General features: G+C 37.2%; 1 long non-coding RNA gene across 2 annotated transcripts; it reads left to right on the top strand.

Moving 5' to 3' along the window:
- Window positions 1–13,681: 13,681 nt before the first annotated feature.
- On the top strand, window positions 13,682–28,427 carry LOC140679488 (uncharacterized). 2 transcript variants are annotated; one of them, XR_012050914.1, is made up of 4 exons: window positions 13,682–13,857; window positions 13,931–14,005; window positions 19,468–19,602; window positions 27,898–28,427. It is a non-coding gene; the product is annotated as an uncharacterized lncRNA (long non-coding RNA). The 2 variants fall into 2 exon arrangements; XR_012050915.1 differs by lacking the exons at window positions 19,468–19,602; window positions 27,898–28,427 and adding an exon at window positions 18,898–19,119.
- Window positions 28,428–72,089: the final 43,662 nt, after the last annotated feature.

Raw genomic sequence — 72,089 nt, forward strand, 5'->3', positions numbered from 1 at the left:
AACCTACCTACCTATTCCGGTAAACCAACATACCAACATCCCTACCTACCTAATCCAATAATTCTACCAACCAACCTACATACCTATTCCGGTAAACCAACATACCAACATCCCTACCTACCTAATCCAGTATTCCAACCGACCAACCAACCAACCACTTCCCTACCTATCCAATCCAGTAATCCTAACAATAAATAAACCAACCTTCCTATTTGCCTAATAAAGAATTGCAACCATCCAACCCGCCAACCAACAACTTTCCTACCGACCCACCTAATTCAGTAATACCACCAACCAACTAACCAACCAACAGTTTTCCTTCCTACCTGCCTAATCCACAATTCCAACCAACCAACCAGGTTCCTTCCTATTTACCTAATCCAGTAGTCCCACAAGCCAACCACCAACCTCTTTCCTTCTTACCTAATCCAACCAACCAACTATCCAACCAACAGTTTTCCTTCCTACTTACCTAATCCAGTAATCCTACCAACCAACCAATTTCCTTCTTACCTACCTAATCCAGTAATCCTACCAACCAACCACAGACTAATTTCCTTCTTACCTCCCTGAGCCAACCAACAGTTTTTCTTCCGCCCTACCTAATCCAGTTTTCCAACCAACAGTTTTCCTTCCTATTTGCCTAATCCAGAATTGCAACCATCCAACCCGCCAACCAACCAATTTCCTACTGACCTACCAACAAACCAATTTCCTTCTTACCTACCTAATCCAGTAATCCTACCAACCAACCACCGACTAATTTCCTTCTTACCTCCCTGAGCCAACCAACAGTTTAACTTAATACCACCAACCAACAGTTTTCTTTCCTACCTGCCTAATCCACAAATCCAACCAACCAACCAAATTCCTTCCTATTTACCGAATCCAGTAATCCCACATACCAACCACCAACCTCTTTTCTTCTTACCTAATCCAACCAACCAACTATCCAACCAACAGTTTTCCTTCCTATTTACCTAATCCAGTAATCCTCTAACCAACCAATTTCCTTCTTACCTACCTAATCCAGTAAACCTACCAACCAACCACAGACTAATTTCCTTCTTACCTCCCTGAGCCAACCAACAGTTGTTCTTCCGCCCTACCTAATCCAGTTTTCCAACCAACAGTTTTCCTTCCTATTTGCCTAATCCAGAATTGCAACCATCCAACCCGCCAACCAACCAATTTCCTACTGACCTACCTAATTCAGTAATACCACCAACCAACAGTTTTCCTTCCTACCTACCTAATCCACAATTCCAACCAACCAACCAAGTTCCTTCCTATTTACCTAATCCAGTAATCCCACAAAGCAACCACCAACCTCTTTCCTTCTTACCTAATCCAACTATCCAACCAACAGTTTTCCTTCCTATTTGCCTAATCCAGAATTGCAACCATCCAACCCGCCAACCAACCAATTTCCTACTGACCTACCAACCAACCAATTTCCTTCTTACCTACCTAATCCAGTAATCCTACCAACCAACCACCGACTAATTTCCTTCTTACCTCCCTGAGCCAACCAACAGTTTAACTTAATACCACCAACCAACAGTTTTCCTTCCTACCTGCCTAATCCACAAATCCAACCAACCAACCAAATTCCTTCCTATTTACCTAATCCAGTAATCCCACATACCAACCACCAACCTCTTTCCTTCTTACCTAATCCAACCAACCAACTATCCAACCAACAGTTTTCCTTCCTATTTACCTAATCCAGTAATCCTACCAACCAACCAATTTCCTTCTTACCTACCTAATCCAGTAATCCTACCAACCAACCACCGACTAATTTCCTTCTTACCTCCCTGAGCCAACCAACAGTTTAACTTAATACCACCAACCAACAGTTTTCCTTCCTACCTGCCTAATCCACAAATCCAACCAACCAACCAAATTCCTTCTTATTTACCTAATCCAGTAATCCCACAAATCAACCACCAACCTCTTTCCTTCTTACCTTCCTAATCCAACCAACCAACTATCCAACCAACAGTTTTCCTTCCTACTTACCTAATCCAGTAATCCTACCAACTAACCAACCAATTTCCTTCTTACCTACCTAATCCAGTAATCCTACCAACCAACCACAGACTAATTTCCTTATTACCTCCCTGAGCCAACCAACAGTTTTTCTTCCGCCCTACCTAATCCAGTTTTCCAACCAACAGTTTTCCTTCCTATTTGCCTAATCCAGAATTGCAACCATCCAACCCGCCAACCAACCAATTTCCTACTGACCTACCAACCAACCAATTTCCTTCTTACCTACCTAATCCAGTAATCCTACCAGCCAACCACCGACTAATTTCCTTCTTATCTCCCTGAGCCAACCAACAGTTTAACTTAATACCAACAACCAACAGTTTTCCTTCCTACCTGCCTAATCCACAAATCCAACCAACCAACCAAATTCCTTCTTATTTACCTAATCCAGTAATCCCACAAATCAACCACCAACCTCTTTCCTTCTTACCTTCCTAATCCAACCAACCAACTATCCAACCAACAGTTTTCCTTCCTATTTACCTAATCCAGTAATCCTACCAACCAACCAACCAATTTCCTTCTTACCTACCTAATCCAGTAATCCTACCAACCAACCACAGACTAATTTCCTTATTACCTCCCTGAGCCAACCAACAGTTTTTCTTCCGCCCTACCTAATCCAGTTTTCCAACCAACAGTTTTCCTTCCTATTTGCCTAATCCAGAATTGCAACCATCCAACCCGCCAACCAACCAATTTCCTACTGACCTACTAACCAACCAATTTCCTTCTTACCTACTTAATCCAGTAATCCTACCAACCAACCACCGACTAATTTCCTTCTTACCTCCCTGAGCCAACCAACAGTTTAACTTAATACCACCAACCAACAGTTTTCTTTCCTACCTGCCTAATCCACAAATCCAACCAACCAACCAAATTCCTTCCTATTTACCTAATCCAGTAATCCCACATACCAACCACCAACCTCTTTTCTTCTTACCTAATCCAACCAACCAACTATCCAACCAACAGTTTTCCTTCCTATTTACCTAATCCAGTAATCCTCTAACCAACCAATTTCCTTCTTACCTACCTAATCCAGTAAACCTACCAACCAACCACAGACTAATTTCCTTCTTACCTCCCTGAGCCAACCAACAAACCTAATCCAGTTTTCCAACCAACAGTTTTCCTTCCTATTTGCCTAATCCAGAATTGCAACCATCCAACCCGCCAACCAACCAATTTCCTACTAACCTACCTAATTCAGTAATACCACCAACCAACAGTTTTCCTTCATACCTACCTAATCCACAAATCCAACCAACCAACCAAGTTCCTTCCTATTTACCTAATCCAGTAATCCCACAAACCAACCACCAACCTCTTTCCTTCTTACCTAATCCAACCAACCAACTATCCAACCAACAGTTTTCCTTCCTATTTATCTAATCCAGTAATCCTACCAACCAACCAATTTCCTTCTTACCTACCTAATCCAGTAATCCTACCAACCAACCACAGACTAATTTTCTTCTTACCTTTCTGAGCCAACCAACAGTTTTTCTTCCGCCCTACCTAATCCAGTTTTCCAACCAACAGTTTTCCTTCCTATTTACCTAATCCAGAATTGCAACCATCCACCCACCAACCAACCAATTTCCTACCGACCCACCTAATTCAGTAATACCACCAACCAACTAACAAACCAACAGTTTTCCTTCCTACCTACCTAATCCACAATTCCAACCAACCAACAACCCAATCAACCAACCACTTGTCTTCTTACCTACCTAATCCAATAATTCAACCAACCAACCTACCTACCTATTCCAGTAAACCAACATTCCTACCTACCGAATCCACAATTCCTAACAACCAAGTTCCTTCCTATTTACCTAATCCAGTAATTCCACAAACCAACCACCAACCTCTTTCCTTCTTGCCTTCCTAATCCAGTATTCCAACCAACCACTTTCCTACCTATCCAATCCAGTAATCCTATCAATAAATAAACCAACCAACAGTTTTCCTTCCTATTTACCTGATCCAGTATTGCAACCAACCAACCGGCCAACCAACCAATTTCCTTCCTACCTACCTAATCCAGTAATACCACCAACCAACTAACCAACCGACAGCTTTCCTTCCTACCTACCTAAATCACAATTCCAACCAACCAACAAAATTCCTTACTGTTTACCTAATCTAGTAATCCTACCAACCAACAACCCAACCAACCAACCACTTTTCTTCTTACCTACCTAATCCAATAATTCTACCAACCAACCTACCTACCTATTCCGGTATACCAACATACCAACATCCCTACCTACCTAATCCAGTATTCCAACCGACCAACCAACCAACCACTTCCCTACCTATCCAATCCAGTAATCCTAACAATAAATAAACCAACCTTCCTATTTGCCTAATAAAGAATTGCAACCATCCAACCCGCCAACCAACAAATTTCCTACCGACCCACCTAATTCAGTAATACCACCAACCAACTAACCAACCAACAGTTTTCCTTCCTACCTACCTAATCCACAATTCCAACCAACCAACCAGGTTCCTTCCTATTTACCTAATCCAGTAGTCCCACAAGCCAACCACCAACCTCTTTCCTTCTTACCTAATCCAACCAACCAACTATCCAACCAACAGTTTTCCTTCCTACTTACCTAATCCAGTAATCCTACCAACCAACCAATTTCCTTCTTACCTACCTAATCCAGTAATCCTACCAACCAACCACAGACTAATTTCCTTCTTACCTCCCTGAGCCAACCAACAGTTTTTCTTCCGCCCTACCTAATCCAGTTTTCCAACCAACAGTTTTCCTTCCTATTTGCCTAATCCAGAATTGCAACCATCCAACCCGCCAACCAACCAATTTCCTACTGACCTACCAACAAACCAATTTCCTTCTTACCTACCTAATCCAGTAATCCTACCAACCAACCACCGACTAATTTCCTTCTTACCTCCCTGAGCCAACCAACAGTTTAACTTAATACCACCAACCAACAGTTTTCTTTCCTACCTGCCTAATCCACAAATCCAACCAACCAACCAAATTCCTTCCTATTTACCTAATCCAGTAATCCCACATACCAACCACCAACCTCTTTTCTTCTTACCTAATCCAACCAACCAACTATCCAACCAACAGTTTTCCTTCCTATTTACCTAATCCAGTAATCCTCTAACCAACCAATTTCCTTCTTACCTACCTAATCCAGTAAACCTACCAACCAACCACAGACTAATTTCCTTCTTACCTCCCTGAGCCAACCAACAAACCTAATCCAGTTTTCCAACCAACAGTTTTCCTTCCTATTTGCCTAATCCAGAATTGCAACCATCCAACCCGCCAACCAACCAATTTCCTACTAACCTACCTAATTCAGTAATACCACCAACCAACAGTTTTCCTTCATACCTACCTAATCCACAAATCCAACCAACCAAGTTCCTTCCTATTTACCTAATCCAGTAATCCCACAAACCAACCACCAACCTCTTTCCTTCTTACCTAATCCAACCAACCAACTATCCAACCAACAGTTTTCCTTCCTATTTATCTAATCCAGTAATCCTACCAACCAACCAATTTCCTTCTTACCTACCTAATCCAGTAATCCTACCAACCAACCACAGACTAATTTTCTTCTTACCTTTCTGAGCCAACCAACAGTTTTTCTTCCGCCCTACCTAATCCAGTTTTCCAACCAACAGTTTTCCTTCCTATTTACCTAATCCAGAATTGCAACCATCCACCCACCAACCAACCAATTTCCTACCGACCCACCTAATTCAGTAATACCACCAACCAACTAACAAACCAACAGTTTTCCTTCCTACCTACCTAATCCACAATTCCAACCAACCAACCAACCAAGTTCCTTCCTATTTACCTAATCCAGTAGTCCCACAAACCAACCACCAACCTCTTTCCTTCTTACCCAATCCAACCAACCAACTATCCAACCAACAGTTGTCCTTCCTATTTACCTAATCCAGTAATCCTACCAACCAACCAATTTCCTTCTTACCTACCTAATCCAGTAATCCTACCAACCAACCACAGACTAATTTCCTTATTACCTCCCTGAGCCAACCAACAGTTTTTCTTCCGCCCTACCTAATCCAGTTTTCCAACCAACAGTTTTCCTTCCTATTTGCCTAATCCAGAATTGCAACCATCCAACCCGCCAACCAACCAATTTCCTACTGACCTACCAACCAAACAATTTCCTTCTTACCTACCTAATCCAGTAATCCTACCAACCAACCACCGACTAATTTCCTTCTTACCTCCCTGAGCCAACCAACAGTTTAACTTAATACCACCAACCAACAGTTTTTCTTCCTACCTGCCTAATCCACAAATCCAACCAACCAACCAAATTCCTTCCTATTTACCTAATCCAGTAATCCCACATACCAACCACCAACCTCTTTCCTTCTTACCTAATCCAACCAACCAACTATCCAACCAACAGTTTTCCTTCCTACTTACCTAATCCAGTAATCCTACCAACCAACCAACCAATTTCCTTCTTACCTACCTAATCCAGTAATCCTACCAACCAACCACAGACTAATTTCCTTATTACCTCCCTGAGCCAACCAACAGTTTTTCTTCCGCCCTACCTAATCCAGTTTTCCAACCAACAGTTTTCCTTCCTATTTGCCTAATCCAGAATTGCAACCATCCAACCCGCCAACCAACCAATTTCCTACTAACCTACTTAATTCAGTAATACCACCAACCAACAGTTTTCCATCCTACCTACCTAATCCACAATTCCAACCAACCAACCAACCAAGTTCCTTCCTATTTACCTAATCCAATAATCCCACAAAGCAACCACCAACCTCTTTCCTTCTTACCTAATCCAACCAACCAACTATCCAACCAACAGTTTTCCTTCCTATTTACCTAATCCAGTAATCCTACCAACCAACCACAGACTAATTTCCTTCTTACCTCCCTGAGCCAACCAACAGTTTAACTTAATACCACCAACCAACAGTTTTCCTTCCTACCTACCTAATCCACAATTCCAACCAACCAACCAAGTTCCGTCCTATTTACCTAATCCAATAATCCCACAAAGCAACCACCAACCTCTTTCCTTCTTACCTAATCCAACCAACCAACTATCCAACCAACAGTTTTCCTTCCTATTTACCTAATCCAGTAATCCTACCAACCAACCACAGACTAATTTCCTTCTTACCTCCCTGAGCCAACCAACAGTTTAACTTAATACCACCAACCAACAGTTTTCCTTCCTACCTGCCTAATCCACGAATCCAACCAACCAACCAAGTTCCTTTCTATTTACCTAATCCAGTAGTCCCACAAATCAACCACCAACCTCTTTCCTTCTTACCTTCCTAATCCAACCAACCAACTATCCAACCAACAGTTTTTCCTTCCTACTTACCTAATCCAGTAATCCTACCAACCAACCAACCAATTTCCTTCTTACCTACCTAATCCAGTAATCCTACCAACCAACCACAGACTAATTTCCTTATTACCTCCCTGAGCCAACCAACAGTTTTTCTTCCGCCCTACCTAATCCAGTTTTCCAACCAACAGTTTTCCTTCCTATTTGCCTAATCCAGAATTGCAACCATCCAACCCGCCAACAAACCAATTTCCTACTGACCTACCTAATTCAGTAATACCACCAACCAACAGTTTACCTTCCCACCTATCTAATTAACAATTCCAACCAACCAACCAAATTCCTTCCTATTTACCTAATCCAGTAATCCCACAAAGCAACCACCAACCTCTTTCCTTCTTACCTAATCCAACCAACCAACTAACCAACCAACAGTTTTCCTTCCTACCTACCCAATCCACAATTCCAACCAACCAACCAACCAACCAACCAACCAACCAAGTTCCTTCCTATTTTCCTAATCCAGTAATCTCACAAACCAACCACCAACCTCTTTCCTTCTTACCTAATCCAACCAACCAACTATCCAACCAACAGTTTTCCTTACTATTTACCTAATCCAGTAATCCTACTAACCAACCAATTTCCTTTTTATCTACCTAATCCAGTAATCCTACCAACCAACCACAGACTAATTTCCTTCTTACCTCTCTGAGCCAACCAACAGTTTTTCTTCCGCCCTACCTAATCCAGTTTTCCAACCAACAGTTTTCCTTCCTATTTGCCTAATCCAGAATTGCAACCATCCAACCCGCCAACCAACCAATTTCCTACTGACCTACCAACCAACCAATTTCCTTCTTACCTACCTAATCCAGTAATCCTACCAACCAACCACAGACTAATTTCCTTCTTACCTCCCTGAGCCAACCAACAGTTTAACTTAATACCACCAACCAACAGTTTTCCTTCCTACCTGCCTAATCCACGAATCCAACCAACCAACCAAGTTCCTTTCTATTTACCTAATCCAGTAGTCCCACAAGCCAACCACCAACCTCTTTCCTTCTTACCTAATCCAATCAACCAACTATCCAACCAACAGTTTTCCTTCCTACTTACCTAATCCAGTAATCCTACCAACCAACGAACCAATTTCCTTCTTACCTTCCTAATCCAGTAATCCTACCAACCAACCACAGACTAATTTCCTTATTACCTCCCTGAGCCAACCAACAGTTTTTCTTCCGCCCTACCTAATCCAGTTTTCCAACCAACAGTTTTCCTTCCTATTTGCCTAATCCAGAATTGCAACCATCCAACCCGCCAACCAACCAATTTCCTACCGACCCACCTAATTCAGTAATAACACCAACCAACAGTTTTCCTTCCTACCTACCTAATCCACAATTCCAACCAACCAACCAAGTTCCTTCCTATTTACCTAATCCAATAATCCCACAAAGCAACCACCAACCTCTTTCCTTCTTACCTAATCCAATCAACCAACTATCCAACCAAAAGTTTTCCTTCCTATTTAGCTAATCCAGTAATCCTACCAACCAACCACCGACTAATTTCCTTCTTACCTCCCTGAGCCAACCAACAGTTTAATTTAATACCACCAACCAACAGTTTTCCTTCCTACCTGCCTAATCCACAAATTCAACCAACCAACCAAATTCCTTCCTATTGACCTAATCCAGTAATCCCACAAATTAACCACCAACCTCTTTCCTTCTTACCTTCCTAATCCAACCAACCAACTATCCAACCAACAGTTTTCCTTCCTACTTACCTAATCCAGTAATCCTACCAACCAACCAATTTCCTTCTTACCTACCTAATGCAGTAATCCTACCAACCAACCACAGACTAATTTCCTTCTCACCTCCCTGAGCCAACCAACAGTTTTTCTTCCGCCCTACCTAGTCCAGTTTTCCAACGAACCAATCTACTCGGCAGAAACCTTTGCCAATGACCCCACTAATTACTAATTGACAAACCAACCAATTCAGTCACCCACCTAACAATCTACAACCAATCCAGTGAGTCACCGCCACCAGGCTGCATGGAAGGGCCATCCTGTATCGCCTGCTGTCATCCATGGCTGCGAGAAGGCGTTGTGTAGCGGCATTGTTGAGGATGACGGTGCAGCGTGGAAAGAGCAGAGTGACAGCTCGGCTAACTAACAGCTGTTGACAGTTCAGGGAGACGCGCAGCATCACCTTTCAGCAGCTGGCCGTCAGTGACCATGCACCCGCTGACACCACACTCCTGCGGTGCCGTGCTAGAAACTGCTGTGCTTCTTATGAGTCGCTCTGTCTTGGAGGGGCCGAGTCATATCCACTCTCCGTCTTCTCCTTTGTCCTCCACGGTGGGCGCACAAAGCAAACAGCGGCATGCGGCGCTGCCCGCCACACACCCGCCCGCTCCACTGGGGAAGGTGCTCCATTGAATCCGGCAGCCGCTTTGTGTTCCTAAACCAATATAGCGAGACTATAAAGGGGGTCAGGGGACGGCGGCGCGCACAAAGGCCGACCGCGGAGGTAAGGAGCGCCTGCGGGTGTGCGCTTTGGTCCAGGCCAAAAGAAAACTCCCGATCTGGAAATAAGAGAACGTTCTGCAAGGGCGCAGCTGTCCCACCCAAGCTCCCGCTCTGGGAGCCTGGTCCTTCTTTCTCTCAGGCCTGAAATGTTTGCTTTGCGTCGCACCGCTTCCGCCGCTACCCTACCTACTGAGCACTTGATTGACAGCAGCCAATGGAGGCCCGCGTCAACATGAGAACGCTCCAAGCAAGATAACATGTGGCTGACATCATAGGAACATTTTTTACAACCGTGTTGTTATAACTAAAACATGGCACTAATACTATTAAAACACATATATACATACATACAACCAAGTGCTTTTGTCATATAAAGAATCTTCGACTTGTGTTTTTTGCAGTAGGTCCTCAAAAACAGCAGAGTACTCCTGGCATATACAGGATCTTTGACTAGTGTTTTTTGCATTAGGTCCTCAAAAACAACTGAGTGCTTCTGTCATAGAGGGGATCTTTGACTAGTGTTTTTTGCAGTAGGTCTTCAAAAACAGCTTAGTACTCCTGGCATATACAGGATCTTTGACTAGTGTTTTTTGCAGTAGGTCCTCACAAACAACCGAGTGCCTCTGTCATATACAGGATCTTTGACTAGTGTTTTTTGCATTAGGCCCTCACAAACAACCGAGTGCTTTTGTCATATAAAGGATCTTCGACTAGTGTTTTTTGCAGTAGGTCCTCAAAAACAGCAGAGTGCTTTTGTCATATAAAGGATCTTCGACTAGTGTTTTTTGCAGTAGGTCCTCAAAAACAGCAGAGTACTCCTGTCATATACAGGATCTTTGACTAGGTTTTTTTGCATTAGGTCCTCAAAAACAACAGAGTGCTTTTGTCATATAAAGGATCTTCGACTAGTGTTTTTTGCAGTAGGTCCTCAAAAACAACCGAGTGCTTTTGTCATATAAAGGATCTTTGACTAGTGTTTTTTGCAGTAGGTCCTCGAAAACAGCAAGCGCTTCTGTCAAATAGAGGATCTTTGCCTATTTTCTGACATCAGAGTCTTCCAATCATGGAGGATCTTGGACTAGAATAGCCATAGACAAAATCTAGACTGTCAAGTTAGAAATAGGCATAAGATAAAATATTCTCGTGTGCATTTAAATCTTCTACAACGGAATGAATTCAATCATTCCCAAAAGTAAAAAAAAAATGCAAAAATAAGCAAATGGAATGGTAAAGAACTTTGACCTTGAAACAAAAAATAATATTTTCCAAGAGTTTCATGCCCAAGGATGTCAAAGTGTGATGAAGACTAACTGCTTATGTCAGCATTTAAACGCTGTTCTACCTGAGCCAACATGGCAGCTTGTGGGCGGGGCCTGTCACATGGCACCTTGTGGGCGGGGCCTGTCACATGGCACCTTGTGGGCGGGGCCTGTCGGGAGTAACGGCGACTCAGCGTTATGCTAAGAAGCATCAGGGAAGGGATGAAAAAAGGGGATTTCATCTTGGCCAGGAATGTTGCACACAAAAGGATCAAAAGGAGAATGAAGGTGACTTCTTTTGTCCGTGAGCTTCATGGAGTGTCACTCCCGCAGGAGAGAGGGCGGGATTTAGATATTTTTTTTTTTTTTAATTAAGGAGCTTCTGCTCTTTTCTCTCCCACCTTTTAATCCACCACCGCCTTTTTTAACCTTGGCAAGAAAGTCATGTCGTTGGGACTTGAAACATCTGCCAGCATCCCTGGGTGGGCTTCCAGAAGGTTGCCACCAGGATAATGGCCATGACCGCCTTTTCAAGTCCTCCTTCAAGGTTTTCTCCCGCTTTGAAGCTCTCAACTCTGCCTTGTTCCAGAAGATTACTCCTTGCCATCCTCTAAAAGTCTTCCATGGACTTTTGGAGAAGACTCGGGTTTGTTGATCTTGTTGCACGGACACACCGGATTAGACCCACTTCCTGCACGCTTTTGTCCCCCCGACAACAATGTGGTGTCACTTAATCGCAGGGAGAAGATGAAAACATGCACTCGTGTTACAGCTGCTGCCCTCTCACCATTACATGCTACACCTCTTGTGGAGGACTGGACAAATACAGTTTGGATCTGGTTTAAAAAATAGTCCTATATATATATATATATATATATATATATATATATATATATATACATACATCCATATATGTGTGTGTGTGTGTATATATTAGAGATGCGCGGATAGGCAATTATTTCATCCGCAACCGCATCACAAAAGTCGTCAACCATCCGCCATCCACCCGAACTAACATTTAATCAAAACCGCACCCGCCCGCCATCCGCCACCCGCCCGTTGTTATATATCTAATATAGACGATGCAAGGCATTAGTGAGGTTAGAAAGCTTTTGCCTGTTAAAGAAAGGAGACTGATCCAATGCAGCACAGACATTCAATGCGTGCCACGCTGTCACGGCCCAGACGCACACCAGTGCGCAATCATCTGGGAGACGCGCTGAGCATGAATAAGAGTGTATGAATAAGAGTGTATGAATAAGAGTATATGAATAAGAGTGTATGAATAAGAGTATATGAATAAGAGTGTATAAATAAGAGTATAAAAATAAGAGTATATGAATAAGAGTATAAAAAAAAGAGTATATGAATAAGAGTGTATAAATAAGAGTATAAAAATAAGAGTATATGAATAAGAGTATAAAAATAAGAGTATATGAATAAGAGTGTATGAATAAGAGTATATGAATAAGAGTATAAAAATAAGAGTATATGAATAAGAGTGTATGAATAAGAGTATATGAATAAGAGTGTATGAATAAGAGTATATGAATAAGAGTATAAGAATAAGAGTATATGAATAAAAGTGTATGAATAAGAGTATATGAATAAGAGTGTATGAATAAGAGTGTATAAATAAGAGTGTATAAATAAGAGTGTATGAATAAGAGTGTATGAATAAGAGTGTATGAATAAGAATGTATGAATAAGAGTGTATGAATAAGAGTATATAAATAAGAGTGTATGAATAAGAGTGTATAAATCAGAGCGTATGAATAAGAGTGTATAAATAAGAGTGTATGAATAAGAGTATATAAATAAGAGTGTATGAATAAGAGTGTATGAATAAGAGTGTATAAATAAGAGTGTATGAATAAGAGTGTATAAATAAGAGCGTATGAATAAGAGTGTATGAATAAGAGTATATGAATAAGAGTGTATGAATAAGAGTGTATGAATAAGAGTGTATAAATAAGAGTGTATGAATAACATTTATTCATGTATTTTATTATATAAAAATGGGAGCCATTACCTCCCTGCTTGGCACTCAGCATCAAGGGTTGGAATTGGGGGTTAAATCAACAAAATGATTCCCGGGCGCGGCCACCGCTGCTGCTCACAGCTCCCCTCACCTCACCGGGGGTGATCAAGGGTGATGTGTCAAATGCAGAGAATAATTTAATATAATAATTAATTGGCACTTTAACTTAACTTTTAATGATGTTATTCATGTTATTCAGATTGAAAAGCTTAACGGGCCATCATATGTCCAGGTCTGTGCTAAGGTGATCTCTAGAAGTGGTCCACACTCCATTTCAGTAGGTGGCGGTAATGCACACTAGAAGGTTGCTTGCCAACTGCCATAAAAATAAAAGAAGAAGAAGAAGAAGAAGATCCACACTTCCGGGCAAAATGGCAGAGCCCGGGCGGAAAAACCCTGGAGTTGACTACATTTCCCAAGAAAAGATGGCAACAGCGCTACTTGTAACAATTATAAGGCCGAGGAGGGTTATTTAAACACACACCATTCAATTATTATAAATGAAAGTCACGTTTTTTAACCGCTCCGCTCTCGTCCCAGCGGAAGTAACGCTAGCACGTCATGAGAATACAACAGGTGCTAACTAACACGCCTCCTATCATGTCAGCGCTATTATTTGTTCAAATGTCCTTCATTCCTTCTCATTTAGATCAACACGACGAGAGAGACATTCTGCCGCTACACAAAGGTCACCGAGCAGCGACCAAGTTTGCATTTTGGCGAGGTGAGTGTTCAATTGTCCTCAGAGAAAAGTTGCAAGTCATCATATGACACAGGTGAAAGTCATACACATATAATATGGTGGAAAAGTCCATTCATGGCAGCAATTAACTTCAAATGTCAAACTCATTTGTGATTGTAAACGAAAAACAGTACTTAACTGTACTTAAATGTAGACTGTATTTATGTTATTGACATGTGAATAATGCTGTATAATCAGTGTTGGGACTAACGCGTTACAAAGTAACTAGTAGTCTAACGCCTTATTTTTTATATTCAGTAACTCAGTTACCGTGACTACATTTCATTTCATTTTTATTTATCTCCTTCATTGATGTGCATCCTCGATCAACAGACAATCATAAAGTAGATTACTTAGAACTAAGGCTGAAACGACGCGTCGACGTAGTCGACGTCATCGGTTACGTAAATACGTCGACGCCGTTTTTGTGCGTCGCATATTTACGTCACACTACTTTACTGTCATGGCGGAGCGCAAAGCAGACGATGCGAGCGAGGGGAAAAAAGCACGCCAAAAGTCGTCAAAAGTGTGGGAGTATTTCAATAAACGGCCTAATAATGTTGTTGTATGCACACTGTGTCGAGCGGAAATGGCCTATCATAGCAGCACAACGGCTATGAACGAACATTTGAAAAGAAAACCCCCGACAGCGTTCTTGCCATCACCATCAACAAGTCAATCGTCCGCGTGCGTATACGTTGTCATTATTACACAAAAACATGAATGTGTCATTTGTATCTGCGTTGTAAATTCATAAACTAAAGCACCGTTTCGCTCTGAGAGGCGCGTTTGGCGTGCCTGTTCAGTGTTTACAAAGACGCGCTCCTCTTTAACGCTGTGGAGAGGCGGCGGCGAGCGAGCGAGCGAGCGGCGAGGCGGGGCGCGCCGGGAGCGACGCCGCAATCGTGCCCAGGTGCGCGATCCGCGCAGTTGGAAGAGAAAAGACTTTGTGTAAAATTAAAAGCTTGTAAACCTGGCAAAGCCGTCTGGCGTTCAGTCTGTCGGTCCTGAAAGAACCCCACGGCACAAGACGTGTCACAAACGCTAACGTTCATTAGTTGTGCAAATACCTTTTACAACATTAACAGTTACATATACTATGTACAAACCAACAATTAACTTTCACTTTAATCATACTATCATTGTTGTGTTATTAAGCAAAATAAGCAATACTTTTACTTTTGTTGAAATGTTTACACTGTACACTTTTTTGTATTGGATGTTTAGCTTTATTTTTGCACATTTTAGCAAATAAGCAATACTTTTACTTTTGTTGAAATGTTTACACTTGTTACAGAATATTTCCCTTTTGCACTTTTTTGTATTGGATGTTTATCTTTATTTTTGCACATTTTAAAGCAAAATAAGCAATACTTTTACTTTTGAAATGCTTATACTATTCCAGAATATTAAGATTTGCACTGGATGTTTACTGTTATATTTGCACATTAAAAAGCAAATAAGCTACTTTTAATTTTGTTAAATGTTAAAAGTTTTAAATGTTTACATTGTTACAGAATATTTTGTCATGTTGTTGTCAATGTTGACTGAGTGGCCATACTTTTTTTTTTTTTGTAAATAAAAGCCATGCCTTTTGAAAAAACTGGCCTACATTTATTTTTTCCTCTTCATTTTAAATAAAAAAAAAAAATCGGTAAAAGGAAAAATAATCTATAGATTAATCGAAAAAATAATCTATAGATAAACCGATTAATCGAAAAAATAATCTATAGATTAATCGATAGAAAAATAATCGTTAGCTGCAGCCCTACTTAGAACACACTAATATATTATTTATTAATTCTGGTTTATTGAAACTACAGGAGCTAGTAAAGTTACAGACATTATGTGTCATGTTTAAGGCTAAAAGTAAAACATTACCAGCAAATTTACAAAAAAATGTTTGTCATCACTTCTGAGAATGAAGAGCATAGAAGAAAAGGTCATTTCCAACATCAGTATTCAAGGACAACTTTAAAACAAATGTGCATATCAGTGGTGGGGGTTAAACTATGGAATTCTCTTTACAATGAGATAAAAGACTGTAAAAAATATATTCCAATTGAAAAAAATATATAAAGACAGAACAAGCCATAAGTGTTTACATTTTGCTTTATATTTATGATTTTACTTATTTTTGTTTTTTGCCTGGTTTTGTACTTTTGTATCATCCCGTGAGGTGTATATTACTTTTTTTTTTTTTTTTTTTTTTACTTCATGAAGTTTTGCACTTGTTGTGTTTTTTTTGTTTTTGTTATATTTGGATGTAATTGTTGGTTTATATGATATCTATTAAGTAAGACTGCGTGTTATGTTGAAAGGGGCAGGAAAATATACGGTTTTTCTTCATCCTGCTCCTTCTGAGGCATTGGTGTGTAGATGTGGAGTTGAATGGTTGAGGTGCGTTACTGCGTTATTTTACGTCATTTCTTATGTAGTATCGGCTAAAAACAGAAGATCTGAGTGTGTTTTATTGGAGAGTTGCAGTGTCGTCCTTTTGATTCTTCCTGTGTCACAACGGGGACAAGAGAAGAGGCGCTGTGTGTGTGTGGGTGTGTGTGTGTGTCTGGGTGTGGGGAGGGGAGGGGGGGGCGTGTCTGTGTTTACTAACAAGACATCATGGTGGAGCTGAAGCCCAGTTTCTTAACATGGAGATATTCTAGACTGACCATGCGTCCTCTTTTCCCCGGACATGTCTTCCTTTGCGGGGCTGTCCGGGCGGAGTTTCTTAAATGCCTCAAATGTCCGGCAGGGTTGCGTGTATTTTCAATGTACGTTCAGGGTTAAGAAGGGGTTAAAAACAAAACAAATTGCGCGCACGCAGCAGCATTCGTGAGGGATGGACGGAGAGACTGAGGGAGTGGATTGATTGATTGAGACTTTTATTAGTAGATTGCACAGTACAGTACATATTCCGTGCAATTGACCACTAAATGGTAACACCCGAATATGTTTTTCAACTTGTTTAAGTCGGGGTCCACGTTAATCAAGTTATTTCAAACTGTCATTGCTCAAAACATAATATTGAATCAAAATCAATGTTATTATGAATTATTGACCTATCCAAGGTTCCGATTACTTCACACCAAATATTCCACTTTGAAAAATATTTTTGGTGGAAGATTTTGCATATTTTGTGTGTTTGCCATTAAAAACATAGTTTTGTTTGACAAAAAAGGGCGGAAAACAAACCAACAAAAAAACAACATTTAAAAAAAACTAAAACATTTTGAAATGAGGGATAGATGTGAAGTTGATGTAGACTCCAGAGATTTAAATATAAAATGTATGTATGCCCTGGCACACCATTATCATCATTTCATGACCCAAGCAAAACACTTTTTACACTTTTATACTGAAATAAATACAACTTATTCAATAAAAACATAGAAAAAACTAGCAGCAGCGGTAAAGTTTAGATCCATGAAGGAAAGAAGACAGTGAATGAATGTTTATAACTGAATACATTTACATATGTATACACATTTGTTTTCTTTCTTTATTATTTTTTTTTAATGAATTAATGAATTTATGACAACCTTTTTCCAGAACACAATATGGAATGTGAGATATAACAGGATAATGCATACGTTTATCTTTTTTTTTTTTTTTTCAAAACGCTTACAAAAAAGTGGGACCCCAAAAATGTACTGTAGGACCCTATTTTTATGACTTGATGGGGTCCCTGGGACCCCATTTTGCTGATCAACAGATTGTATTATTCTCCAGTGCAATAACAGTACTTAAATGAAGGCTTAAAGGGCATTAATGGGAGCTTTAAAAAAAAAGAAGAAAAAATAAATAAAGTAACTAAATAGTTACTTTTCACAGTAACGCATTACTTTTTGGTGTAAGTAACTGAGTTGCTTTTGAAATAAAGTAACAAGTAACTGTAACTAGTTCCTGGTTTTCAGTAACCAACTCAACACGGTGTATAATAGACTGTATTTATATTATTCACATGTGAATAATGCTGTATAATAGACTGATTTTGATTTTGATATTATTTTTGTATCTTGTTAGATTGAAAATGAACACCAATGAGTTGACTGATGAACATTATCACGTCATTTATTCAGAAAGTATGAATAACGACAAATAAAGGTAGAACATGTAAGTGTAAGAAAACAACATGATTTGTACATTTTTGAGAATGTGCTTGTTCTATTTTTTAAACAAAGAAAACAATCTGAAGTTGTCTTTATTTTTAAGTAGTCCGGCCCACTTGGGAGTAGATTTTTCTCCATGTGGCCCCCCGATCTAAAATGAGTTTGACACCCCTGGCCTAGATAAATGAGTAAACATCCTCACAAATATTGATATAAAGCATTACCGTATTTTCCGGACCATAGGGCACACCGGATCATAAGGAGCACTGCCGATGAATGGTCTATTTTTGATCTTTTTTTCATATATAAGGCGCACCGGATTATAAGGCGCATTAAAGGAGTCATAATATTTTATTTATTTCTAAATGTCAAAGACTTCCTTGTGGTCTACATAACATGTAATGGTGGTTCTTTGCTCAAAATGTTGCATAGATGATGTCATCTTCAAGTCGCTTACGGATGCACCGTTTTGTGGGCGGTCTTATTTACGTGGCTCACCTTCGGCAGCGTCTTCTCCCCGTCATCTTTGTCGTGAAGTGTCAAAAGATGGAGCTAACTGTTTTAATGACGTTCAGACTTTACTTCAATCAATAACGTTTGAAGTAACACCGGAAATGTGTCCCGTGAAAAACCGTCCGACCAGAACTCTAATAACTAAAGTTCCTTGGGTGAATAATGGTAACTCACTACACCGGTATGTTTTAGTGCTTTCATGGCGAGTTTACTGACAGATATAAGTAAGAACTTTACACTGTTTTATTTTAGAAATGGCAACATGGATGTCACATAACAAGAAGGTGGAGAAAAAGAAGAAGCTTATCGACTACGGTAATTTTCAGGACTTATGCAGATCCCAAATGCAGATCAGCAGGCACCAGAAGGTAAGAAAAGTTGCTTTTGCATAATATTGCGAAACAAAACACCAGAAAATATGTCTTACCTTATACACACACCATAATAATACTCCTATGTTGAAGCACAGTACAATCCATCAAGCGGTGTGGCTTCATAGCTTACCAAAGTCCTACTAAAACATTTTGATAGATTTTTGAGCGCCGTGTGTAATGTTCTTTATTTTCAATGGAGCACATACTATGTTGTTGTTTACTTGAGTCATATTGCAGTCTACACGAAATAAAATAAAATAAAATCAATAACGGAGCAGCATCTCCTCATCCGGAAACAACCACACCGGAAATGTGTCCCGTGAAAAACCGTCCAACCGGAACTCTAATTGGGTGAATAATGTAAAGTCACTACACCGGTATGTTTTAGCGCTTTCATGGCGAGTTTACTGACAGATATAAGTAAGAACTTTACACTGCTTTATTTTAGAAATGGCAACATGGATGTCACATAACAAGAAGGTGGAGAAAAAGAAGAAGCTTATCGATTACGGTGTCGGCGCGGACCTGCACGAATTTTCAGGATTTATGCAGATCCCAAATGCAGATCAGCAGGTACCAGAAGGTAAGAAAAGTTGCTTTTGCATAATATTGCGAAACAAAACACCAGAAAATATGTCTTACCTTATACACACACCATAATAATACTCCTATGTTGAAGCACAGTACAATCCATCAAGTGGTGTGGCTTCATAGCTTACCAAAGTCCTACTAAAACATTTTGATACATTTTTGAGCGCCGTGTGTAATGTTCTTTATTTTCAATGGAACATATACAATGTTGGTGTTGTTTACTTGAGTCATATTGCAGTCTACACGAAATAAAATCAATAACGGAGCAGCATCTCCTCATCCGGAAACAACCACACCGGAAATGTGTCCCGTGAAAAACCGTCCAACCGGAACTCTAATTGGGTGAATAATGTAAACTCACTACACCGGTATGTTTTAGCGCTTTCATGGCGAGTTTACTGACAGATATAAGTGAGAACTTGACACTACTTTATATTAGAAATGGCAACAGCGGAGGATGAATGTCCCATAACAAGAAGATAGAGGAAAAAGAAGAATTTTTCAGGACTCATGCAGATCCCAAATGCAGATCAGCAGGTACCAGAAGTTAAGAAAAGTTGCATAATATTGCGAAACAAAACGCCAGATAATGTCTTACCTTAGACACACACCATAATAATAGTCGTATGTTTCATGCGCCGACAATCCTTCAAGCGGTGCGGCTTCATAGCTTACCAAAGTCGTGCTAAAACATTTTGATAGATTTTTGAGCGGCATGTCTAATGTTCTATATTTTCAATGGAACATTTAAAATGTTGGTGTTTACTTGAGAGGCTACACGTATCTATTATGTTTGACTGCCATCTACTGCTCACACTTATCATTATACCATGTACCAAATAAAATAGCCTCGAGGTGGGTAAGCTCAACCAAACATTAGGTGCACCGGCTTGTAAGGCGCAGTGAGAAATAAAAAAGGATTTTAAATGCGCCTTATAGTCCGGAAATGACGGTAAACACATTGGCCAAAAAGTGCATTTTGTGTCCTCGCCTCGATCTCTTTTACATTGTTGAAATGTGGGCAAAGTAAATGTGCGTACGTGAAGAACGAAGCTGGAGTGAAGCAGCGCACAATTCAACGTCAAGTTCGGTCTCGATACCTTTCATCTTTACCGTGAAAAAAGGACATAAGCACGTTTAATACACGAGGCCCCTGCTGAATTGGGATCTGGTCACCCTTAGATGTAGAGCAGTGGGAAAAGCGCACACCTATGAGGGGACTCGAAGTTAAAAAAAAAAACCAAAAACTGGAGGAAGTGTGCCTGCTAACTCTCACATGCTGTGTGATTTGATAATAACATAAAAAAAGTCCACAATCCAATTTCACAATGTGATGTTCAGTCCAAGGTCGTGCAGTTTGGATCCTATTGAAAGTTAAAATGGACCGAGAGCACCCTCGCATAATGTAGGTGCACGGTGGTGATGATGGCGGTGGCAAATTAATAGTACAGTATTACCTTTTTAACACTAAATTTTAAAAAAAAACATTTTTTTGCTAAAATGTCGTAAGGGGGGACCCTTACAAAAAATTCAAAAAACCGGACTTGCTTCAGCAGGACAATTCTGGTGCTGTAGTTGTAGGAGATGTCTCAAAACGTCATCAGGAGTCCCGACAAAACCCGAAAATGGCAGAAAATGATTTTTTGGGGGGAACTTTTTTTCGCTAAAAATTTTTCAAAAAACCGGACTTGCTTCAGCAGCACAATTCTGGTGCTGTAGTTGTAGGAGATGTCTCAAAACGTCATCAGGAGTCCCGACAAAACCCGAAAATGGCAGAAAATGATTTTTTGGGGGAAACTTTTTTTCGCTAAAAATTTTTCAAAAAAACAGACTTGCTTCAGCAGCACACTTCTGGTGCTGTAGTTGTAGGAGATGTCTCAAAACGTCATCATGAGTCCCGACAAAACCCGAAAAATGAATAAAATGCATATTTTACGAAAACATTTTTTTGCTAAAATGTCGTAAGGGGGGACCCTTACAAAAAATTTTTTTAAAAACGGACTTGCTTCAGCAGCACAATTCTGGTGCTGTAGTTGTAGGAGATGTCTCAAAACGTCATCATGAGTCCCGACAAAACCCGAAAATGGAAGAAAATGCATATTTTACGGAAAACATTTTTGCTAAAATGTCGTAAGGGGGGACCCTTACAAAAAAATTTTTTAAAAACGGACTTGCTTCAGCAGCACAATTCTGGTGCTGTAGTTGTAGGAGATGTCTCAAAACGTCATCAGGAGTCCCGACACAACCCGAAAATGGCAGAAAATGATTTTTTGGGGGAAACTTTTTTTCGCTAAAAATTTTCCAAAAAAACGGACTTGCTTCAGCAGCACACTTCTGGTGCTGTAGTTGTAGGAGATGTCTCAAAACGTCATCATGAGTCCCGACAAAACCCGAAAAATGAAGAAAATGCATATTTTACGAAAACATTTTTTTGCTAAAATGTCGTAAGGGGGGACCCTTACAACAAATTCAAAAAAACGGACTTGCTTCAGCAGCACAATTCTGGTGCTGTAGTTGTAGATGTCTCAAAACGTCATCAGGAGTCCCGACAAAACCCGAAAATGGCAGAAAATGATTTTTTTGGGGGGAACTTTTTTTCGCTAAAATTTTTTCAAAAAAACGGACTTGCTTCAGCAGCACACTTCTGGTGCTGTAGTTGTAGGAGAAGTCTCGAAACGTCATCAGGAGTCCCGACAAAACCCGAAAAATGAATAAAATGCATATTTTACGAAAACATTTTTTTGCTAAAATGTCGTAAGGGGGGACCCTTACAAAAATTTTTTTCAAAAACGGACTTGCTTCAGCAGCACAATTCTGGTGCTGTAGTTGTAGGAGATGTCTCAAAATGTCATCAGGAGTCCCAACAAAACCGGAAAATGGAAGAAAATGCATATTTTACAGAAAACATTTTTGCTAAAATGTCATAAGGGGGGACCCTTACAAAAAATTAAAAAAACCGGACTTGCTTCAGCAGCACAATTCTGGTGCTGTAGTTGTAGGAGATGTCTCAAAACGTCATCATGAGTCCCGACAAAACCCGAAAAATGAATAAAATGCATATTTTACGAAAACATTTTTTTGCTAAAATGTCGTAAGGGGGGACCCTTACACAAATTTTTTTTAAAAACGGACTTGCTTCAGCAGCACAATTCTGGTGCTGTAGTTGTAGGAGATGTCTCAAAATGTCACCAGGAGTCCCGACAAAACCCGAAAATGGCAGAAAATAATTTTTTGGGGGAAACTTTTTTTCGCTAAAATTTTTAAAAAAAAACGGACTTGCTTCAGCAGCACACTTCTGGTGCTGTAGTTGTAGGAGAAGTCTCAAAACGTCATCAGGAGTCCCGACAAAACCCGAAAAATGAATAAAATGCATATTTTACGAAAACATTTTTTTGCTAAAATGTCGTAAGGGGGGACCCTTACAAAAAATTCAAAAAAATGGACTTGCTTCAGCAGCACAATTCTGGTGCTGTAGTTGTAGGAGATGTCTCAAAACGTCATCAGGAGTCCCGACAAAACCCGAAAAATGAATAAAATGCATATTTTACGAAAACATTTTTTTGCTAAAATGTCGTAAGGGGGGACCCTTACAAAAAAATTTAAAAAAAACGGACTTGCTTCAGCAGCACAATTCTGGTGCTGTAGTTGTAGGAGATGTCTCAAAACGTCATCAGGAGTCCCAACAAAACCGGAAAATGGAAGAAAATGCATATTTTACGGAAAACATTTTTGCTAAAATGTCGTAAGGGGGGACCCTTACAAAAAATTCAAAAAATAGAAACTTGCTTCAGCAGTACAATTCTGGTGCTGTAGTTGTAGGAGATGTCTAAAAACGTCATCAGGAGTCCCGACAAAACCCGAAAATGGAAGAAAATGCATATTTTACGAAAACATTTTTTTGCTAAAATGTCGTAATGGGGGACCCTTACAGAAAATTCAAAAAAACGGACTTGCTTCAGCAGCACAATTCTGGTGCTGTAGTTGTAGGAGATGTCTCAAAACGTCATCAGGAGTCCCGACAAAACCCGAAAATGGAAGAAAATGCATATTTTACGAAAACATTTTTTTGCTAAAATGTCGTAATGGGGGACCCTTACAGAAAATTCAAAAAAACGGACTTGCTTCAGCAGCACAATTCTGGTGCTGTAGTTGTAGGAGATGTCTCAAAACGTCATCAGGAGTCCCGACAAAACCCGAAAATGTAAGAAAATGCATATTTTACGAAAAAAAATTTTTGCTAAAATGTCGTAAGGGGGGGAAACTTACAAAAAATTCAAAAAAACGGACTTGCTTCAGCAGCACAATTCTGGTGCTGTAGTTGTAGGAGATGTCTCAAAACGTCATCAGGAGTCCCGCAAATACCCGAAAATGGAAGAAAGTGCATATTTTACGAAAAAAAAAATTTGCAAAAATGTCGTAAGGGGGGACCCTTACAAAAAATTCAAAAAAACGGACTTACTTCAGCAGCACAATTCTGGTGCTGTAGTTGTAGGAGATGTCTCAAAACGTCATCAGGAGTCCCGATAAAACCCGAAAATGGAAGAAAATGTATATTTTACGAAAACATTTTTTTGCTAAAATGTCGTAATGGGGGACCCTTACAGAAAATTAAAAAAAACGGACTTGCTTCAGCAGCACAATTCTGGTGCTGTAGTTGTAGGAGATGTCTCAAAACATCATCAGGAGTCCCGACAAAACCCGAAAATGGAAGAAAATGCATATTTTACGGAAAACATTTTTGCTAAAATGTCGTAAGGGGGGACCCTTACAACAAATTCAAAAAACCGGACTTGCTTCAGCAGCACAATTCTGGTGCTGTAGTTGTAGGAGATGTCTCAAAACGTCATCAGGAGTCCCGACAACACCTGAAAATGGAAGAAAGTGCATATTTTACGAAAAAAAAATTTGCAAAAATGTCGTAAGGGGGACCCTTACAAAAAATTCAAAAAAACGGACTTACTTCAGCAGCACAATTCTGGTGCTGTAGTTGTAGGAGATGTCTCAAAACGTCATCAGGAGTCCCGACACAACCTGAAAATGGAAGAAAATGCATATTTTACGAAAAAAAGGTTTTGCTAAAATGTCGTAAGGGGGACCCTTACAAAAAATTTTAAAAAAAACGGACTTGCTTCAGCAGCACAATTCTGGTGCTGTAGTTGTAGGAGATGTCTCAAAACGTCATCAGGAGTCCCGACAAAACCCGAAAATGTAAGAAAATGCATATTTTACGAAAAAAAATTTTTGCTAAAATGTCGTAAGGGGGGGAAACTTACAAAAAATTCAAAAAAACGGACTTGCTTCAGCAGCACAATTCTGGTGCTGTAGTTGTAGGAGATGTCTCAAAACGTCATCAGGAGTCCCGCAAATACCCGAAAATGGAAGAAAGTGCATATTTTACGAAAAAAAAAATTTGCAAAAATGTCGTAAGGGGGGACCCTTACAAAAAATTCAAAAAAACGGACTTACTTCAGCAGCACAATTCTGGTGCTGTAGTTGTAGGAGATGTCTCAAAACGTCATCAGGAGTCCCGACAAAACCCGAAAATGGAAGAAAATGCATATTTTACGAAAACATTTTTTTGCTAAAATGTCGTAATGGGGGACCCTTACAGAAAATTAAAAAAAACGGACTTGCTTCAGCAGCACAATTCTGGTGCTGTAGTTGTAGGAGATGTCTCAAAACATCATCAGGAGTCCCGACAAAACCCGAAAATGGAAGAAAATGCATATTTTACGGAAAACATTTTTGCTAAAATGTCGTAAGGGGGGACCCTTACAACAAATTCAAAAAACCGGACTTGCTTCAGCAGCACAATTCTGGTGCTGTAGTTGTAGGAGATGTCTCAAAACGTCATCAGGAGTCCCGACAACACCTGAAAATGGAAGAAAGTGCATATTTTACGAAAAAAAAATTTGCAAAAATGTCGTAAGGGGGACCCTTACAAAAAATTCAAAAAAACGGACTTACTTCAGCAGCACAATTCTGGTGCTGTAGTTGTAGGAGATGTCTCAAAACGTCATCAGGAGTCCCGACACAACCTGAAAATGGAAGAAAATGCATATTTTACGAAAAAAAGGTTTTGCTAAAATGTCGTAAGGGGGACCCTTACAAAAAATTTTAAAAAAAACGGACTTGCTTCAGCAGCACAATTCTGGTGCTGTAGTTGTAGGAGATGTCTCAAAACGTCATCAGGAGTCCCAACACAACCTGAAAATGGAAGAAAAATGCATATTTTACGAAAAAAATGTTTTGCTAAAATGTCGTAAGGGGGTTACAAAAAATTCAAAAAATAGAAACTTGCTTCAGCAGCACAATTCTGGTGCTGTAGTTGTAGGAGATGCCTCAAAACTTCATCAGGAGTCCCGACAAAACCCGAAAATGGAAGAAAATGCATATTTTACGGTATATTTTTTTTGCTAAAACACAAAAATAAAAATAAACATCCAAGGAGTCCTGCACAAAGCTCTGGATGTGTCCAGGTGGTTCCTCACAAGACCGTTGTGACTCTGAAAGCAAACATCAAAATGAACAAATCCAAGAGTCAGTGGATTGTCGTTAGCTACTTTCTCAGAACATTACTCTACTTCGTTTGAGCTCAAAGAAAGCAAAGTAGTGTGTGCTTTAAAAAGATCATAGAGAGTCCACAGCGTTGTGGACAATGCCTCCTCCCCCGCTGCAGACATAGAAAACAAAAGTGTGTGTGCGTGTAAAGAGGAGAGGACTATTATTATTATTGTTATTAAATATAAACACCTCCTACTGGTTGTCTGATGTACAAAGTTTGTCGACGTCCTGCTTTTCCTTTCTTCCTTTAAAACCGACACTGAAAAAAGTGTTTTTTTCAATATTTGTTTTCAGACCCAAAATGAAAAAACAACCTAATTATTTTTACAATTTCCGATTTTGTCCCTAATTGGAAGATAACCAAAAGGGATAAATTGACTTATTGATTAGTCGAATCCATGTAGATTACCCCGGAAGTAGTTTTACCTGGATTGGGCTTGCAGGTAAACATCAAGTTTAAGTTATGGGATGTCTAACAATTATTGAAGATGGCAGAAAAGTAAGAACATATGCATTTTTTAAATATCTATGTCAGTCTGGATGTTTTGTTTCCTTATAAAGATGCAAATAAATGTATTTTTCACATTTCTATCCACATTTGTCACCTCAGGGATTGCAAATTCACTAATCATTCTACTGTGTGACTAACAAGGCTCTTAGCTACTTGCTGCCATCTGCTGGAAAATTGTTTAACTGCACCCATCATTCTATTGTGTGAGTAACAAGGCTACCTGCTGCTCTCTAGTGGAAGATTCTTTAACTGCAATAATAAAGTCAGCCTTTTGGTCATATATTTAATTTGATGTCATATATTTAATCTCATGCCATATATATATGTCACATATTTAATTTCATGCCATATATTTCTTATGGGAACATTTTGTTTGCATTTAGTTAAAGTTTAAGTAACAATTTTGGAATGTAATGATGACAACATCTGAGCTACTTCTCTTAAATTTCTTATTTGCAACGATTAATCAATTGTATCAATCAATTAAAAACACTTAAACATTTTTATTTTGTGGCGTAGTTTGTATAGAGTAAATATTTAATGTATTTATTTTTTTATATTGTCATTTCGATTGTTAAATGTATATGTATGTATGTATAAATATATATGAATGTAAATATTTATATGTATACATGTACTAAAATATTAATTATAATTAAATTATTAAAATTCAACTATAATATATAATTTGTGTGTGTGTGTGTGTGTGTGTGTGTGTGTGTGTGTGTGTATGTATATGTATATACATACATACATAGATAGATAGATAGTACTTTATTGATTGCTTCAGGAGAGTTCCCTCAGGAAAATTAAAATTCCAGCAATGTACAACATTGAGATCGAATTTAAAAAGTAAAAAGTAAATAATGGGGGTATAAATGGAAACAAAATAGAAAAATATTACAATAGAATAAAAATAAAAAGCAACAATGAGAATAAAAATATAACAGTAAAATATGAATATAACAAGAGAAACTAGGCAGTAGTGACCATGTTATGAAAAAGTATTGCACTGTTATTGTTTTGCATCCCCTGTCATCCTAGTAACCCCCCCGCCCTCCCAATCCGGTTTCAGGGCAAATCACTCTACGGAGACAGCCCTTGCAAAAATGACTAATGATCTTAAAACTCATTTGTATACTCTAGCCTTTAAACAGCCCCCCCTTTTTTAAGACCAGTTGATCTGCCGTTTCTTTTCTTTTCTCCACACAGGTCTGGTGGCCATGGATGAAGTGTTGGCTGTCCAGAGTCGGGACCCGGGGTGGACCGCTCGCCTGTGCATTGGTTGGGAACATCTCTGCGCTGCTGACCCGTCTCCAGCTCGGGATGGTTTCCTGCTGGCCCCACTATGGACTGGACTCTTACTATTATGTTGGATCCACTATGGACTGGACTCTTACTATTATGTTAGATCCACTATGGACTGGACTCTTACTATTATGTTAGATCCACTATGGACTGGACTCTCACAATATTATGTCAGACCCACTCGACATCCATTGCATTTGGTCTCCCCTAGAGGGGGGGGGGGTCCTCTCCAAGGTTTTTAAATAACTTTAAAACAGACTGTAAAATGTACAAATTCATGTGCGTTACGTGATTTTTTGAATTTGGTTCAGACCACTTCATTCATTCACATCCACGTCCCACTGGGGTAAGTTTTTCCTTGTGGGCTCTGTACCGAGGATGTCGTTGTGGCTTGTGCAGCCCTTTGAGACACTTGTGATTTAGGGCTATATAAATAAACATTGATTGATTGATTGAGTTATATATCCAGATCTAGAATTATATATCTAGATCTAGAATTATATATCTAGATCTAGAATTATATATCTAGATCTAGAATTATATATCTAGATTTAGTATTATATGTCTGGATCTAGTATTATATGTCTGGATCTAAAATTATATATCTAGATCTAGTATTATATGTCTAGATCTAGTATTATATGTCTGGATCTAGAATTATATGTCTAGATCTAGTAATATATGTCTAGATCTAGTATTATATGTCTAGATCTAGAATTATATGTCTAGATCTAGAATTATATGTCTAGATCTAGTATTATATGTCTGGATCTAGAATTATATGTCTGGATCTAGAATTATATGGCTAGATCTAGAATTATGTCTAGATCTAGTATTATATGTCTGGATCTAGAATTATATGTCTGGATCTAGTATTATATGTCTGGATCTGGAATTATATGTCTGGATCTAGAATTATATGTCTGGATCTAGAATTATATGTCTGGATCTAGTATTATATGTCTGGATCTAGTATTATATGTCTGGATCTAGAATTATATATCTAGATCTAGTATTATATGTCTAGATCTAGTATTATATGTCTGGATCTAGTATTATATGTCTGGATCTAGTATTATATGTCTGGATCTAGAATTATATGTCTGGATCTAGAATTATATGTCTAGATCTAGTATATGTCTGGATCTAGTATTATATGTCTGGATCTAGTATAATATGTCTAGATCTAGTATTATATGTCTGGATCTAGAATTATATGTCTGGATCTAGAATTATATATCTAGATCTAGTATTATATATCTAGATCTAGTATTATATGTCTGGATCTAGTATTATATGTCTGGATCTAGAATTATATATCTAGATCTAGTATTATATGTCTAGATCTAGTATTATATGTCTGGATCTAGTATTATATGTCTGGATCTAGTATTATATGTCTGGATCTAGAATTATATGTCTGGATCTAGAATTATATGTCTAGATCTAGTATATGTCTGGATCTAGTATTATATGTCTGGATCTAGTATAATATGTCTAGATCTAGTATTATATGTCTGGATCTAGAATTATATGTCTGGATCTAGAATTATATGTCTGGATCTAGAATTATATGTCTGGATCTAGTATTATGTCTTGATCTAGAATTATATGTCTAGATCTAGTATTATATGTCTGGATCTATAATTATATGTCTGGATCTAGTATTATATGTCTGGATCTAGTATTATATGTCTGGATCTAGTATTGTATGTCTGGATCTAGAATTATATGTCTGGATCTAGTATTATATGTCTGGATCTAGAATTATACGTCTGGATCTAGTATTATATGTCTGGATCTAGAATTATACGTCTGGATCTAGTATTATATGTCTGGATCTAGAATTATATGTCTGGATCTAGTATTATATGTCTGGATCTAGAATTATATGTCTGGATCTAGTATTATATGTCTGGATCTAGAATTATATGTCTGGATCTAGTATATGTCTGGATCTAGTATTATATGTCTTGATCTAGAATTATATGTCTAGATCTAGTATTATATGTCTAGATTTAGTATATGTCTGGATCTAGTATTATATGTCTAGATCTAGTATTATATGTCTGGATCTAGAATTATATGTCTGGATCTAGTATTATATGTCTGGATCTAGAATTATATGTCTGGATCTAGTATATGTCTAGATCTAGTATTATATGTCTAGATCTAGTATTATATGTCTGGATCTAGTATATGTCTGGATCTAGGATTATATGTCTAGATCTAGTATATGTCTGGATCTAGTATTATATGTCTAGATCTAGTATTATATGTCTGGATCTAGAATTATATGTCTGGATCTAGTATTATATGTCTGGATCTAGAATTATATGTCTGGATCTAGTATTATATGTCTGGATCTAGTATTATTTGTTGGATCTAGAATTATATGTCTGGATCTAGTATTATATGTCTAGATCTAGTATTATATGTCTGGATCTTGTATTATATGTCTAGATCTAGTATTATATGTCTAGATCTAGAATTATATGTCTAGATCTAGTATTATATGTCTGGATCTAGAATTATATGTCTGGATCTAGAATTATATATCTAGATCTAGTATTATATGTCTGGATCTAGAATTATATGTCTGGATCTAGAATTATATGGCTAGATCTAGAATTATGTCTAGATCTAGTATTATATGTCTGGATCTAGAATTATATGTCTGGATCTAGTATTATATGTCTGGATCTAGTATTGTATGTCTGGATCTGGAATTATATGTCTGGATCTAGAATTATATGTCTGGATCTAGAATTATATGTCTGGATCTAGTATTATATGTCTGGATCTAGTATTATATGTCTGGATCTAGAATTATATGTCTGGATCTAGTATTATATGTCTAGATCTAGTATTATATGTCTGGATCTAGAATTATATGTCTAGATCTAGAATTATATATCTAGATCTAGTATTATATGTCTGGATCTAGTATTATATGTCTGGATCTAGAATTATATATCTAGATCTAGTATTATATGTCTAGATCTAGTATTATATGTCTGGATCTAGTATTATATGTCTGGATCTAGTATTATATGTCTGGATCTAGAATTATATGTCTGGATCTAGAATTATATGTCTAGATCTAGTATATGTCTGGATCTAGTATTATATGTCTGGATCTAGTATAATATGTCTAGATCTAGTATTATATGTCTGGATCTAGAATTATATGTCTGGATCTAGAATTATATGTCTGGATCTAGTATTATGTCTTGATCTAGAATTATACGTCTAGATCTAGTATTATATGTCTGGATCTATAATTATATGTCTGGATCTAGAATTATATGTCTGGATCTAGAATTATATGTCTAGATCTAGTATATGTCTGGATCTAGTATTATGTCTTGATCTAGAATTATATGTCTAGATCTAGTATTATATGTCTGGATCTATAATTATATGTCTGGATCTAGTATTATATGTCTGGATCTAGTATTATATGTCTGGATCTAGAATTATATGTCTAGATCTAGAATTATATATCTAGATCTAGTATTATATGTCTGGATCTATAATTATATGTCTGGATCTAGTATTATATGTCTGGATCTAGTATTATATGTCTGGATCTAGTATTGTATGTCTGGATCTAGAATTATATGTCTGGATCTAGTATTATATGTCTGGATCTAGAATTATACGTCTGGATCTAGAATTATACGTCTGGATCTAGTATTATATGTCTGGATCTAGAATTATATGTCTGGATCTAGTATTATATGTCTGGATCTAGAATTATATGTCTGGATCTAGTATTATATGTCTGGATCTAGAATTATATGTCTGGATCTAGTATATGTCTGGATCTAGTATTATATGTCTTGATCTAGAATTATATGTCTAGATCTAGTATTATATGTCTAGATTTAGTATATGTCTGGATCTAGTATTATATGTCTAGATCTAGTATTATATGTCTGGATCTAGAATTATATGTCTGGATCTAGTATTATATGTCTAGATCTAGTATTATATGTCTGGATCTAGAATTATATGTCTGGATCTAGTATTATATGTCTAGATCTAGTATTATATGTCTAGATCTAGTATTATATGTCTGGATCTAGTATATGTCTGGATCTAGGATTATATGTCTAGATCTAGTATATGTCTGGATCTAGTATTATATGTCTAGATCTAGTATTATATGTCTGGATCTAGAATTATATGTCTGGATCTAGTATTATATGTCTGTATCTAGAATTATATGTCTGGATCTAGTATTATATGTCTGGATCTAGTATTATTTGTTGGATCTAGAATTATATGTCTGGATCTAGTATTATATGTCTAGATCTAGTATTATATGTCTGGATCTTGTATTATATGTCTAGATCTAGTATTATATGTCTAGATCTAGAATTATATGTCTAGATCTAGTATTATATGTCTGGATCTAGAATTATATGTCTGGATCTAGAATTATATATCTAGATCTAGTATTATATGTCTGGATCTAGAATTATATGTCTGGATCTAGAATTATATGGCTAGATCTAGAATTATGTCTAGATCTAGTATTATATGTCTGGATCTAGAATTATATGTCTGGATCTAGTATTATATGTCTGGATCTGGAATTATATGTCTGGATCTAGAATTATATGTCTGGATCTAGAATTATATGTCTGGATCTAGTATTATATGTCTGGATCTAGTATTATATGTCTGGATCTAGAATTATATGTCTGGTTCTAGTATTATATGTCTAGATCTAGTATTATATGTCTAGATCTAGTATTATATGTCTGGATCTAGAATTATATGTCTAGATCTAGAATTATATATCTAGATCTAGTATTATATGTCTGGATCTAGAATTATATATCTAGATCTAGTATTATATGTCTAGATCTAGTATTATATGTCTGGATCTAGTATTATATGTCTGGATCTAGAATTATATGTCTGGATCTAGAATTATATGTCTAGATCTAGTATATGTCTGGATCTAGTATTATATGTCTGGATCTAGTATAATATGTCTAGATCTAGTATTATATGTCTGGATCTAGAATTATATGTCTGGATCTAGAATTATATGTCTGGATCTAGTATTATGTCTTGATCTAGAATTATATGTCTAGATCTAGTATTATATGTCTGGATCTATAATTATATGTCTGGATCTAGTATTATATGTCTGGATCTAGTATTATATGTCTGGATCTAGTATTGTATGTCTGGATCTAGAATTATATGTCTGGATCTAGTATTATATGTCTGGATCTAGAATTATACGTCTGGATCTAGTATTATATGTCTGGATCTAGAATTATACGTCTGGATCTAGTATTATATGTCTGGATCTAGAATTATATGTCTGGATCTAGTATTATATGTCTGGATCTAGAATTATATGTCTGGATCTAGTATTATATGTCTGGATCTAGAATTATATGTCTGGATCTAGTATATGTCTGGATCTAGTATTATATGTCTTGATCTAGAATTATATGTCTAGATCTAGTATTATATGTCTAGATTTAGTATATGTCTGGATCTAGTATTATATGTCTAGATCTAGTATTATATGTCTGGATCTAGAATTATATGTCTGGATCTAGTATTATATGTCTAGATCTAGTATTATATGTCTGGATCTAGAATTATATGTCTGGATCTAGTATTATATGTCTAGATCTAGTATTATATGTCTAGATCTAGTATTATATGTCTGGATCTAGTATATGTCTGGATCTAGGATTATATGTCTAGATCTAGTATTATATGTCTAGATCTAGTATTATATGTCTGGATCTAGAATTATATGTCTGGATCTAGTATTATATGTCTGGATCTAGAATTATATGTCTGGATCTAGTATTATATGTCTGGATCTAGTATTATTTGTTGGATCTAGAATTATATGTCTGGATCTAGTATTATATGTCTAGATCTAGTATTATATGTCTGGATCTTGTATTATATGTCTAGATCTAGTATTATATGTCTAGATCTAGAATTATATGTCTAGATCCAGTATTATATGTCTGGATCTAGAATTATATGTCTGGATCTAGAATTATATATCTAGATCTAGAATTATATATCTAGATCTAGTATTATATGTCTGGATCTAGTATTATATGTCTGGATCTAAAATTATATATCTAGATCTAGTATTATATGTCTAGATCTAGTATAATATGTCTGGATCTAGAATTATATGTCTAGATCTAGTATTATATGTCTAGATCTAGTATTATATGTCTAGATCTAGAATTATATGTCTGGATCTGGAATTATATGTCTGGATCTAGAATTATATGTCTGGATCTAGAATTATATGTCTAGATCTAGTATTTTTGTCTGGATCTAGTATTATATGTCTGGATCTAGTATTATATGTCTAGATCTAGTATTATATGTCTGGATCTAGAATTATATGTCTAGATCTAGAATTATATATCTAGATCTAGTATTATATGTCTGGATCTAGTATTATATGTCTGGATCTAGAATTATATGTCTAGATCTAGTATTATATGTCTAGATCTAGTATTATATGTCTAGATCTAGTATTATATGTCTGGATCTAGTATTATATGTCTGGATCTAGAATTATATATCTAGATCTAGTATTATATGTCTAGATCTAGTATTATATGTCTGGATCTAGTATTATATGTCTGGATCTAGTATTATATGTCTGGATCTAGAATTATATGTCTAGATCTAGTATATGTCTGGATCTAGTATTATATGTCTGGATCTAGAATTATACGTCTGGATCTAGTATTATATGTCTGGATCTAGAATTATACGTCTGGATCTAGTATTATATGTCTGGATCTAGTATATGTCTGGATCTAGTATTATATGCCTTGATCTAGGATTATATGTCTAGATCTAGTATTATATGTCTCTATCTAGTATTATATGTCTGGATCTAGAATTATATGTCTAGATCTAGTATATGTCTGGATCTAGTATTATATGTCTGGATCTAGAATTATATGTCTGGATCTAGTATTATATGTCTGGATCTAGAATTATATGTCTGGATCTAGTATTATATGTCTAGATCTAGTATTATATGTCTGGATCTAGTATTATATGTCTAGATCTAGTATTATATGTCTGGATCTAGAATTATATGTCTAGATCTAGTATATGTCTGGATCTAGTATTATATGTCTAGATCTAGTATTATATGTTTGGATCTAGTATTATATGTCTAGATCTAGTATTATATGTCTAGATCTAGTATTATATGTCTGGATCTAGAATTATATGTCTGGATCTAGAATTATATGTCTAGATCTAGTATTATATGTCTGGATCTAGAATTATATGTCTGGATCTAGAATTATATGGCTAGATCTAGAATTATGTCTAGATCTAGTATTATATGTCTGGATCTAGTATTATATGTCTGGATCTAGTATTATACGTCTAGATCTAGTATTATATGTCTGGATCTAGAATTATATGTCTAGATCTAGAATTATATATCTAGATCTAGTATTATATGTCTGGATCTAGTATTATATGTCTGGATCTAGAATTATATATCTAGATCTAGTATTATATGTCTAGATCTAGTATTATATGTCTGGATCTAGTATTATATGTCTGGATCTAGAATTATATGTCTGGATCTAGAATTATATATATAGATCTTGTATTATATGTCTGGATCTAGTATTATATGTCTGGATCTAGAATTATATATCTAGATCTAGTATTATATGTGTAGATCTAGTATTATATGTCTAGATCTAGTATTATATGTCTGGATCTAGTATTATATGTCTGGATCTAGTATTATATGTCTGGATCAAACAAATAATACTAGATCTAGACATATAATTCTAGATCAGAGATATAATTCTAGATCCAGACATATAATTCTAGATCTAGACATATAATACTAGATCCAGACATATAATTCTAGATCCAGACATATAATACTAGATCCAGACATATAATACAAGATCTATATATATAATTCTAGATCCAGACATATAATTCTAGATCCAGACATATAATACTAGATCTAGACATATAATAGTAGATCTAGACATATAATAGTAGATCTAGACATATAATTCTAGATCAAGACATATAATACTAGATCCAGACATATAATACTAGATCTAGTTATATAATTCTAGATCCAGACATATAATACTAGATCTAAACATATAATACTAGATCTAGATATATAATTCTAGATCCAGACATATAATACTAGATCCAGACATATAATTCTAGATCCACACATATAATTCTAGATCTAGACATATAATTCTAGATCCAGACATATAATACTAGATCTAGTCATATAATACTAGATCCAGACATATAATTCTAGATCCAGACATATAATACTAGATCTAGACATATAATACTAGATCCAGACATATAATACTAGATCTAGACATATAATAGTAGATCTAGACATATAATTCTAGATCCAGACATATAATACTAGATCCAGACATATAATACTAGATCTAGATATATATTTCTAGATCTAGACATATAATTCTAGATCCAGACATATAATACTAGATCTAGATATATAATACTAGATCTACACATATAATAATAGATCTAGACATATAATACTAGATCCAGACATATCATTCTAGATCCAGACATATAATACTAGATTCAGACACATCATTCTAGATCCAGACATATAATACTAGATCCAGACATATAATACTAGATCTAGACATAATTCTAGATCTAGATATATAATTCTAGATCCAGACATATACTAGATCTAGACATATAATACTAGATCCAGACATATAATACTAGATCCAGACATATAATACTAGATCTAGACATATAATACTAGATCCAGACATATATTACTAGATCTAGATATAATTCTAGATCTAGATATATAATTCTAGATCTAGATATATAATTCTAGATATATAATTCTAGATCTAGATATATAATTCTAGATCTAGATATATAATTCTAGATATATAATTCTAGATGTAGATATATAATTCTAGATCTATAATTCTAGATCTAGATATATAATTCTGGATCCAGACATATAATTCCAGATCTAGTTATGTAATTCTAGATCTAGATGTATAATTCTAGATCTAGATATATATAGTTCTAGATCGAGATATATAATTCTAGATCTAGAAATGTAATTCTAGATCTAGATGTATAATTCTAGATCTAGATATATATAATTCTAGATCTAGATATATAATTCTAGATCTGGATATATAACTCAATCAATCAATCAATGTTTATTTATATAGCCCTAAATCACAAGTGTCTCAAAGGGCTGCACAAGCCACAACGACATCCTCGGTACAGAGCCCACAAGGAAAAACTTACCCCAGTGGGACGTGGATGTGAATGAATGAAGTGGTCTGCACCAAATTCAAAAAATCACGTAACGCACATGAATTTGTACATTTTACAGTCTGTTTTAAAGTTATTTAAAAACCTTGGAGAGGACCGCATATGTGGGTAACCCCCCCCCCCTCTAGGGGAGACCAAATGCAATGGATGTCGAGTGGGTCTGACATAATATTGTCCATAGTGGATCCAACATAATAGTAAGAGTCCAGTCCATAGTGGATCCAACATAATAGTAAGAGTCCAGTCCATAGTGGATCTAACATAATAGTAAGAGTCCAGTCCATTGTGGATCCAACATAATAGTAAGAGTCCAGTCCATTGTGGATCTAGCATAACAGTGAGAGTCCAGTCCATAGTGGATCCAACATAATAGTAAGAGTCCAGTCCATAGTGGATCCAACATAATAGTAAGAGTCCAGTCCATAGTGGATCTAACATAATAGTAAGAGTCCAGTCCATTGTGGATCCAACATAATAGTAAGAGTCCAGTCCATTGTGGATCTAACATAACAGTGAGAGTCCAGTCCATAGTGGATCCAACATAATAGTAAGAGTCCAGTCCATAGTGGATCTAACATAATAGTAAGAGTCCAGTCCATAGTGGATCTAACATAATAGTAAGAGTACAGTCCATAGTGGATCTAACATAATAGTAAGAGTCCAGTCCATAGTGGATCCAACATAATAGTAAGAGTCCAGTCCATAGTGGATCCAACATAATAGTAAGAGTCCAGTCCATAGTGGATCTAACATAATAGTAAGAGTCCAGTCCATTGTGGATCCAACATAATAGTAAGAGTCCAGTCCATAGTGGATCTAACATAATAGTAAGAGTCCAGTCCATAGTGGATCTAACATAATAGTAAGAGTCCAGTCCATTGTGGATCCAACATAATAGTAAGAGTCCAGTCCATAGTGGATCTAACATAATAGTAAGAGTCCAGTCCATAGTGGATCCAACATAATAGTAAGAGTCCAGTCCATTGTGGATCCAACATAATAGTAAGAGTCCAGTCCATAGTGGATCTAACATAATAGTAAGAGTCCAGTCCATAGTGGATCTAACATAATAGTAAGAGTCCAGTCCATAGTGGATCCAACATAATAGTAAGAGTCCAGTCCATTGTGGATCCAACATAATAGTAAGAGTCCAGTCCATAGTGGATCCAACATAATAGTAAGAGTCCAGTCCATAGTGGATCTAACATAATAGTAAGAGTCCAGTCCATAGTGGATCCAACATAATAGTAAGAGTCCAGTCCATAGTGGATCTAACATAATAGTAAGAGTCCAGTCCATAGTGGATCTAACATAATAGTGTGAGAGTCCAGTCCATTGTGGATCCAACATAATAGTAAGAGTCCAGTCCATAGTGGATCCAACATAATAGTGTGAGAGTCCAGTCCATTGTGGATCCAACATAATAGTAAGAGTCAAGTCCATAGTGGATCTAACATAATAGTAAGAGTCCAGTCCATTGTGGATCCAACATAATAGTAAGAGTCCAGTCCATAGTGGATCCAACATAATAGTGAGAGTCCAGTCCATAGTGGTTCCAACATAATAGTGAGAGTCCAGTCCATAGTGGATCCAACATAATAGTAAGAGTCCAGTCCATAGTGGATCTAACATAATAGTGTGAGAGTCCAGTCCATAGTGGATCTAACATAATAGTAAGAGTCCAGTCCATAGTGGATCTAACATAATAGTGAGAGTCCAGTCCATAGTGGATCCAACATAATAGTAAGAGTCCAGTCCATAGTGGATCCAACATAACAGTAAGAGTCCAGTCCATAGTGGATCTAACATAATAGTAAGAGTCCAGTCCATAGTGGATCCAACATAATAGTAAGAGTCCAGTCCATAGTGGATCTAACATAATAGTAAGAGTCCAGTCCATAGTGGATCTAACATAATAGTAAGAGTACAGTCCATAGTGGATCTAACATAATAGTAAGAGTCCAGTCCATAGTGGATCCAACATAATAGTAAGAGTCCAGTCCATAGTGGATCCAACATAATAGTAAGAGTCCAGTCCATAGTGGATCTAACATAATAGTAAGAGTCCAGTCCATTGTGGATCCAACATAATAGTAAGAGTCCAGTCCATAGTGGATCTAACATAATAGTAAGAGTCCAGTCCATTGTGGATCCAACATAATAGTAAGAGTCCAGTCCATAGTGGATCTAACATAATAGTGTGAGAGTCCAGTCCATAGTGGATCCAACATAATAGTAAGAGTCCAGTCCATTGTGGATCCAACATAATAGTAAGAGTCCAGTCCATTGTGGATCTAACATAACAGTGAGAGTCCAGTCCATAGTGGATCCAACATAATAGTAAGAGTCCAGTCCATAGTGGATCCAACATAATAGTAAGAGTCCAGTCCATAGTGGATCTAACATAATAGTAAGAGTCCAGTCCATTGTGGATCCAACATAATAGTAAGAGTCCAGTCCATTGTGGATCTAACATAACAGTGAGAGTCCAGTCCATAGTGGATCCAACATAATAGTAAGAGTCCAGTCCATAGTGGATCTAACATAATAGTAAGAGTCCAGTCCATAGTGGATCTAACATAATAGTAAGAGTACAGTCCATAGTGGATCTAACATAATAGTAAGAGTCCAGTCCATAGTGGATCCAACATAATAGTAAGAGTCCAGTCCATAGTGGATCCAACATAATAGTAAGAGTCCAGTCCATAGTGGATCTAACATAATAGTAAGAGTCCAGTCCATTGTGGATCCAACATAATAGTAAGAGTCCAGTCCATAGTGGATCTAACATAATAGTAAGAGTCCAGTCCATTGTGGATCCAACATAATAGTAAGAGTCCAGTCCATAGTGGATCTAACATAATAGTAAGAGTCCAGTCCATAGTGGATCCAACATAATAGTAAGAGTCCAGTCCATTGTGGATCCAACATAATAGTAAGAGTCCAGTCCATAGTGGATCTAACATAATAGTAAGAGTCCAGTCCATAGTGGATCTAACATAATAGTAAGAGTCCAGTCCATAGTGGATCCAACATAATAGTAAGAGTCCAGTCCATTGTGGATCCAACATAATAGTAAGAGTCCAGTCCATAGTGGATCCAACATAATAGTAAGAGTCCAGTCCATAGTGGATCTAACATAATAGTAAGAGTCCAGTCCATAGTGGATCCAACATAATAGTAAGAGTCCAGTCCATAGTGGATCTAACATAATAGTAAGAGTCCAGTCCATAGTGGATCTAACATAATAGTGTGAGAGTCCAGTCCATTGTGGATCCAACATAATAGTAAGAGTCCAGTCCATAGTGGATCCAACATAATAGTGTGAGAGTCCAGTCCATTGTGGATCCAACATAATAGTAAGAGTCAAGTCCATAGTGGATCTAACATAATAGTAAGAGTCCAGTCCATTGTGGATCCAACATAATAGTAAGAGTCCAGTCCATAGTGGATCCAACATAATAGTGAGAGTCCAGTCCATAGTGGTTCCAACATAATAGTGAGAGTCCAGTCCATAGTGGATCCAACATAATAGTAAGAGTCCAGTCCATAGTGGATCTAACATAATAGTGTGAGAGTCCAGTCCATAGTGGATCTAACATAATAGTAAGAGTCCAGTCCATAGTGGATCTAACATAATAGTGAGAGTCCAGTCCATAGTGGATCCAACATAATAGTAAGAGTCCAGTCCATAGTGGATCCAACATAACAGTAAGAGTCCAGTCCATAGTGGATCTAACATAATAGTAAGAGTCCAGTCCATAGTGGATCCAACATAATAGTAAGAGTCCAGTCCATAGTGGATCTAACATAATAGTAAGAGTCCAGTCCATAGTGGATCTAACATAATAGTAAGAGTACAGTCCATAGTGGATCTAACATAATAGTAAGAGTCCAGTCCATAGTGGATCCAACATAATAGTAAGAGTCCAGTCCATAGTGGATCCAACATAATAGTAAGAGTCCAGTCCATAGTGGATCTAACATAATAGTAAGAGTCCAGTCCATTGTGGATCCAACATAATAGTAAGAGTCCAGTCCATAGTGGATCTAACATAATAGTAAGAGTCCAGTCCATTGTGGATCCAACATAATAGTAAGAGTCCAGTCCATAGTGGATCTAACATAATAGTGTGAGAGTCCAGTCCATAGTGGATCCAACATAATAGTAAGAGTCCAGTCCATAGTGGGGCCAGCAGGAAACCATCCCGAGCTAGAGACGGGTCAGCAGCACAGAGATGTTCCCAACCAATGCACAGGCGAGCGGTCCACCCCGGGTCCCGACTCTGGACAGCCAGCACTTCATCCATGGCCACCAGACCTGTGTGGAGAAAAGAAAAGAAACGGCAGATCAACTGGTCTTAAAAAAGGGGGGGCTATTTAAAGGCTAGAGTATACAAATGAGTTTTAAGATCATTAGTCATTTTTGCGAGGGCTGTCTCCGTAGAGTGATTTGCCCTGCAAACAAAATGTTCCCATAAGAAATATATGGCATGAAATTAAATATGTGACATATATATGTGGCATGAGATTAAATATATGACATCAAATTAAATATATGACCAAAAGGCTGACTTTATTATTGCAGTTAAAGAATCTTCCACTAGAGAGCAGCAGGTAGCCTTGTTACTCACACAATAGAATGATGGGTGCAGTTAAACAATTTTCCAGCAGATGGCAGCAAGTAGCTAAGAGCCTTGTTAGTCACACAGTAGAATGATTAGTGAATTTGCAATCCCTGAGGTGACAAATGTGGATAGAAATGTGAAAAATACATTTATTTGCATCTTTATAAGGAAACAAAACATCCAGACTGACATAGATATTTAAAAAATGCATATGTTCTTACTTTTCTGCCATCTTCAATAATTGTTAGACATCCCATAACTTAAACTTGATGTTTACCTGCAAGCCCAATCCAGGTAAAACTACTTCCGGGGTAATCTACATGGATTCGACTAATCAATAAGTCAATTTATCCCTTTTGGTTATCTTCCAATTAGGGACAAAATCGGAAATTGTAAAAATAATTAGGTTGTTTTTTCATTTTGGGTCTGAAAACAAATATTGAAAAAAACACTTTTTTCAGTGTCGGTTTTAAAGGAAGAAAGGAAAAGCAGGACGTCGACAAACTTTGTACATCAGACAACCAGTAGGAGGTGTTTATATTTAATAACAATAATAACAATAGTCTAGGGCTGAAACGACGCGTCGACGTAGTCGACGTCATCGGTTACGTAAATACGTCGACGCCGTTTTTGTGCTTCGACGCGTCGCATATTTACGTCACACTACCATCATGGCGGAGCGCAAAGCAGACGATGCGAGCGGTGCGAGCGAGGGGAAAAAAGCACGCCAAAAGTCGTCAAAAGTGTGGGAGTATTTCAATAAACGGCCTAAGAAGAAACGCTACTTTTACTCCGCTACTTTTATCTACATTCAGCTCGCTACTAATTTTTATCGATCTGTTAAAGCACGCTTTGTTTGTTTTGGTCTGTCAGACAGACCTTCAAAGTGCCTGCCTTACTGGTGACGTTTCACTTCGTTCCACCAATCAGATGCAGTCACTGGTGACGTTGGACCAATCAAACAGAGCCAGGCAGTCACATGACCTGACTTAAACAAGTTGAAACTTATTGGGGTGTTACCATTTAGTGGTCAATTGTACGGAATATGTACTGTACTGTGCAATCTACTAATAAAAGTTTCAATCAATCAATCAAAAGTGTGAAGGAAAAAAGACTACTTTTTATTTCAACCGTACATCCGCACAGTTCCTGTCTTCACAATAAAAGTGCCGCTCCATCGCGCCGCGCTTTCAAAATAAGAGTCTCCGAAAGCCAGCGCAAACAAGCTAGCAAGCTACGGAGTTTGCCGCCAATTTATTTCTTGTAAAGTGTATACAAACGAATATGGAAGATGGACAAATAAGATACCAAAAACCAACCACTTTCATGTGGTATTAGACAGAAAGGAAGAACTTTTTTTCTCCTCCATTTGAAAACGTGGACGTTATAAGCAATACTGTCTGTTTACAATCAATGCAAGTCATCAGAATCAGGTAATACATCAACTTATATTCTTGTCTTCATGAAAGAAAGGAATCTATATGTTAAACATGCATGTATATTCATTAAAACACCTTTAACATGTAAACAAAAACAGCAAAATAAATAAATATAAATTATATACTGTATATATCAATGTATGTATACATATATATATATGTGTGTGTATATATATATATATATATGTGTGTGTGTATGTATATATATATGTGTGTGTGTGTGTGTGTATATATATATATATATATATATATATATATATGATATGAGTGTGTATGTTACTCATCAGTTACTCAGTACTTGAGTAGTTTTTTCACAATATACTTTTTACTTTTACTCAAGTAAATATTTGGGTGACTACTCCTTACTTTTACTTGAGTAATAAATCTCTAAAGTAACAGTACTCTTACTTGAGTACAATTTCTGGCTACTCTACCCACCTCTGCTAATAATGTTGTTGTATGCACAACGGCTATAAACGAACATTTGAAAAGAAAATACCCGACAGCGTTCTTGCCATCACCATCAACTAGTCAATCGTCCGCGTGACTATACGTTGTCATCATTACACAAAAACATGAATGTGTCATTTGTATCTGCGTTGTAAATTCATAAACTAAAACACTGTTTCGCTCTGAGAGGCGCGTTTGGCGTGCCTGTTCAGTGTTTACAAAGATGCGCTCCTCTTTAACGCTAACGTTAATTAGTTGTGCAAATACCTTTTACAACATTAACAGTTACATATACTATGTACAAACCAACAATTAACTTTCACTTTAATCATACTATCATTGTTGTGTTATTAAGCAAAATAAGCAATACTTTTACTTTTGTTGAAATGTTTACACTGTTACAGAATATTTCGTTTTGCACTTTTTTGTATTGGATGTTTAGCTTTATTTTTGCACATTTTAGCAAATAAGCAATACTTTTACTTTTGAAATGCTTATACTATTGCAGAATATTAAGATTGCACTGGATGTTTACTTTTATATTTGCACATTAAAAAGCAAATAAGCTACTTTTAATTTTGTTAAATATTAAAAGTTTTAAATGTTTACATTGTTACAGAATATTTTGTCATGTTGTTGTCAATGTTGACTGAGTGGCCATACTTTTTTTTTTTGTAAATAAAAGCCATGCCTTTTGAAAAAACTGGCCTACATTTATTTTTTCATCTTCATTTTAAATAAAAAAATAATCGGTAAAAGGAAAAATAATCTATAGATTAATCGAAAAAATAATCTATAGATTAACCGATTAATCGAAAAAATAATCTATAGATTAATCGATAGAAAAAATAATCGTTAGCTGCAGCCTTACAATAGTCCTCTCCTCTTTACACGCACACACACTTTTGTTTTCTATGTCTGCAGCGGGGGAGGAGGCATTGTCGACAACGCTGCGGACTCTCTATGATCTTTTTAAAGCACACACTACTTTGCTTTCTTTGAGCTCAAACGAAGTAGAGTAATGTTCTGAGAAAGTAGCTAACGACAATCCACTGACTCTTGCATTTGTTCATTTTGATGTTTGCTTTCAGAGTCACAACGGTCTTGTGAGGAACCACCTGCTGGACACATCCAGAGCTTTGTGCAGGACTCCTTGGATGGTTTTTGTTTTATTTTTGTGTTTTAGCAAAAAAAATGTTCCGTAAAATATGCATTTTCTTCCATTTTCGGGTTTTGTCGGGACTCCTGATGACGTTTTGAGACATCTCCTACAACTACAGCACCAGAATAGTGCTGTTGAATCAAGTCCGTTTTTTGGAATTTTTTGTAAGGGTCCCCCCTTACGACATTTTTGCAAATTTTTTTTTTTTTTCGTAAAATATGCACTTTCTTCCATTTTTGGGTATTTGCGGGACTCCTGATGACGTTTTGAGACATCTCCTACAACTACAGCACCAGAATTGTGCTGCTGAAGCAAGTCCGGTTTTTTGAATTTTTTGTAAGGGTCCCCCCTTACGACATTTTAGCAAAACATTTTTTTTTTTAATTTAGTGTTAAAAAGGTAATACTGTACTATTAATTTGCCACCGCCATCATCACCACCGTGCACCTACATTATGCGAGGGTGCTCTCGGTCCATTTTAACTTTCAATAGGATCCAAACTGCACGACCTTGGACTGAACATCACATTGTGAAATTGGATTGTGGACTTTTTTTATGTTATTATCAAAACACACAGCATGTGAGAGTTAGCAGGCACACTTCCTCCAGTTTTTGGTTTTTTTTTTAACTTCGAGTCCCCTCATAGGTGTGCGCTTTTCCCACTGCTCTACATCTAAGGGTGACCAGATCCCAATTCAGCAGGGGCCTCATGTATTAAACGTGCTTATGTCCTTTTTTCACGGTAAAGATGAAAGGTATCGAGACCGAACTTGACGTTGAATTGTGCGCTGCTTCACTCCAGCTTCCTTCTTCACGTACGCACATTTACTTTGCCGACATTTCAACAATGTAAAAAAGATCGAGGCGAGGACACAAAATGCACTTTTTGGCCAATGTGTTTACCGTCATTTCCGGACTATAAGGCGCATTTAAAATCCTTTTTTATTTCTCACTGCGCCTTACAACCCGGTGCACCTAATGTTTGGTTGAGCTTACCCACCTCGAGGCTATTTTATTTGGTACATGGTATAATGAGAAGTGTGAGCAGTAGATGGCAGTCAAACATAATAGATACGTGTAGCCTCTCAAGTAAACACCAACATTTTAAATGTTCCATTGAAAATATACAACATTAGACACGCCGCTCAAAAATCTATCAAAATGTTTTAGCACGACTTTGGTAAGCTATGAAGCCACACCGCTTGAAGGATTGTCGGCGCATTAAACATACGACTATTATTATGGTGTGTGTCTAAGGTAAGACATTATCTGGCGTTTTGTTTCGCAATATTATGCAACTTTTCTTAACTTCTGGTACCTGCTGATCTGCATTTGGGATCTGCATGAGTCCTGAAAAATTCTTCTTTTTCCTCTATCTTCTTGTTATGTGACATTCATCCTCCGCTGTTGCCATTTCTAATATAAAGTAGTGTCAAGTTCTCACTTATCTCTGTCAGAAAACTTGCCATGAAAGCGCTAAAACATACCGGTGTAGTGAGTTTACATTATTCACCCAATTAGAGTTCCGGTTGGACGTTTTTTCACGGGACACATTTCCGGTGTGGTTGTTTCCGGATGAGGAGATGCTGCTCCGTTATTGATTTTATTTTATTTCATGTAGACTGCAATATGACTCAAGTAAACAACACCAACATTGTATGTGCTCCATTGAAAATAAAGAACATTACACACGGCGCTCAAAAATCTATCAAAATGTTTTAGTACTACTTTGGTAAGCTATGAAGCCACACCACTTGATGGATTGTACTGTGCTTCAACATAGGAGTATTATTATGGTGTGTGTATAAGGTAAGACATATTTTCTGGTGTTTTGTTTCCCAATATTATGCAAAAGCAACTTTTCTTACCTTCTGCTGATCTGCATTTGGGATCTGCATAAATCCTGAAAATTCGTGCAGGTCCGCGCCGACACCGTAGTCGATAAGCTTCTTCTTTTTCTCCACCTTCTTGTTATGTGACATCCATCCGCCACTGTTGCCATTTCTAAAATAAAGCAGTGTAAAGTTCTTACTTATATCTGTCAGTAAACTCGCCATGAAAGCGCTAAAACATACCGGTGTAGTGAGTTACCATTATTCACCCAAGGAACTTTAGTTATTAGAGTTCTGGTCGGACGGTTTTTCACGGGACACATTTCCGGTGCTGCTCCGTTATTGATTGAAGTAAAGTCTGAATGTCATTAAAACAGTTAGCTCCATCTTTTGACACTTCACAACAAAGATGACGGGGAGAAGACGCTGCCGAAGGTGAGCCACGTAAATAAGACCGCCCACAAAACGGCGCATCCGGAAGCGACTTGAAGATGACATCATCTATGCAACATTTTGAGCAAAGAACCACCATTACATGTTATGTAGACCACAAGGAAGTCTTTGACATTTAGAAATAAATAAAATATTATGACTCCTTTAATGCGCCTTATAATCCGGTGCGTCTTATATATGAAAAAAAAAGATCAAAAATAGTGCTCCTTATGATCCGGTGTGCCCTATGGTCCGGAAAATACGGTAATGCTTTATATCAATATTTGTGAGGATGTTTACTCATTTATCTAGGCCAGGGGTGTCAAACTCATTTTAGATCGGGGGGCCACATGGAGAAAAATCTACTCCCAAGTGGGCCGGACTACTTAAAAATGAAGACAACTTCAGATTGTTTTCTTTGTTTAAAAAATAGAACAAGCACATTCTCAAAAATGTACAAATCATGTTGTTTTCTTACACTTACATGTTGCAGTTAATAGTATTCTACCTTTATTTGTCGTTATTCATACTTTCTGAATAAATTACGTTGGTGTTAATTTTCAATCTAACAAGATACAAAAATAATATCAAAATCAAATTACAGGATGTTATTCATGTAGTTTGCTCATTTTCCTCGACTGGTGCACTAACATCTTGTTTTATTTTTTTGTACATATGTAGCATCATCTACAAAGAATTGCTATTGCGACATCTAGTGGACACATTTAGAACAGCAGTTTCTTTCATACAAAAATTTCAGCTCATTTGTATACTTAGCAAACTCATCCGGAAAAACCCTGTTCACGGGCCTGACCCGTTTCATCTCAGCGATCGTATTTGTCACGCTTCATGTGTCAGGTAAACCGCAACGAATGACTCCGCTTCCTAGTGTAAGAGTGAGCTGATACAAGTGTGCCATGACAGCAGACTCTCGAGTCGGTGATTAAAACAGCTGGGGAAAAAAATCAAGTCTTCCAGAGATGGGACCCTCTCTCACATCCCACCCATGAACTGCAACGTCTAAATATCACTTCTATTGATCTGCCCTTTATACTGTACAGTGCACACTGCAAAAACTGAAATCTAAGTACGATTAAATATCTCAAATAAGGGTGATATTTGCTTATTTTCTGTCTGATAAGATCATTCTTCTCACTAAGCAGATTTTATGTTAGAGTGTTTTACTTGTTTTAAGGGTTTTGCTGAGATGTGATGAGCTATATTGAGTAAAACGTGCTTGAAACTAGAATATCAAGTGTTGCAAAGCTGTGTCATCAACACTCACAAGTATAAAACTACTTTTTTAAAGTAATCATTTCTTACTTTAAGCATGAAAAAAAAAATTCCTGATGCCGAGCGCATATCATGATGTCAAGATAATGGCACTAGCATTTACTTCATTTAAGAATATTTTTCAACATATTGAGCAAAAAGGTCTCTTTTTTTCTACTAAGAAAAGTGCACTTGTTATTAGTGAGAATATACTTATTTTAGGTTTTTTTTGGGGGTTCATTGAGGTTAGCTAATTTTACTTGTTTTGGAAAGTCTTGACAAGCTGAATTTTCTTGTTCTATTGGCAGATAATTTTGCTTAGTTCTAATAAAATACCCCTAATTTTTGTTTTGTTTTTTCTTATTTTTGAACACTGACTTTTTGCAGTGCATCCGGAAAGTATTCACAGCGCTTCACTTTTTGCCACATTTAGCTATGTTACAGCCTTATTCTAAAATGGTATAAATTCATTTTCGTCCTCAAAATTCTGCGTTTCTGGGTGTTGTTGATAAATGCAACAACACCCAAAAACGCCGCCGGCTTCGCTCAGCCCGAGCTAATCTAAGATGGACTGATTGGTTGGAATCTGCGCTTTTGCATGATATACAGCATATATTTATATTTATTATATATATTTAACTGCTGCTGTGACTCAAGGTCACCCCCATATTTATACTGTTGACTGTCAATCAGAATGTGCAATAATGTTATGTTACTTACTGTGCCTTGTATATACATTTTTATTTTTTATTTTTATTTTTTTTAGCTAAGTACCGTGTGACTTGTTGAAGGGTGGACTAGCAAAGTAAGATTTTCATTGTACGGCAAACTGTCTGTTTAACTGTGCATATGACAATAAACAATCTAGAATCTTGAATATACTAGTTACTACGGTAATCTTCTCAGAAAGCATGTAGTATTTGTGTTGGTACTGCATCAAAAAGCGACATCAGTGTGTAAAGGATATCACCACATGGGCTCAGGAACACTTCAGAAAACCACTGTCCGTAACTACAGTTCGTCGCTACATCTGTAAATGCAAGTTAAAACTCAACAATGCAAAGCGATAGCCATTTATCAACAACACCCAGAAACGCCGCCGGCTTCGCTGGGCCCGAGCTAATCTAAGATGGACTGATGCAAACTGGAAAAGTGTTCTGTGATCTGACGAGTCTACATTTCAAATTGTTTTTGGAAACTGTGGACGTCGTGTCCTCCGGTCCAAAGAAGAAAAGAACCATCCGGATTGTTCTAGGCGCAAAGTTCAAAACCCAGCGTCTGTAATTGTATGAGGGTGTATTAGTGCCCAAGGCATGGGTAACTTACACATTTGTGAAGGCACCATTAATGCTGAAAGGTACATACAGGTGCCATCCAAGCGACGTCTTTTTCATGGCCGCCCCTGCTTATTTCAGAAAGACATCGCCCAGCCACATTCTGCACGTGTTACAACAGCTTCGTAGTAAAAGAGTGCGGGTACTAGACTGGCCTGCCTGTAGTCCAGACCTGTCTCCCATTGTAACCGTAATGGTCTATAAAGCACTTTTGAATTGCCTTGTGTACGAACTGTGCTCTGTAAATAAACTCGCCTTGCCGACCGTTTTCTGTCGTGGACAACAACAATTTCAATAAACTACGAGTTAAAAAAAAAAGGCATGAACATTTCCCTTTTTTTGGTATTGAAAAAATGTATCGAACTGCGATGCTCAAGTACCGATCCATACCAGACTGTGAATTTTGTGCTTCATGGGTCAGGATTGCGCCACCTAAGGCATTTTTGATACATGGTTACTATGCAGTGTGTGTGTTATTCACTCTGACAATGACAAGAAATGCATTGAACTGAATAAAAATCATGTTAGAGTAAATGAATACTTCTCTGATTTGAGGGCGAAGGGTTGTTCATGTGTCCTGTGATGAACTGGCGGCCAGTCTCGGGTGTAGGCCGGGGGTCAGCAACCCGCGTCTCTTTCGCGCCGCCCTAGTGGCTCCCTGGACCTCTTTCAGAGATGTGTGAAAATGGAAAAAGATGAAGAAAAATGTTTTTTTTGTTTGTTTTAATATATTTTCTGTAGGAGAACAAACATGACACAAACCTTCCTAATTGTTAGAAATGCCACTGTTTATGTTAAACATGCTTCACTAAAGAGAGGATTTAGCAAGCACTGTTTTGTCCTACTCATTTCAGCCATCCTCGAACTCATTGTTGTTTGTTTACATGTACAACTTTCTCCGACGCTGCCCCAGAAAGACGTGTTTTATGCCACTTCTTCTTTGTCTCATTTTGTCCACCAAACGTTTTATGCTGTGCGTGAATGCACAAAAGGTGAGCTTTGTTGATGTTATTGACTTGTGTGGAGTGCTAATCAGGCATATTTGGTCAGAGCATGACTGCAAGCTAATCAATGCTAACATGCTATTTAGGCCAGTGGTCCCCAACCACCGGGCCGCACAAGAAATTTAAAAATAAATAAATAAATAAAAATAAATACATTTTATTAAATCAACATAAAAAACACAAGATACACTTAGAAGTAGTGCACCAACCCAAAAAACCTCCCTCCCCCATTCACTCATTCACACAAAAGGCTTGTTTCTTTCTGTTATTAATATTGTGGTTCCTACATTATATATCAATATATATCAATACAGACTGCAGGGATACAGTCTGTAAGCACACATGATTGTATTTTTTTATGACGAAAAATAAAAAAATAAATAAAAAATTACCATACCATGGATTTGGATGTTTTTAGAATAGAATAGAAAGTACTTTTTGATCCCCCGGGGAAATTCAGCACCACAGTTCGCTCACAATAGACAATAAACACTTGGGTATTTTTTACATGTGAATAACATAAATACAGTTTATTATACAGCATTATTCACATGTGAATAATATAAATACAGTCTATTATACAGCATTATTCACATGTGAATAATATAAATACAGTCTATTATACAGCATTATTCACATGTGAATAATATAAATACAGTCTATTATACAGCATTATTCACATGTGAATAATATAAATACAGTCTATTATACAGCATTATTCACATGTGAATAATATAAATACAGTCTATTATACAGCATTATTCACATGTGAATAATATAAATACAGTCTATTATACAGCATTATTCACATGTGAATAATATAAATACAGTCTATTATACAGCATTAATCACATGTGAATAATATAAATACAGTCTATTATACAGCATTATTCACATGTGAATAATACAAATACAGTCTATTATACAGCAGTATTCACATGTGAATAATATAAATACAGTCTATTATACAGCATTATTCACATGTGAATAATATAAATACAGTCTATTATACAGCATTATTCACATGTGAATTATATAAGTACAGTCTAATATACACAGTGTTGGGTTAGTTACTGAAAACCAGTAACTAGCTACAGTTACTAGTTACTTTATTTCAAAAGCAACTCAGTTACTAACTCAGTTACTTACATCAAAGAGTAATGCGTTACTGTGAAAAGTAACTAGTTACATTTTTTCTTTTTTTCTTTTTTTTTTTAAAGCTCCCATTAATGCCCTGTAAGCCTTCATTTAAGTACTGTTATTGCACTGGAGAATAATACAATCTGTTGATCTGCGCGAGGAACTTGCAAAATGGGGTCCCAGGGACCCCATCAAGTCATAAAAATAGGGTCCTACAGTACATTTTTGGGTTCCCACTTTTTTGTAAGCGTTTTGAAAAAAAAAAAAAAAAAGATAAACGTATGCATTATCCTGTTATATCTCACATTATATATTGTGTTTTGGAAAAAGGTTGTCATAAATTCATGAATTCATTAAAAAATAATAATAAAGAAATAAAACAAATGTGTATACATATGTAAATGTATTCAGTTATAAACATTCATTCACTTTCTTCTTTCCTTCATGGATGTAAACTTTACCGCTGCTGGTAGTTTTTTCTATGTTTTTATTGAATAAGTTGTATTTATTTCAGTATAAAAGTGTAAAAAGTGTTTTGCTTGGGTCATGAAATGATGATAATGGTGTGCCAGGGCATACATACATTTTATATTTAAATCTCTGGAGTCTACATCAACTTCACATCTATCCCTCATTTCAAAATGTTTTAGTTTTTTTTTAATGTTGTTTGTTTATTTGTTTGATTTCTGCCATTTTTTGTCAAACAAAACTATGTTTTTAATGGCAAACACACAAAATATGCAAAATCTTCCAACAAAAATATTTGTCAAAGTGGAATATTTGGTGTGAAGTAATCGGAACCTTGGATAGGTCAATAATTCTTAATAACATTGATTTTGATTCAATATTATGTTTTGAGCAATGACAGTTTGAAATAACTTGATTAACGTGGACCCCGACTTAAACAAGTTGAAAAACATATTGGGGTGTTACCATTTAGTGGTCAATTGTACGGAATATGTACTGTACTGTGCAATCTACTAATAAAAGTCTCAATCAATCAATCCACTCCCTCGCTCTCTCCGTCCCTCCCTCACGAATGCTGCTGCGTGCGCACAATTTGTTTTGTTTTTAACCCCTTCTTAACCCTGAACGTACATTGAAAATACACGCAACCCTGCCGGACATTTGAGGCGTTTAAGAAACTCCGCCCGGACAGCCCCGCAACGGAAGACATGTCCGGGGAAAAGAGGACGCATAGTCAGTCTAGAACAGAGGTCGGCAACCCAAAATGTTGAAAGAGCCATATTGGACCAAAAATACAAAAACAAATCTGTCTGGAGCCGCAAAAAATGAAAAGCCATATTACATCCAGATAGTGTGTCATGAGATATAAATTGAATTAAGATGACTTAAAGGAAACTAAATGAGGTCAAATATAGCTACAAATGAGGCATAATGATGCAATATGTACATATAGCTAGCCTAAATAGCATGTTAGCATCGATTAGCTTGCAGTCATGCAGTGACCAAATATGCCTGATTAGCACTCCACACAAGTCAATAACGTCAACAAAACTCACCTTTGTGGATTCATGCACAACGTTAAAAGCTTGGTGGAGAAAATGAGACAGAAAAAGAAGTGGCATAAAACACGTCCTAGAAAGTCGGAGAAAGTTATACATGTAAACAAACTACGGTGAGTTCAAGGACCGCCAAAATGAGTAGGACAAAACGGTGCTCGCCAAATACTCGAATCAGTGAAGCATGTTTAATATAAACAGTGTGCTTTATTAACAATTAGGGAGGTTTGTGTCATGTTTGTCCTCCTACAGAAACCATATTAAAACAAAAAATATATATTTTTCCCCCTCATCTTTTTCCATTTTTCATACATTTTTGAAAAAGCTCCAGAGAGCCACTAGGGCGGCGCTAAAGAGCCGCATGCGGCTTGCCGACCCCTGGTCTAGAATATCTCCATGTTAAGAAACTGGGCTTCAGCTCCACCATGATGTCTTGTTAGTAAACACAGACACGCCCCCCGTCCCCACCCTCACACCCAGACACACACACACACACACACACACACACACACACACACACACACACACACACACACACACACACACACACACACACACACACACACACACTTACTTACTTGCTTACTTTGCTTATAGTTGTCCATCGATTCGATGATGACCATCTTCTTTTATTTATGAGTCTGCTGATGTTTGAAAAGTCCGATCCTGGATCTGAGGTCGGAGACTCAGGTAAAGAAGATACCTGCGCAATGATGGTTTTTAGAGTGGCATGAGGGGTGCGCTTTTCCCAACGCCACTACCTTGATTGTAAGAAGATCGTTCCAGTGGCAAGGGAGACCCTAGACGACCGGCATCTTCTTACAACTGCAGGAAGCTGCCGGAATCCAGGTTTTTGGGAAACCGCCTCAAAGCTTGCCGCCACCAGCTTGCTTTTCTGTCAGGGTGTGCTCCCTTAGCCTTCGTCCGCTTTTACAGCCATTGTGGTGCTTCTCACTGCTACCATCTTCTGCATGCTCCACCGTTGAGGTCTTCGGGATCACTCTTAGTCTGGACTCTACCCTTCGACCTGTTCGGCTTGGGTAACCCTGCCAGGAGTACAAGACTCCAGCCGACATAGCTGTAGGGGTCATGGAGACGCGCAAAGTGCCCCACCACGATAAGGTGGTGATCCCGTCGGGGCACACACACACACACACACACACACACACACACACACACACACACACACACACACACAGAGCCTCTTCTCTTGTCCCCATTGTGACACAGGAAGAATCAGAAGGACGACACTGCAACTCTCCAATAAAACACACTCAGATCTTCTGTTTTTAGCCGATACCACATAAAGAAATTACGTAAAATAAGGCAGTAACGCATCATGTAGTAACGCTAACTGAGTTACTGAATATAAAAAATAAGGCGTTAGACTACTAGTTACTTTGTAACGCGTTAGTCCCAACACTGATTATACAGCATTATTCACATGTCAATAACATAAATACAGTCTACATTTAAGTACAGTTAAGTACTGTTTTCCCTTTAACATCACAAATGAGCAGAGGTGGGTAGTAACGCGCTACATTTACTCCGTTACATCTACTTGAGTAACTTTTGGGATAAATTGTACTTCTAAGAGTAGTTTTAATGCAACATACTTTTACTTTTACTTAAGTATATTTATAGAGAAGGAACGCTACTTTTACTCCGCTACTTTTATCTACATTCAGCTCGCTACTCGCTACTAATTTTTATCGATCTGTTAAAGCACGCTTTGTTTGTTTTGGTCTGTCAGACAGACCTTCAAAGTGCCTGCCTTACTGGTGACGTTTTACTTCGTTCCACCAATCAGATGCAGTCACTGGTGACGTTGGACCAATCAAACAGAGCCAGGCGGTCACATGACCTGACTTAAACAAGTTGAAAAACTTATTGGGGTGTTACCATTTAGTGGTCAATTGTACGGAATGTGTACTGTACTGTGCAATCTACTAATAAAAGTTCCAATCAATCAATCAAAAGTGTGAAGGAAAAAAGATACTTTTTTATTTCAACCGTACACCCCGTCAAAAGCCTAAAGACTGACTGCACAGTTCCTGTCTTCACAATAAAAGTGCCGCTCCATCGCGCCTGCGCTTTCAAAACAAGAGTCTCCGAAAGCCAGCGCAAACAAGCTAGCAAGCTAAGGAGTTTGACGCCAATATATTTATTGTACAGTGTATAAAAACGAATATGGAAGCTGGACAAATAAGATGCCAAAAACCAACCACTTTCATGTGGTATTAGACAGAAAGGAGGAACTTTTTTTCTCCTCCATTTGAAAACGTGGACGTTATCATCACTACTGTCTGATTACAATCAATGCAAGTCATCAGAATCAGGTAATACACCAACTTATATTCTAGTCTTCATGAAAGAAAGGAATCTATATGTGTTAAACATGCATGTATATTCATTAAAACACCTTTAACATGTAAACAAAAACAGCAAAATAAATACATATAAATGATATACTGTATATATCAATGTATATGTATCTATATATATATATATATATATATATATGATATGAGTGTGTATGTAACTCATCAGTTACTCAGTACTTGAGTAGTTTTTTCACAACATACTTTTTACTTTTACTCAAGTAAATATTTGGGTGACTACTCCTTACTTTTACTTGAGTAATAAATCTCTAAAGTAACAGTACTCTTACTTGAGTACAATTTCTGGCTACTCTACCCACCTCTGCAAATGAGTTCGACATTTGAAGTTAATTGCTGCCATGAATGGACTTTTCCACCATATTATATGTGTATGACTTTCACCTGTGTCATATAATGACTTGCAACTTTTCTCTGAGGACAATTGAACACTCACCTCGCCAAAATGCAAACTTGGTCGCTGCTCGGTGACCTTTGTGTAGCGGCAGAATGTCTCTCTCGTCGTGTTGATCTAAATGAGAAGGAATGAAGGACATTTGAACAAATAATAGCGCTGACATGATAGGAGGCGTGTTAGTTAGCACCTGTTGTATTCTCATGACGTGCTAGCGTCACTTCCGCTGGGACGAGACCGGAGCGGTTCAGAAACGTGACTTTCATTTATAATAATTGAATGGCGTGTGTTCAAATAACCCTCCTCGGCCTTATAATTGTTACAAGTAGCGCTGTTGCCATCTTTTCTTGGGAAATGTAGTCAACTCCAGGGGGTTTTCCCGCCCGGGCTCCGCCATTTTGAGATGTGACGTCACGACGCGACGTCATCACCACCCAGAAGTGTGGATCTTTTTCTTCTTCTTCTTTTGTTTTTATGGCAGTTGGCAAGCAACCTTCTAGTGTGCATTACCGCCACCTACTGAAATGGAGTGTGGACCACTTCTAGAGATCACCTTAGCACAGACCTGGACATATGATGGCCCGTTAAGGTTTTTAATCTGAATAACATGAATAACATCATTAAAAATTATGGCTCCGATTTTTATAAACTTTGGTATGACTCAGCCGGGGTTCGAACTCACAACGAACTGACCTCAGAGTAGATACTCTAACCACTAGGCCACTACTCTTATTCATATACTCTTATTCATACACTCTTATTCATACACTCTTACTCATACACTCTTATTTATACACTCTTATTCATATACTCTTATTCATATACTCTTATTCATACACTCTTACTCATACACTCTTATTCATATACTCTTATTCATATACTCTTATTCATACACTCTTATTCATACACTCTTATTTATACACTCTTATTCATATACTCTTATTCATACACTCTTATTCATACACTCTTATTCATACACTCTTATTCATACACTCTTTCAAGACTGCAGATGACAGGTGAAGATTCCGTCTAAATATACCGAAAATATTGTCTGAGTACAAGAAAATGTGAAAGTCCATCCTATCTTGCTGATTGTAGTGTACCAAATGTCCCGGCAAGAAATCTGCCTTCAAAGAACTTATTAGTGATTCCCAGAGCCCCCCAAAAAAAGTCTGCGGGCTATAGAGTGTTTTCTATTGGGGCTCCAGTACTATGGAATGTTCTAGCAGTAACAGTTAGAGATGCTACTTCAGTAGAAGCATTTAAGTCCCATCTTAAAACTCATTTGTATACTCCAGCCTTTAAATAGACCCCCTTTTAGATCAGTTGATCTGCCGTCTCTTTTCTGCTCCGCCCCCCTCTCCTGCGTGGAGAGGTTGTTAGGTGACCACAGATGAAGTGCTAGCTGTTCCAAGTCAGGACCCGGAGTGGACCACTCACCTGTGCATCAGTTGGTGACATCAAGATGATCCCCTGCTGGACCCACTATGGACTGGACTCTCACACTATTATGTTAGATCCACTATGGACTGGACTCTCACACTATTATGTTAGATCCACTATGGACTGGACTCTCACACTAATAGGTTAGATCCACTATGGACTGGACTCTCACTATTATGTTAGATCCACTATGGACTGGACTCTCACACTATTATGTTAGATCCACTATGGACTGGACTCTCACACTATTATGTTAGATCCACTAAGGACTGGACTCTCATTATTATGTTAGATCCACTATGGACTGGACTCTCACTATTATGTTAGATCCACTATGGACTGGACTCTCACACTATGATGTTAGATCCAATATGGACTGGACTCTCACACTATTATGTTAGATCCACTATGGACTGGACTCTCACACTATTATGTTAGATCCACTATGGACTGGACTCTCACTATTATGTTAGATCCACTATGGACTGGACTCTCACACTATGATGTTAGATCCAATATGGACTGAACTCTCACACTATTATGTTAGATCCACTAAGGACTGGACTCTCACACTATTATGTTAGATCCACTATGGACTGGACTCTCACACTATTATGTTAGATCCACTATGGACTGGACTCTCACACTATTATGTTAGATCCACTAAGGACTGGACTCTCATTATTATGTTAGATCCACTATGGACTGGACTCTCACTATTATGTTAGATCCACTATGGACTGGACTCTCACACTATTATGTTAGAGCCACTATGAACTGGACTCTCACACTATTATATTAGATCCACTATGGACTGGACTCTCACTATTATGTTAGATCCACTATGAACTGGACTCTCACACTATTATGTTAGATCCACTATGGACTGGACTCTCACACTATTATGTTAGAGCCACTAAGGACTGGACTCTCACACTATTATGTTAGATCCACTAGGGACTGGACTCTCACTATTATGTTAGATCCACTATGGACTGGACTCTCACACTAATAGGTTAGATCCACTATGGACTGGACTCTCACTATTATGTTAGATCCAATATGGAGTGGACTCTCACACTATTATGTTAGATCCACTATGGACTGGACTCTCACACTATTATGTTAGATCCACTATGGACTGGACTCTCACACTATTATGTTAGATCCACTATGGACTGGACTCTCACTATTATGTTAGATCCACTATGGACTGGACTCTCACACTATTATGTTAGATCCACTATGGACTGGACTCTCGCTATTATGTTAGATCCACTATGGACTGGATTCTCACACTATTAACTAGATCCACTATGGACTGGACTCTCACACTATTAACTAGATCCACTCCTGCTGGTCCCACTATGGACTGGACTCTCACACTATCAACTAGATCCACTATGGACTGAACTCTCACACTATTAACTAGATCCACTCCACATCCATTGCACCCGTCACCCAAGGGGGGGTCCCCACATCTGCGGTCCCCTCCAAGGTTTCTCATTGTATCCCATTGGGTTGAGATTTTTCTTGCCCTGATGTGGGATCTGAGCCCAGGATGTGGTTGTAGCTTGTGCAGCCCTTTGAGACACTTGTAATTTAGGGCTATATACAGTAAATACATTTTGATTGATTGATTGATTGATGTCAGGGTTGTCCCAACTATGGAAAGAGTTTATTTATGGAACACGTGGAAAATGACATTTGACTGACAGAATGACGACGGTCTTATCTTTCATTTCCACCAAGAACCGAATGAAGGACCTGACAGAAATGTTCAGGTCTCATCGTCATCGCTGTGGTTGGTCTTCTCCTCGCTCAAGCCGCTCTCGTCGATGTTTTCTAAGGAGTCAGCATGCTGCAGCGTCAGATCCGACAACCTGAAAATGGAAGAAAATGCATATTTTACAAAAAATAATAATTTTGCTAAAATGTCAAAAGGGGGGACCCTTACAAAAAATTCAAAAAAACGGACTTGCTTCAGCAGCACAATTCTGGTGCTGTAGTTGTATAAAATGTCTCAAAACGTCATCAGAAGTCCCGAAAAAACCTGAAAATGGAAGAAAATGCACATTTTACGAAAAGGAATGTTTGCTAAAATGTCGTAAGGGGGGACCCTTACAAAAAATTCAAAAAAACGGACTTGCTTCAGCAGCACAATTCTGGTGCTGTAGTTGTAGGAGATGTCTCAAAACGTCATCAGGAGTCCCAACAAAACCTGAAAATGGAAGAAAATGCATATTTTACGAAAAAAAATGTTTGCTAAAATGTCGTAAGGGGGGAATCCTCACAAAAAAATTCAAAAAAACGGACTTGCTTCAGCAGCACATTCCTGGTGCTATAGTTGTATAAAATGTCTCAAAACGTCATCAGGAGTCCCGACACAACCTAAAAATGGAAGAAAATGCATATTTTGTGGAAAAAATGTTTTGCTAAAATGTCGTAAGGGGGGACCCTTACGAAAAATTCAAAAAAACGGACGAGCTTCAGCAGCACAATTCTGGTGCTGTAGTTGTATAAAATGTCTCAAAACGTCATCAGGAGTCCCGACACAACCTAAAAATGGAAGGAAATGCATATTTTACAGAAAAAAAAAATTGCTAAAAATTCAAAAAAAAACGGACTAGCTTCAGCAGCACATTTCTGGTGCTGTAGTTGTATAAAATGTTTCAAAACGTCATCAGGAGTCCCGACACAACGTAAAAATGGAAGAAAATGCATATTTTGTGGAAAAAATGTTTTGCTAAAATGTCGTAAGGGGGGACCCTTACGAAAAATTCAAAAAAACGGACTAGCTTCAGCAGCACATTTCTGGTGCTGTAGTTGTATAAAATGTTTCAAAACGTCATCAGGAGTCCCGACACAACCTGAAAATGAAAAAAAAAAAAGGTTTTAGGGAAAATTTTTTTTGCTAAAATGTCAAAAGGGGGGACCCTTACAAAAAATTCAAAAAAACGGACTTGCTTCAGCAGCACAATTCTGGTGCTGTAGTTGTAGGAGATGTCTCAAAATGTTATCAGGAGTCCCAACAAAACCTGAAAATGGAAGAAAATGTATATTTTACGAAAACATTTTTTTGCTAAAATGTCGTAAGGGGGACCCTTACAAAAAATTCAAAAAAATGGACTTACTTCAGAAGCACATTTCTTGTGTTGTAATTGTAGGAGATGTCTCAAAACGTCATCAGGAGTCCCGACACAACCTGAAAATGGAAGAAAATGTATATTTTACGAAAACATTTTTTTGCTAAAATGTCGTAAGGGGGACCCTTACAAAAAATTCAAAAAAATGGACTTACTTCAGAAGCACATTTCTTGTGTTGTAATTGTAGGAGATGTCTCAAAACGTCATCAGGAGTCCAACAAAACCTGAAAATGGAAAAAAATGCATTTTTTACGAAAAAAAATGTTTGCTAAAATGTCGTAAGGGGGGACCCTTACGAAAAATTCAAAAAAACGGACTAGCTTCAGCAGCACATTTTTTGTGCTGTAGTTGTATAAATTGTCTCAAAACGTCATCAGGAGTCCCGACACAACCTAAAAATGGAAGAAAAAAAAGGGTTTACGGAAAAAATTGTTTGCTAAAACGAAAAATTCAAAAAAACGGACTTGCTTCAGCAGCACATTTCTGGTGTTGTAGTTGTATAAAATGTCTCAAAACGTCATCAGGAGTCCCAACACAACCTAAAAATGGAAGAAAATGCATATTTTACAGAAAAAAAATGTTGCTAAAATGTCGTAAGGGGGGATAGGGTTAGGGTTAGGGTTAGGGTTAGGGTTAGGGTCCCTTACGAAAAATTCAAAAAAACGAACTAGCTTCAGCAGCACATTCCTGGTGCTGTAGTTGTATAAAATGTCTCAAAACGTCATCAGGAGTCCCGACACAACCTGAAAATGGAAGAAAAAAAAGGTTTTGCGGGAAAAATTTTTTTGCTTAAATGTCCTAAGGGGGGACCCTCACAAAAAATTCAAAATAACGGACTAGCTTCAGCAGCACAATTCTGGTGCTGTAGTTGTATAAAATGTCTCAAAACGTCATCAGGAGTCCCGACACAACCTAAAAATGGAAGAAAATGCATATTTTGTGTAAAAAATGTTTTGCTAAAATGTCGTAAGGGGGGATAGGGTTAGGGTTAGGGTTAGGGTTAGGGTTAGGGTTAGGGTCCCTTACGAAAAATTCAAAAAAACGGACTAGCTTCAGCAGCACATTTCTGGTGCTGTAGTTGTATAAAATGTCTCAAAACGTCATCAGGAGTCCCGACACAACCTAAAAATGGAAGGAAATGCATATTTTACAAGAAAAAAAAATTGCTAAAATGTCATAAGGGGCGACCCTTACGAAAAATTCAAAATAACGGACTAGCCTCAGCAGCACATTCCTGGTGCTGTAGTTGTATAAAATGTCTCAAAACGTCATCAGGAGTTCCGACAACCTGAAAATGGAAGAAAAAAAAGGTTTTACGGAAAAAATTGTTTGCTAAAACGAGAAATTCGAAAAAACGGACTTGCTTCAGCAGCACATTTCTGGTGTTGTAGTTGTATAAAATGTCTCAAAACGTCATCAGGAGTCCCGACACAACCTAAAAATGGAAGAAAATGCATATTTTACAGAAAAAAAATGTTGCTAAAATGTCGTAAGGGGGGATAGGGTTAGGGTTAGGGTTAGGGTTAGGGTTAGGGTTAGGGTCCCTTACGAAAAATTCAAAAAAACGAACTAGCTTCAGCAGCACATTCCTGGTGCTGTAGTTGTATAAAATGTCTCAAAACGTCATCAGGAGTCCCGACACAACCTTAAAATGAAAAAAAAAAAAGGTTTTATGGAAAAAAAATTTTGCTAAAATGTCAAAAGGGGGGACCCTTACAAAAAATTAAAAAAAACGGACTTGCTTCAGCAGCACAATTCTGGTGCTGTAGTTGTAGGAGATGTCTCAAAATGTTATCAGGAGTCCCAACAAAACCTGAAAATGGAAGAAAATGTATATTTTACGAAAACATTTTTTTGCTAAAATGTCGTAAGGGGGACCCTTACAAAAAATTCAAAAAAATGGACTTACTTCAGAAGCACATTTCTTGTGTTGTAATTGTAGGAAATGTCTCAAAACGTCATCAGGAGTCCAACAAAACCTGAAAATGGAAGAAAATGCATTTTTTACGAAAAAAAATGTTTGCTAAAATGTCGTAAGGGGGGACCCTTACGAAAAATTCAAAAAAACGGACTTGCTTCAGCAGCACATTTTTTGTGCTGTAGTTGTATAAATGGTCTCAAAACGTCATCAGGAGTCCCGACACAACCTAAAAATGGAAGAAAAAAAAGGGTTTACGGAAAAAATTGTTTGCTAAAACGAAAAATTCAAAAAAACGGACTTGCTTCAGCAGCACATTTCTGGTGTTGTAGTTGTATAAAATGTCTCAAAACGTCATCAGGAGTCCCGACACAACCTAAAAATGGAAGAAAATGCATATTTTACAGAAAAAAAATGTTGCTAAAATGTCGTAAGGGGGGATAGGGTTAGGGTTAGGGTTAGGGTTAGGGTCCCTTACGAAAAATTCAAAAAAACGAACTAGCTTCAGCAGCACATTCCTGGTGCTGTAGTTGTATAAAATGTCTCAAAACGTCATCAGGAGTCCCGACACAACCTGAAAATGGAAGAAAAAAAAGGTTTTGCGGGAAAATTTTTTTTGCTTAAATGTCCTAAGGGGGGACCCTCACAAAAAATTCAAAATAACGGACTAGCTTCAGCAGCACAATTCTGGTGCTGTAGTTGTATAAAATGTCTCAAAACGTCATCAGGAGTCCCGACACAACCTAAAAATGGAAGAAAATGCATATTTTGTGTAAAAAATGTTTTGCTAAAATGTCGTAAGGGGGGATAGGGTTAGGGTTAGGGTTAGGGTTAGGGTTAGGGTTAGGGTCCCTTACGAAAAATTCAAAAAAACGAACTAGCTTCAGCAGCACAATTCTGGTGCTGTAGTTGTAGGAGATGTCTCAAAACGTCATCAGGAGTCCAACAAAACCTGAAAATGGAAGAAAATGCATTTTTTACGAAAAAAAATGTTTGCTAAAATGTCGTAAGGGGGGACCCTTACGAAAAATTCAAAAAAACGGACTAGCTTCAGCAGCACATTTTTTGTGCTGTAGTTGTATAAATGGTCTCAAAACGTCATCAGGAGTCCCGACACAACCTAAAAATGGAAGAAAAAAAAGGGTTTACGGAAAAAATTGTTTGCTAAAACGAAAAATTCAAAAAAACGGACTTGCTTCAGCAGCACATTTCTGGTGTTGTAGTTGTATAAAATGTCTCAAAACGTCATCAGGAGTCCCGACACAACCTAAAAATGGAAGAAAATGCATATTTTACAGAAAAAAAATGTTGCTAAAATGTCGTAAGGGGGGATAGGGTTAGGGTTAGGGTTAGGGTTAGGGTCCCTTACGAAAAATTCAAAAAAACGAACTAGCTTCAGCAGCACATTCCTGGTGCTGTAGTTGTATAAAATGTCTCAAAACGTCATCAGGAGTCCCGACACAACCTTAAAATGAAAAAAAAAAAAGGTTTTATGGAAAAAAATTTTTGCTAAAATGTCAAAAGGGGGGACCCTTACAAAAAATTTAAAAAAACGGACTTGCTTCAGCAGCACAATTCTGGTGCTGTAGTTGTAGGAGATGTCTCAAAATGTTATCAGGAGTCCCAACAAAACCTGAAAATGGAAGAAAATGTATATTTTACGAAAACATTTTTTTGCTAAAATGTCGTAAGGGGGACCCTTACAAAAAATTCAAAAAAATGGACTTACTTCAGAAGCACATTTCTTGTGTTGTAATTGTAGGAAATGTCTCAAAACGTCATCAGGAGTCCAACAAAACCTGAAAATGGAAGAAAATGCATTTTTTACGAAAAAAAATGTTTGCTAAAATGTCGTAAGGGGGGACCCTTACGAAAAATTCAAAAAAACGGACTAGCTTCAGCAGCACATTTTTTGTGCTGTAGTTGTATAAATGGTCTCAAAACGTCATCAGGAGTCCCGACACAACCTAAAAATGGAAGAAAAAAAAGGGTTTACGGAAAAAATTGTTTGCTAAAACGAAAAATTCAAAAAAACGGACTTGCTTCAGCAGCACATTTCTGGTGTTGTAGTTGTATAAAATGTCTCAAAACGTCATCAGGAGTCCCGACACAACCTAAAAATGGAAGAAAATGCATATTTTACAGAAAAAAAATGTTGCTAAAATGTCGTAAGGGGGGATAGGGTTAGGGTTAGGGTTAGGGTTAGGGTCCCTTACGAAAAATTCAAAAAAACGAACTAGCTTCAGCAGCACATTCCTGGTGCTGTAGTTGTATAAAATGTCTCAAAACGTCATCAGGAGTCCCGACACAACCTGAAAATGGAAGAAAAAAAAGGTTTTGCGGGAAAATTTTTTTTGCTTAAATGTCCTAAGGGGGGACCCTCACAAAAAATTCAAAATAACGGACTAGCTTCAGCAGCACAATTCTGGTGCTGTAGTTGTATAAAATGTCTCAAAACGTCATCAGGAGTCCCGACACAACCTAAAAATGGAAGAAAATGCATATTTTGTGGAAAAAATGTTTTGCTAAAATGTCGTAAGGGGGGATAGGGTTAGGGTTAGGGTTAGGGTTAGGGTTAGGGTTAGGGTCCCTTACGAAAAATTCAAAAAAACGAACTAGCTTCAGCAGCACATTCCTGGTGCTGTAGTTGTATAAAATGTCTCAAAACGTCATCAGGAGTCCCGACACAACCTGAAAATGGAAGAAAAAAAAGGGTTTACGGAAAAAAATGTTTGCTAAAAAGTCGTAAGGGGGACCCTTACGAAAAATTTAAAAACACGGACTAGCCTCAGCAGCACATTTCTGGTGCTGTAGTTGTATAAAATGTCTCAAAACGTCATCAGGAGTTCCGACAACCTGAAAATGGAAGAAAAAAAAGGTTTTACGGAAAAAATTGTTTGCTAAAACGAAAAATTCAAAAAAACGGACTTGCTTCAGCAGCACATTTCTGGTGTTGTAGTTGTATAAAATGTCTCAAAACGTCATCAGGAGTCCCGACACAACCTAAAAATGGAAGAAAATGCATATTTTACAGAAAAAAAATGTTGCTAAAATGTCGTAAGGGGGGATAGGGTTAGGGTTAGGGTTAGGGTTAGGGTTAGGGTCCCTTACGAAAAATTCAAAAAAACGAACTAGCTTCAGCAGCACATTCCTGGTGCTGTAGTTGTATAAAATGTCTCAAAACGTCATCAGGAGTCCCGACACAACCTGAAAATGGAAGAAAAAAAAGGTTTTGCGGGAAAAAATTTTTTGCTTAAATGTCCTAAGGGGGGACCCTCACAAAAAATTTAAAATAACGGACTAGCTTCAGCAGCACAATTCTGGTGCTGTAGTTGTATAAAATGTCTCAAAACGTCATCAGGAGTCCCGACACAACCTAAAAATGGAAGAAAATGCATATTTTGTGGAAAAAATGTTTTGCTAAAATGTCGTAAGGGGGGACCCTTACGAAAAATTCAAAAAAACCGACTAGCTTCAGCAGCACATTTCTGGTGCTGTAGTTGTATAAAATGTCTCAAAACGTCATCAGGAGTCCCGACACAACCTAAAAATGGAAGGAAATGCATATTTTACAGAAAAAAAAAATTGCTAAAATGTCATAAGGGGCGACCCTTACGAAAAATTCAAAAAAACGGACTAGCTTCAGCAGCACATTCCTGGTGCTGTAGTTGTATAAAATGTCTCAAAACGTCATCAGGAGTCCCGACACAACCTGAAAATGAAAAAAAAAAAAGGTTTTATGGAAAAAAATTTTTGCTAAAATGTCAAAAGGGGGGACCCTTACAAATAATAAAAAAAAACGGACTTGCTTCAGCAGCACAATTCTGGTGCTGTAGTTGTAGGAGATGTCTCAAAATGTTATCAGGAGTCCCAACAAAACCTGAAAATGGAAGAAAATTTATATTTTACGAAAACATTTTTTTGCTAAAATGTCGTAAGGGGGACCCTTACAAAAAATTCAAAAAAATGGACTTACTTCAGAAGCACATTTCTTGTGTTGTAATTGTAGGAGATGTCTCAAAACGTCATCAGGAGTCCAACAAAACCTGAAAATGGAAGAAAATGCATTTTTTACGAAAAAAAATGTTTGCTAAAATGTCGTAAGGGGGGACCCTTACGAAAAATTCAAAAAAACGGACTAGCTTCAGCAGCACATTTTTTGTGCTGTAGTTGTATAAATGGTCTCAAAACGTCATCAGGAGTCCCGACACAACCTAAAAATGGAAGAAAAAAAAGGGTTTACGGAAAAAAATGTTTGCTAAAAAGTCGTAAGGGGGGACCCTTACGAAAAATTTAAAAACACGGACTAGCCTCAGCAGCACATTTCTGGTGCTGTAGTTGTATAAAATGTCTCAAAACGTCATCAGGAGTCCCGACACAACCTGAAAATGGAAGAAAAAAAAGGGTTTACGGAAAAAATTGTTTGCTAAAACGAAAAATTCAAAAAAACGGACTTGCTTCAGCAGCACATTTCTGGTGTTGTAGTTGTATAAAATGTCTCAAAACGTCATCAGGAGTCCCGACACAACCTAAAAATGGAAGAAAATGCATATTTTACAGAAAAAAAATGTTGCTAAAATGTCGTAAGGGGGGATAGGGTTAGGGTTAGGGTTAGGGTCCCTTACGAAAAATTCAAAAAAACGAACTAGCTTCAGCAGCACATTCCTGGTGCTGTAGTTGTATAAAATGTCTCAAAACGTCATCAGGAGTCCCGACACAACCTGAAAATGGAAGAAAAAAAAGGTTTTGCGGGAAAAAAATGTTTGCTTAAATGTCCTAAGGGGGGACCCTTACAAAAAATTCAAAATAACGGACTAGCTTCAGCAGCACAATTCTGGTGCTGTAGTTGTATAAAATGTCTCAAAACGTCATCAGGAGCCCCGACACAAATTAAAAATGGAAGAAAAAGCATATTTTACAGAAAAATAAATTAGCTAAAATGTCGTAAGGGGGGACCCTTACAAAAAATTCCAAAAAACGGACTTGCTTCAGCAGCACAATTCTGGTGCTGTAATTGTAGGAGATGTCTCAAAACGTCATCAGGAGTCCCGATAAAACCCGAAAATGGAAGAAAATGCATATTTTACGAAAACAATTTTTTTGCTAAAATGTCGTGAAATTTTTTTTTTAAAAAGGACTCGCTTCAGCAGTTTAATTTTGGTGCTGTAGTTGTAGGAGTTGTCTCAAAACGTCATCAGGAGTCCCGACAAAACCTGTGAATGTAAGAAAATGTAAGAAAATGTATATTTTACGAAAAAATGTTTTTGCTAAAGTGTCGTAAGGGGGGACCCTTACAAAAATTTCAAAAATAGGACTTGCTTCAGCAGCATAATTCTGGTGCTGTAGTTGTAGGAGATGTCTCAAAATTTCATCAGGAGTCCCGTCAAAACCCGTAAATGTAAGAAAATGTAAGAAAATGCATATTTTACGAAAAAATATTTTTGATAAAATGTCGTAAGGGTGCATGCACCCTTACAAAAAATTCAAAAAAACGGACTAGCTTCAGCAGCATAATTCTGGTGCTGTAGTTGTAGGAGATGTCTCAAAACGTCATCAGGAGTCCCGTCAAAACCCGTAAATGTAAGAAAATGTAAGAAAATGCATATTTTACGAAAAAATATTTTTGATAAAATGTCGTAAGGGTGCACCCTTACAAAAATTCAAAAAAACGGACTTGCTTCAGCAGCACAATTCTGGTGCTGTAGTTGTAGGAGATGTCTCAAAACGTCATCAGGAGTCCCGGTAAAACCCGTAAATGTCAAAAAATGTAAGAAAATGTATATTTTACGAAAAAATGTTTTTGCTAAAATGTCGTAAGGGGGGACCCTTACAAAAATTCAAAAAAACGGACTTGCTTCAGCAGCACAATTTTGGTGCTGTGGTTGTAGGAGATGTCTCAAAACGTCATCAGGAGTCCCCACAAAACCCGCAAATGTAAGAAAATACATATTTTACGAAAAAAAAATGTTTGCTAAAATGTCGTAAGGGGGAACCGGACTTGCTTCAGCAGCACAATTCTGGTGCTGTAGTTGTAGGAGATGTCTCAAAACGTCATCAGGAGTCCCGATAAAACCCGAAAATGGAAGAAAATTTATAATTTACGAAAAAAAAATATTTTGCTAAAATGTTGTAAAAAAATTCCAAAAAATGGACTTGCTTCAGCAGCACAATTCTGGTGCTGTATTTGTAGGAGATGTCTCAAAACGTAATCAGGAGTCTCGATAAAACCCGTAAATGTAAGAAAATGTAAGAAAATGCATATTTTACGAAAAAATGTTTTTGCTTAAATGTTGTAAGGGGGGACCCTTACAAAAAATTTTAAAAAACGGACTTGCTTCAGCAGCACATTTCTGGTGCTGCAGTTGTAGGAGATGTCTCACAACGTCATCAGGAGTCCGGAGAAAACCCGAAAATGGAAGAAAATGCATTTTTTACGAAAAAAAAAAATGTTTTGCGAAGATGTCGTAAAAAATTTCCAAAAAAAGAACTTGCTTCAGCAGCACAATTCTGGTGCTGTAGTTGTAGGAGATGTCTCAAAACGTCATCAGGAGTCTCGATAAAACCCGAAAATGTAAGAAAATGCATATTTTATGAAAAAAAATGTTCTGCTAAAATTTTTGTTAAAAAATTTTAAAAAACTAACTTGCTTCAGCAGCACAATTCTGGTGATGTAGTTGTAGGAGATGTCTCAAAACGTAATCAGGAGTCCCGATAAAACCCAGAAGATAAAAGAAAATGTCAGAAAGTGCATATTTTACGAAAAATTGTTTTTGCCAAAATGTTGTAAGGGGGGACCCTTACAAAAAAATTCAAAAAAACGGACTTGCTTCAGCAGCACAATTCTGGTGCTGTAGTTGTAGGAGATGTCTCAAAACGTAATCAGGAGTCCCGATAAAACCCTTAAATGTAAATAAATGTAAGAAAATGCATATTTTACGAAAAAATGTTTTTGCTAAAATGTCGTAAGGGGGGACCCTTTCAAAAAAAATTAAAAAAAAGGACTTGCTTCAGCAGCACAATTCTGGTGCTGTAGTTGTAGGAGATGTCTCAAAACGTCATCAGGAGTCCCGACAAAACCTGTAAATGTAATAAAATGTAAGAAAATACATTTTTTACGAAAAAAAAATTATTGTTAATATGTCGTAAGGGGGGACCCTTTCAAAAAAATTAAAAAAAAAGGACTTGCTTCAGCAGCACAATTCTGGTGCTGTAGTTGTAGGAGATGTCTCAAAACGTAATCAGGAGTCCCGATACAACCCGTAAATGTAAATAAATGTAAGAAAATGCATATTTTACGAAAAAATGTTTTTGCTAAAATGTCGTAAGGGGGGACCCTTTCAAAAAAAAAAAAAAAAAAGGACTTGCTTCAGCAGCACAATTCTGGTGCTGTAGTTGTAGGAGATGTCTCAAAACGTCATCAGGAGTCCCGATAAAACCCGAAAATGGAAGAAAATGCATATTTTACCGCAATTTGTTTTTGCTAAAATTTCGTAAAAAAATTCAAAAAAACGGACTTGCTTCAGCAGCACAATTCTGGTGCTGTAGTTGTAGGAGATGTCTGAAAACGTCATCAGGAGTCCCGATAAAACCCGAAAATGGAAGAAAATGCATATTTTACAGAAAAAAAAATTAGCTAAAATGTCGTAAGGGGGGACCCTTACGAAAAATTCAAAAAAACGGACGAGCTTCGGCAGCACATTTCTGGTGCTGTAGTTGTAGGAGATGTCTCAAAATGTAATCAGGAGTCCCGATAAAACCCGTAAATGTAAGAAAATGTAAGAAAATGCATATTTTCCCGAAAAAATGTTTTTGCTAAAATGTCGTAAGGGGGAACCCTTACAAAAATTTCAAAAAAACGGACTTGCTTCAGCAGCACAATTCTGGTGCTGTAGTTGTAGATGATGTCTCAAAACGTCATCAGGAGTCCCGATAAAACCCGAAAATAGAAGAAAATGCATATTTTACAGAAAAAAAAATTAGCTAAAATGTCGTAAGGGGGGACCCTTACGAAAAATTCAAAAAAACGGACGAGCTTCGGCAGCACATTTCTGGTGCTGTAGTTTATAAAATGTCTCAAAACGTCATCAGGAGTCCCGACACAACCTAAAAATTGAAAAAAATGCATATTTTGTGGAAAAAATGTTTTGCTAAAATGTCGTAAGGGGGGACCCTTACGAAAAATTCAAAAAAACGGACTTGCTTCAGCAGCACAATTCTGGTGCTGTAGTTGTAGGAGCTGTCTCAAAACGTCATCAGGAGTCCCGATAAAATCCTAAAATGGAAGAAAATGCATAATTTACAAAAAAAATAAATATTTTCCTAAAATGTCGTAAAAAAATTCAGAAAACTGGACTTGCTTCAGCAGCACAATTCTGGTGCTGTAGTTGTAGGAGATGTCTCAAAACATCATCAGAAGTCCCGATAAAACCCGAAAATGGAAGAAAATGCATATTTTACGAAAAAAAAATATTTTCCTAAAATGTCGTAAAAAAATTCAAAAAAACGGACTTGCTTCTGCAGCACAATTCTGGTGCTGTAGTTGTAGGAGATGTCTCAAGACGTTTCTTCCCAATTGAATGCTATCACCTGCAGACCGGAAGTGTCTTGTCATTCTGATGAGCGCGACCAGTCTGTGAACAATTGAAACGTCCTGTGTGCTTTTTCCTCCTGTATAACAGGTTAGTTTTGGTGAATCAACTCACTGAATAATACCCATGTGATCTTTATAAGTTTAAGTACACATTCTGATGGTGGAGCCTAACTCTAAAGTGTTTGTGAGTTGTAGTTTGTATTTGTGAATGAATCCAGTGTACAGCTGCAGTAATCAATACAAAAAGGCGACGTGAGTGCGCAATGTTTATATAGGAACTTCTGATCCTAATTCAGACTCCCAAATTAGAGCTCCCGTTTTCTTATTGATTTTATAATGTATATTTGTATAATGTGTGTGTTCTGAAATAGTGACAGAGAATAGAACAAGGATGGACAATTCAACCCTTAACTCAACAATGAGTAGATGAGTGTTGTGTGTGTATATGTGTAAATAAATGAACACTGAAATTCAAGTATTTCTTTTATTTATTTATATATATATATATATATATATATATATATATATATATATATATATATATATATGTATATATATATATATATATATATATATATATATATATATATATATATGTCTTAATAAGGTTATCC

Source organism: Nerophis lumbriciformis, linkage group LG16 (assembly GCF_033978685.3).
Source record: "Nerophis lumbriciformis linkage group LG16, RoL_Nlum_v2.1, whole genome shotgun sequence".
In the NCBI taxonomy this organism is placed as follows: Eukaryota; Metazoa; Chordata; class Actinopteri; order Syngnathiformes; family Syngnathidae; genus Nerophis; species Nerophis lumbriciformis.